At 33.5% G+C, this 60396-nt stretch overlaps 4 protein-coding genes and 1 long non-coding RNA gene across 6 annotated transcripts; 4 read left to right on the top strand and 1 right to left on the bottom strand.

Moving 5' to 3' along the window:
• Nucleotides 1–7047: 7047 nt before the first annotated feature.
• VCS (Transducin/WD40 repeat-like superfamily protein) lies at nucleotides 7048–18542 on the top strand. Its single transcript, XM_039049731.2, has 13 exons — nucleotides 7048–7114; nucleotides 7306–8263; nucleotides 12673–12722; nucleotides 12883–13042; nucleotides 13175–13393; nucleotides 13583–13711; nucleotides 13821–15431; nucleotides 15676–16035; nucleotides 16116–16235; nucleotides 16364–16534; nucleotides 17077–17241; nucleotides 17317–17442; nucleotides 18047–18542. Exons 2-13 carry the CDS (start codon nucleotides 7433–7435, stop codon nucleotides 18350–18352), a joined length of 4248 nt encoding a protein of 1415 aa, XP_038905659.1. The 5' UTR covers nucleotides 7048–7114; nucleotides 7306–7432; the 3' UTR covers nucleotides 18353–18542.
• A 1348-nt stretch (nucleotides 18543–19890) lies between these two features.
• On the top strand, nucleotides 19891–21328 carry LOC150032418 (uncharacterized). The gene is made up of 2 exons (XR_016524467.1): nucleotides 19891–20738; nucleotides 20960–21328. It is a non-coding gene; the product is annotated as an uncharacterized LOC150032418 (long non-coding RNA).
• A 2146-nt stretch (nucleotides 21329–23474) lies between these two features.
• Nucleotides 23475–24185, bottom strand: LOC150032419 (Chaperone DnaJ-domain superfamily protein). The gene has a single exon (XM_090307494.1). The coding sequence runs from the start codon at nucleotides 24096–24098 to the stop codon at nucleotides 23691–23693; it is 408 nt and encodes a 135-aa protein (XP_090163620.1). The 5' UTR covers nucleotides 24099–24185; the 3' UTR covers nucleotides 23475–23690.
• A 20246-nt stretch (nucleotides 24186–44431) lies between these two features.
• CAX2 (cation exchanger 2) lies at nucleotides 44432–49600 on the top strand. Of its 2 annotated transcripts, none has more exons than XM_039048862.2 (12): nucleotides 44432–44889; nucleotides 45888–46023; nucleotides 46107–46174; nucleotides 46299–46327; nucleotides 46889–47085; nucleotides 47179–47391; nucleotides 47820–47954; nucleotides 48045–48161; nucleotides 48244–48297; nucleotides 48649–48765; nucleotides 48888–48984; nucleotides 49069–49600. In XM_039048862.2, exons 2-12 carry the CDS (start codon nucleotides 45907–45909, stop codon nucleotides 49095–49097), a joined length of 1173 nt encoding a protein of 390 aa, XP_038904790.1. In that variant the 5' UTR covers nucleotides 44432–44889; nucleotides 45888–45906; the 3' UTR covers nucleotides 49098–49600. The 2 variants fall into 2 exon arrangements, with proteins under 2 accessions (XP_038904790.1, XP_090163389.1); XM_090307263.1 differs by lacking the exon at nucleotides 44432–44889 and adding an exon at nucleotides 44893–44974.
• On the top strand, nucleotides 49559–51230 carry MYB80 (myb domain protein 103). Its single transcript, XM_039048860.2, has 3 exons — nucleotides 49559–50051; nucleotides 50124–50253; nucleotides 50350–51230. The coding sequence occupies exons 1-3, from the start codon at nucleotides 49559–49561 to the stop codon at nucleotides 51047–51049; spliced, it is 1323 nt and encodes a 440-aa protein (XP_038904788.2). The 3' UTR covers nucleotides 51050–51230.
• The last annotated feature ends 9166 nt before the right edge of the window (nucleotides 51231–60396 follow it).

The following is a 60396-nucleotide window of genomic DNA, read 5'->3' on the forward strand; positions in this document are numbered from 1 at the left end:
ACAAATGTCGTAAAGTACTACAAATGATTTGATCTTGATCATTCACGTGGAGACATGTGAGTGAAGGTATCTTATACAAAGAGTTTGTATAAGACAAACCACGAAATGATTAGTTTCTTCATATAACGCCGTTAATAATAGAAACTTACATTTCACTAAGATAACCATAGGTGACATGACCTGAATCCTAAGTAAGTTGTGAACTCCTACTCATGAAGGCGGTGCTTTGCTTTGTATAGGTGAAAGTGGTGAGATTGCCAATTCAACAAACCTACCATTTTGGGGATTTGTCTGACTGAGGAGTTGGGAACATTGCTACACGAGACAGAATTCACTCCTTCCCCGATGCAGGGACAAGTAGATTAGAGGAATCAATGATATTTAAGGAGTTAGATGTAACTATAGAGGCAAAACGATAATTTTGGCTTAGTTGTACTTACAAGCAATCTGTAAAGGGTCATCGCACTGTTGACTAGTTATATCCAATGGACATAAAAATTTATCTGTAGTGTAAAGAGTGCAGTTGTCGGTCTTTAGTGGAATGACCGGCAGTTAACGAATGTTGGGTAATTTAATTAAAGAGTTTAATTAATTATCCAAGTACAATTGGAGCTTCAATCTACAGGTCCATAAGATTCCCTCTGTAGCTCAACAGGGATTTAATTGAGAATTACTTTTGGATTAATTTGAAGTGTTCAAATTATTCGAGGGAATTAATTATATATGATATAATTAATTAAATTAATTATATTTGTGATATAATTAATATAATGTATTTGATACATTATAATATAAGGTAATATGAGAGGAATTTAAATATGATTCAAATACTAATTATATGAATGAGATTCATGTAATTAAATTTAATATGAATATGGTTTATATTAAATACCATAAATAAGTTTAGAGAAATTAAATATTTGAATATGATTTAAATGTTAATTATATGAATGAAATTCATATAAGTGAGTTCAATATAAATGTGATTTATAGTAAATGCTATGTATTGTTAAGAGAAAATATATCTATAGGTTATATCGTATTTGATATAAGATGTAACTATAGATTATGTGTTCTATGGGATATAACATATAGTTTATATACATATAATAAGGTTTTTATTATATGTATAATTATTATTAATTTTATTTTATTAAATTAATATTAATTAAATAAAGGAAGGGAGTTACAACTCCCTCCCTCTAATTTCTCTCAGCTAAATACGTGATGAGAGGGAGGGTGCTCATTGATCTTCCTCTATGAAACATTGAGAGAATAGTTCTCTCTAAGAAAAACTCACAGAGAGAAAAGTTCTTCTCCTCCCTTTCCTCCTCTCCATCTCCTTCCCTCTTCCAAAGCCCTAAGGCAGAGCCCACAACTCCTGTCATTTTCAATCCTTGGGGAGAATACATAAGGCTCCTGGAGAAGGAGATCTGTTCGTGACTTGTTCGAGGGATTCTTGAAGGAATAGTCTTCAAAAATAAGGGTTTCTGAAACCCTAAGTTTTCCTTTATTAATGCATGCTATAATTTATGTAAATGCATATCTTGTTCTTTATTTACTATAAAACTTACATTCAATGAAAAATGGATTTGAGACGATCTTTTTTCCGCTCACGGTTCTCTCCTCATAGAGTTCCATCAATTGGTATCAGAGCTAGGTTTCTGGTTATCTGATCTCAAATTCCATTATTTTATTGAATCGTTTTTATAGTGTTGATGGATTTTTCTACATTCTGTTTCATGTGATGAATAGTTTTGAATGTGGTTTTGTTAATGAATGTTTCAGGATAGGATAGTATGTTTTTAAGGCTTTGTTCGTTTACAAATTTGATTTGTAAAGGCCCCTGTTTTGGGCATAATTTTTCTATAGAGTATATATTCGTTGTTTGGGTTGCTGGTGTTGTTCCCAGGGAGCTTCAAAGAATTTTTTCAAAGCACTGCTTTGATGAAGAAGACGAAGCAGTTTTACAACATCATGTAGCTACAAATACACAATCGTGTAACTTTTGCTAAACGATCGTGTTACTAATCGTGTAGCTTTTGCTAAACGATCGTGTTACTAATGTTACAAGATCATGTAGATTTTGCTACAAGATCGCAAAACAAGGTTTGCGACACGATCACTACAGAGAGTTTGTTGAAAGGCGGTTCAAGACCTGGTTCACTTGTTTCGAACTGGATGACTCTTACTCATGTAATAGTTAGCCTTTTAATTTTCCATTTAGGTGTCCTATCCCGGTCCATTTGTTTGTATTAAATATGCATATGATGTATGTTTTTTCTTATATGTCATATTGTATGTCATATAGAATCAAAACCCACCATAGGTTATGCATTTAATTTCATGCATCATTTATATTATAAGTGTTATAATATATGTATATGCATTTAATTTTATAGTATGCTCATTCATCATATATATAAGTGTTATACTATATGTTTGCATGCATAAATAACATAGTCATGCATCATTTATATTATAATCGTTATCATATATAGTTTGAATGTATGCATGTAATGTATGTTATTTAATTTCATTACTTTGTTATATATAAGTGTTATGTATATGTAGTAATGAAATGAACATTGCATGATGCATAACATTACTTTAGGTAATCTTATAAATGTTATAATTTTATAAAGTATGTCAATCAGTGCAATGTAGGTTTTAATATGTTTCATTTACTTTACAAGAGTTACAAATAAATGAAATTAGAAATTAAAATCAATAACTAAGAATTGCATGCAAACTTAGGTAAAATCATTTTTTAAAATTGTTTTAAAATATGATTGACATAGACCTAAAGTTCACAAGTTTCTAATGAGATTAGAAATTAAATTAATCTTTTTTAATAGGTTTAATAGGATTAAATTGATTTCAATACAAGATTAAATTTGTAGCAAACATATCTATAAGGGACCTTTTGTCTAAAGCAGGTTCTATTTAGGCTGTGGTACTTAAGATGACGGATACATCGTATCCCTACTTGGGAACTTACCTGGAAAGGTGAATTAGATATATTTGCTACAAGCATGCAATTGTTGATTAAAATTTATTAAAGTGTTTAACGAATATTAATCAAAATTGTTTAACTTTCCAAATTAAATGTTATTTTTGGGAAAACTTAAATCAATGGATTCACTACTATTGTAGGGGAATCACGATGCTTGTTTGGTCTCTAAGTGGGAGATTGTGGAGAAAATAGAAGCCCAACCAAGGTCCACTTTTCTTATATTAATTTGACTCATAAGCAATAGTTTGTCATTGGCTATTGGGGAAGTGAGTTATAATTTGACAACAAAAAAAGAGGTGGTGGATCAATCTTTTATAAAAGCTGAAGTTAGAATTGTAGGAGGGAAAGTAAAAGAAGTTAACCCAAATGAAAAGAGAATGAATTAGAGTTTCAAGCAAAGATGGATTCCACTGAATTTTGGTAATCTAACATGGGGTTGTTCCCATTTCGCTCGTCATGAACTTGTATGGTCTGGAGAAGCTTACTTGTCTTATAGTTTAGGTGCTTTTGTTTTTCGCATGCATTCACCCTTTTCTCTCCTTCCCCCGAGCCCTCTTCTCTATTTTCCCTATTGTTCATCAGGCAGCATTTCATGCTTTCCTTCGACATGAAATTGTTGAAGTTAGCTTAAAACCAGCCGGACAGAGTCTTTCTACAGCTGTTGCGCGCCGAGTTGTCCCTCTTTGGTAAGCAGCCAGGTTGAGGTTGAGGTTGATCCAAGCACATTGCTCCATGGAATGAGAATGGAGAACGTGCTTCTATCCATCGCATATAAACTTTAAGGACATCGTGACATAACCGTCGAGGTGAAGTAGGAACCTAAAAGAGAAGGAAATTATGTAAGTGTCCTGAGAGTTTCATTTGTTAAAGAAAGAAGAAGAATGGAGTCTTCAGTCTTCTGTTAAAAAAGAAGAATTGCGAGTGAGTTTCTTCTTTGAAAAAGTGTATTTTCATTCAAGAGTTTTTGTGAGCTTTATAAGAGTGATTCGTGAGCGTTTTTTTTTCTTGAAAAAAAAGTGAGAAATCATTCTTGAGTGATGTAAACTTTTGTACTCTTCTTCCTTACTATTTTAGTGGAACCAGTATCAGTAGCAGATAATTAAATGTAGCCCACATTGGGTGAACTAGTATAAACTGGGTATCATCTCTCTTCCCTTAAACGTGATTTATTATCATTCTTGTTGCTTGAAAGCTTAGGTTGGTTTATTCTTTTAATCTTGCGAGTTTCAAATTATTTATTTCACATTATTTAGAATTTGCATTTGATATGAAATTGGTGGATAATATATATTATCTGAATTTGGTCGATTAATTTAGATGGATGGGTAAGCAAAAGTTGAGCATGGTGATAAATGGCAAATAAATAACAAGAGGAATGATAATAAAGAAGTTGGATGCTACTAGTTCCATAATGACAAATAAAGACAATCATGCATGATGCTCTGGTTTGGGTCGAGGATTACACCAAATTAGAAGGCCAATGGTTTCATTAAAATGGATAATTGATAATGTTTTTTTGATACACATGTCGTTAGAAGGGAAATTGTTCACACCTCTCATTACCTCTCATTGTGGACAATCATGGGCCATTGAAGATGGTGAATGGAATAGCCTCCAAGATAAGAGGAATTGGAGCTATGTATCCAAATTCTAATTGTGGTAGTGAACAAGACGTTAGATGTTTACTCGTTAAATCAAATTCTAAATGAGGTAATGATAATTGTTATATAAGTGAATTTGGTAGTGAGCTAGTGGAAACTCTGTACACCAAAATTGAATGTTGCCAAACGATTAATGAGATGATAATGGACGTAAATTTGAAGTTACAAATAGTTTTCAAAGAGGTAATTGATTTAGAACCAATAATATTAACAACTAAGACAAATCAAGTTGATGAAAGAGACATCTTCCATTCATATCAGTTTTGGGTTTTCTGTATCTTATCTATATCTGTCTCTTTTTTTATCCAAACTTTTAGCAAATTCTCGACTCTTTGAATATATAAAAATTCACACGTCCATCAATTCAAATACGATTGTTGAGAATTCAGAAAGAGATAGAATTTTATTAGTTGTTGAAAACCCTAATTGTCATATGAATTAGTAAATTGATGAAGTTACTTATGTGAATGGTTACATCTCAAAGAGGAAGACCAAAGTAAGTACTAGGGAAAATGGTGATATCTCAACCTTGGCATCGGGCTTGAATATCAGGTGAATAGCAAAAAAATATTTCTTTCAGAAATGTTAATTGATGTTCAAAAAGGAAGCATTGAATGTCACTGTTTAGTTGGCATAGAAGTACACGACAGATACACATTTCTTAAGTTTGAATCATTGGATATGTGCTTAAAAATGAAAAAAGAAAACACACATGACTAATCACTCTAATGCCACTCGTTAACATGATGATACTTCAAAAAAAAAAAAATCATTTTTTTTTTTCATTTCAAAATCAAAAAATTTCTACACCATGCATATCACAATTGCTATAATTAGAGCAACAAAGATGACCAAATTGAGACATATATTTTAGCTTAGTTTTATCATTTATATAGCAAAAGATTTGTTGCTCTCTAAAACTATTTACCTTAGATCTAGAAAGAACTTAAAAAAGTAAAAGAAAATTACATTAATTGATAGACTATAAGAAATTAATATATGCATAGTACATTGAAATATTAAAATATATGATATAGATCTATAGGTAATAATACCCACTAAAATTAATAAAAAACCATGATTTAACACAACAAAATAACTAATTAATAGAAAAAAAAAATTCTTAATATGCCCCATTAAATAACTTTGACGTAATTAACCTTTTTTTAAGGCATAACTAACTAGAAATTATTATCGACTTATTAAATTAACTACACCACGTAGTCATAATTCATGCATGATTTTGACATCAGTTTTTCAAATATATATATTCGAAAAACTTAAAAAAAAAAAAAAATTCATACGTCAGGATAGATTTATAAAAAGTTTGGATAAAATAAATAAATACAGGACTGCATTGGTGCCAACTGGGGAAAATCAATAGACGTAGAGAGAAAAATGAGCAATGAACTCTTTGGTTGGAAATTATCCATTTTTTTAATATATTATTGGTGGGCCAGATAAAACAGGTTTAAATATTATTTTAGTTTCTATATTTTTTTTATTTTTTTCATTTTGGTTTTGATATTTTTTAAATAATGTTCATTTTAGTTCTTATACTTTCATCTTTTTTCCATTTTAGTCACTATACTTTCGAATTTTTATTTTAACTTTTGAATTTGGTTCATTTTTGTCATTTCACTTAAAAAAAGTTATCATTTTAATTATTTTAAAAAAAATGAAAATGAAAATGAACAAATGCTTCCTTACCCATTCAACACACAAAAATTGTACCAATAGCATGCTGTTCAATTCACAATTACAATTGATTGAATGATTGTCAATATAATCTATTCAATTACTTCAACAATGAATCAATGATCACTGAAAATACTCAGGGTTTGCTAAACAATTTGCATAGTAGAAAGTTAAGCTAGATGTGAATTGAAATAATTTAACACATTGCTATTGGTTTTAGTTGAAATAATTTACAAATGGCTCGAGTGAAGGATAATATCGTCAATCAAATGTAATTTAGCTGTGTATTGAGACTTATTTGTTTTAAATAATATAAACTTTTGATAATTTATTTTTCAATATTTAATGTATGACATATATTTTTTATAATATAGTATTATAAAAAAACAAGAAACAAGAATTAGAAAACATGAAACGAAAATTTACCAAACGGGGTCAAAAGGATAAGAATTATCACTTTTTAAAAGTATAAGAACAAAAATGAACAAAAGTTGAAAGTATAATGACCAAATTGAATATTTTGAAAGTATAGAGATCAAAATGAACCAAAGTTAAAGGTATAAAGATAAAAATTTAAAATCAAGATGAATAAAAACCATAAATAGAGGGCACCAAATAATATTTAAACCAATAAAATAATTAGCTAAAAAATAAATCTATATATCTATTTACTTAATTTTCCATATCTCAAGAAAAAAAAAAAAAACCTATTTTCCATTTTCCAATCCATCTTCATCGGGTATATAATTCGGGTCTCTCTGGTCTTTGGCTCTTCACTTTTTTCTGGTCTTCTGGGTTTCCTTAGATACCAAATTCGATACACATCTTCTCTGTTTTCTTTCATATTTTATTGTTTCTTAATCTCTTTCTCACTCGATTAACTTCTTCGGTCTTTCTTTTTTTCTTTTTTTCTTTTTTTTTTTTTTCCAGATCGCGTTCTGTTTCTGTTCTACAGATTTTTGTTTTCCACTGCAAAAATTGATCCCAAATTCATCCGGAATTGATCTGAAATCGAAGAATTACAGATCTGGGTTTTGACGAATTGAGCTGATTCTTCATGGCTTCCCCTGGGAATCCAAACCCAAATCCAACAAACCCACCATTTGATGTTCAGAAATTCTTTAAACCCACCATTTCAAACCCTACGCCGACCTCCCAAAACCCTACCCTCATGAATTCACCTCCATTTCCGCCTCCTTCTTCCTCTTACCCTCCTCCCACTGGTCCTTTCTCTTACCCACTTCAGAACGCCCCATTTCATCATCCTTATCATCCTCCTCATCATCCCAATCAAGTTCCGTACTCTCAAGACCAATTCTCTAACCTTCATCATCAGCGCTCTCTTTCTTACCCTACTCCACCGCTTCAGCCTTCTCCTCCTCCGGTCAATATGGTTGTCCCTCAGAACAATCCGGCTCAGAGCTCTGGTGCTCGGATAATGGCGATGATTAGAGCCCCTGGTTCTAATCTTGAACAACTCCCCCAGCCCCCTGCTCCATTGGGTTCGATGCCGTCTCCTTCTTCGGGTGTTCCTGAATCTTCAGCGCCTCCTAATGTTCCCATCATGACTACTATTCCCATGATGCAGGGGGTCAATCCTGGCATTTCGCCTACTGGGCCGGTTCGAATGCCGAGCAGTAAGCTTCCGAAAGGGCGGCATTTGATCGGTGATCATGTGGTGTATGATGTGAATGTTAGGTTGCAAGGAGAGATCCAGCCACAGCTCGAAGTGACGCCCATTACCAAATATGGTTCAGATCCTCAGCTTGTGTTGGGACGTCAAATTGCGGTCAACAAGACATATATATGCTATGGATTGAAACAAGGGAACATTCGAGTTCTTAATATCAATACCGCTCTAAGATCTTTGTTTCGTGGCCATGAAAAGGTTTGATTTCTTTTTTCTTTTAATTTGAATGAATTGCTTCGTTTTTTGTTTGCTTAGTGAGTTATCATTTTGTTGGTTTTTCATTGATCATTGTTTCGCATCCTAGTAGTTGGAATATTACAATAGTTACTTAAAAATTTTTCCCTTGGAAACAAGTAGCTTCATTTGATGTATGGAGATTTACCGAGAGGCAACCTGCAGGAGCTCACGAGAAGGTGCTCCAATTAGAGTTAATATAGGAGGATAAATAGATACAAATTGGTTTGAGCAAGAGCTCCAAGAGAAGCTGCAGAAGTTATATTTTCTATGGCTTATGAAATATCTTCATAGTTTTGGTAAATAACATCCTATTTCTTTTGAGCCTAACCACCTACAGAATAGCTCTAAAGACAGTTAGCCAAAGTGGTCCAAAGAGGTATTAGTTGTAGTGAACTTATGAAGAAGAGATTTAAGAAAGAGGATTCCGTAAGGTTCCAACTTTTGGATTATTTTTTCTTCAGCACTAAACATAGCTTATTCCATCATTTCTAAAGGAATTGTTGATATAAAATCCTTAACCTCAGCACCAAAAGATTGTGTATTGGTCCCAATCTTGTCTAACAAATGTGATTTTTATCTTCTGTTGTAGGCTTGTAATAGGGCACTTCCTTGGGAAATTTGTCGCTAGAGGCCTTGCCATGATCCAATTGACTTCCCTAAGTTTAATTATATCTCCTTTGCCATCGAGAAATTGGCATTGTTTGCCAAATTGACAAAGAGTTCTGATATTTGCATTCGAGGGTAAGAGCTGCTAGCCTTGTTTCTCTTGCTGGCCAATGATCCAAAATCTGTACCAAACTTCCACTATTTATCTTTACATGCCATCGAGACTCCACCTTCAAAGTACACCCTCAAAGATATTTGTGGGAAAATGTTCAGTTTTCTTCTAGCCGTATTTCCAATGCAAATGCCAAACCCTTTTGTAGGTTGAATTTAGAGGTAGAGCATGAGAGCATCGACATTCCACTTGACAAGGCAACAACATCCTCAAATCTGTCCCTTGCTTGATGAGATATTCTAAAATCTTATCAACTTCACTAGTAATGCAGCTAGCCTCAATGATGGATAAGCAATAAGTGGATGACTTTGATTGAAGTAAGTCTTTCTTCTTTAGATGCGAGAATCTTCTTTTAGTTTAGAATTGATTTTTGGATTTCTCAACAACTAAGGTCCAAAATTTCCTCATCCTTGGATTTCCTCTCAAAGGTAGTCCTAGTTGAAAGGCCGCTTAACTTAAGGGCAAGAAAGATAGTTGGCCACCATAGCAACCTTTTCTTCTCTACTCATGTTTTGATTCAAAAGCAAGACTTTTCATTGAACTAATGAAAATAGGTTGATGCTTAAAGATACAAACTCACAATGTAAATATAAAGAAAATAGATAGAAAAATTAAGAAAGATAAAGACTTCCAACTTATACAAATATCTTATATTTTTTATCGGGGAGTTTGAGCTTAGACTGAGGTGAAGGGATAATTGTTGTTGGAGTCTTAACCTTATTGGGGCTTTTCCTGTAACTTGTTCTTTCATCTTTTCCCTTTTTCCCTTTGGTGAATCTATGTTGAGGGTGAAAACTTCAAAAGGGTTAAATTCTTCTTTTGGCAGGCTATCCATAGAAGAGATAACTCTCTCGATCAGTTTTTGAAAAAGATGTCTTCTTGATGGTCCGTTTTATTGCATTCTTTGTCAGAGGATGGAGGAAGATCTGAAACATATCCTCTTGAGTTGCGATTGGACGGTCTATTTGGAGTTCTTTTCTCTTTTTTTCTTTTTTATGTGTTTGGCTTTCAGTTTGCCAAACATAGAGAATATTGGGAGATGATTGTCGAGTTCCTCCTCTATTTGTTGTTTGATAGAAGGCCTGTAGATGGAAAAGAACAATAAACCTTAAGAGGAGTTGAGAAGGGCCCTAGTGAAATTTGGTCCCTTGTTAGGTTCTATGTTTCTCTTTAGGCAACGACGATGAAGTTTTTTTGTAATTATTCATTAAGTTTCAGTATACCTGATCAGGGTCTCTTTCTTTAGTAGGACATTTTTTCCCTTGTATTCTTTCATTTTCTTTTTTCGAATAAAAGTTTGGTTTTTCATTCCAAAAAAGAAAAAAAAAATAATCTATCTGGCTATGCATACATTAATTCCTCTTGAAGGTAATTTAAGTAAATATATTCTCAAACCAAAGGCTTCCTTTAAGATCTCAACAATCTTGAATAAATGAGAAATTTTAGGATGGAGTGATAGAAAGAGTTACATTTGCAAATTGGATATAATTGACACTCGGAAGTCACACTCTTCTTTGAATAGTATAATATCAAAGAAGTCCCCCAAGGGGTGGCCCCGTTGGCTTGAAGCCCACGGTCTTTGAGTAATACCTAACCTACCTAGATGTCATGTGTTTGAATCTTTTGATGAGCTTTATATGGAAATCCCTTGGGGGATGTTTGGGCCAAAGAGTTGGGAAGTAGGGAGTTGAGAAGTGTAGCATTGTGAACTCCACTGCTGGTTTGTTCCAAGGAGTTCTTGGGTCCCACCACTAAAAAACATTAATTTTATGTCTTATTAACTCCTTAAACTGTGGGTCCCAAGAGTTTACAACTTCCTAGGCTTCACAACTCCTTGGACTTGACAACTCCACTCCTTACCCTAAACACCCTCTTAATATTTCTAAAGTCTAGGCTTTGGGGATGGGTGCGGACTTCAATTAAAAAAGTTTTTAAGTATAAGAGATGGAGCAAGCCCTTAACCTGACAGTTGAGTTATAATGGAGTTCTCCAATCGAGTTATAATAAGAGATGGAGCATAATAAGTTTAGTAAACAAAGGTTTCAATTAAAGGAAGAATAGTAAAAGAGAAAAATAGTTGTCAAGTTCTTCAAGGTACTTCTCAAGATTGTTGAAAATTATTTTATTACTTTTCATTCAAGTATCCCAAAGAACAGTTCAAATGCCATTCACCCACAAAGTTTTTCTTTGTCCTTAAAATTGGCCGTAAACTAGAGAGTGACTCTATGAACTTCTAGGACCTTGAAATTCTTGTGCTAAAATTGCATAAAAGTTCCTCCACTAATTTGAGAGTTGAGACAAAGGAGAAAGATAAGAAAGGACGATATGAGTTACTGACGCTCATTCGAAGAGAACTAGTTAAGTTCTTATTTGGTGTTCATCTTTGAACTTCATCATTTGTATATTAATACCTCCTAGACAAATACACGTGAAGGAGATTTCAGGGTTATAGCTTTCTAATTCATATTTGATGTTTGACATAGCGGGCTTAAAAAATTTAGTTCACTGGATCATTATAAATAAAGATTTAAATTTGAGTTTACATATTTTAGTAGTAAAGATTGAAGAAAAATTTAAAGTCAACCCCATAGGGAAGATAAGAACCACAAAGCATAGTGATAATTGAATAATATTGCCAATTCTTTCATTGTTCTCATGAAGAAACCATTAAAGTCTTGAATTCTGTCCAAATTAGCTGAGTGTGATACATCTTTGATCATAAAAAGCTTGTTTTTACAAATTGAAATATGTGGGGAGAGCTTCCACTGGTTATAATCTTAAATCATTTTTTGGCCAAGTGGAACTTCTTCTAAACATCTTGACTTGGGGTTTCCTTGCTTGTAATAGTGGACAGCTTCTAGAACTGGATTGGCTGTCCTTGCCTTCATACACTTGTGTTATTTGGTGAAAACTTCTGTCTAACATTCTCTTAGAATCAAATACCATGGTACAAGATATAAAGTGGCAACCGGTTCATGGTTTGGTATTTTCTTGAAACTATTGGCTTTATTTTTTACTTCTTAATATTTGTGATTGTCTGTGAACTATCATGGGTTGGCCTAGTGGTAAAATAAGGGAATATCCCCATCAAAAAGGGCTAAGAGATCGTGGGTTCAATACATGATGGCCACCTACCTAGGATTTAATATTCTACGAGTTTTCTTGACACCCAAATATTGTAGGGTCAGGTAGGTTGTTCCATGAGATTAGTCGAGGTGCGCGTAAGCGGGCCTGGACATTCACGAATGTGGAAAAAAATATCTGGCAGTGTCTGTGTCACCTTGCTTGCCACATTGACCATTCTCAGACATTTTGTTGCCAAGGAAATTTGTAGGATATTAAATCCTAAGTAGATGGACACCATGACTTGAATCCACATTCTCTAATGCCATTTATATTTTTGCCTTCATTGACCATGAGGATAACCCAGGGTGATTTTGATATTATTCTTATTATTCTTATATTTTTATATTATTCACTTATGTTTCATCCATGTCATTTATCTGGGTCATAGTAAACTGTGACTGGTAAATCCTCTTTCTCACTTATCTTCTTCCCCTTCCTATTTCTCAATAATGTCTCATTCATGCAGAGGGTCACTGACATGGCATTCTTCGCCGAAGATGTTCACCTTTTGGCTAGGTAATTATGCACTACATCCTAAATTTATTTTTGTTTCTGCTTGTATTCTTTTATGGCCTTCATGTATTTCTCTTTATGGAAGGCAGTTTTCCATAATAAAATTGATCTGCCTCCACTCCCCCCGATTTTAAACGGGCTATGGCGTATTTCTTTTATGCAGTGTTGATGTAGGTGGACGAGTTTATGTTTGGAAGATATCAGAGGGCCCTGATGAAGAAACTAAGCCGCAAATCACTGGGAAAGTTGTTATCTCCCTTCATATGGAAGGAGGGGAAGGGGAAATTGTGCATCCACGAGTTTGCTGGCATTGTCACAAACAGGCAATAATTATTTTAATGCTAATACCCATATGTAGAGCCGTGGAACAATTAGTTTTATTCATGGTTTATAATTAATTATAATTGTATTGTTGCTCAAACCTCCATGTATGAATGTTGTCTGAATTTGTATAGGAAGTTTTGGTAGTTGGATTTGGGAAGGCTGTTCTCAGAATTGACACAACCAAAGTTGGGAAGGGTGAAAGCTTTTCTGCTGAAGCTCCTCTCAAATTTTCTCTTGATAAGCTGATTGATGGTGTCCAGCTTGTTGGGAAGCATGATGGAGAAGTGACCGAATTGTCCATGTGCCAGTGGATGACTTCTCGTTTGGTTTCTGCTTCTATGGATGGAACGGTTGGTATTTGTCCCGTGTAAATGTTCCTTTTTTTTCCTTAACATATTTTTCCCCTTTCACTGGCTCAAATTTTAAATTAGTGTATTATAATTGTCTAGTTTCTGAAGACAACGGTCATGGATGGTTACTTGGAAAAAAAAGCTCCTTTTTGTTTTCTTTCTTTCTCTGATCGTGTATTTACATTGTAGATCAAAATTTGGGAAGATCGCAAGGCATCACCTTTGCTGGTTTTGAGACCACATGATGGCCAACCAGTTAATGCGGCCACTTTTTTGACTGCTCCTAATCGACCAGATCACATCATACTCATAACAGCTGTGAGTATTACAAGAACCTCTTTGTTCTTTCAATTTGGTCGAAAAATTGTCTATGCTTTCACTAACTCTGGCCAGCTAAGGATTTTCTCTCATTTACGACTCTTGATAGGGGCCTCTGAATCGGGAAGTGAAAATATGGTCATCTGCAAGTGAGGAAGGTTGGCTGCTACCTAGTGATGCTGAATCATGGAAATGCACCCAGACCCTGGAATTGAAGAGTTCAGCTGAAAGTCAAGTTGAAGAGGCTTTCTTTAATCAAATTGTAGCATTGTCTCAAGCTGGCCTTCTTTTGCTTGCTAATGCTAAGAAGAATGCTATATATGCAATTCACTTGGATTATGGTCTTAATCCAGCCTCGACACGGATGGATTACATAGCAGAGTTTACTGTTACGATGCCCATTTTAAGTTTTACTGGAACAAGTGAAATATTAGACCGTCTAACACATATTGTCCAGGTTTATTGTGTACAAACACAAGCCATACAACAGTATGCTTTAGACTTATCTCAGTGCTTGCCCCCACCATTGGACAATGTGGGATTAGAGAAGGCAGATTCTAATGTTTCACAGGATTCTGCTGGTGTTGAAGGACTGGCTGCATTGTTTCCTTCTGGAAGCAAACCAACTGACATACCCTTCACTAGTTCTACACCCAGGGGTTCGCTGCTAGTCAATGGCTCTGACAGTGCTAGTGCAGAAAGATATCCTGCCAGCACCATGTCTCAAGATGCAGCATCCGTTGCTAATACAGAATCTAAACCTGCTACTCTGTCACCTGTAGCTAGTAACACGGACATTGTCTCTCCTGCGTCACCTCCTCTTCCTTTGAGCCCGCGCTTATCTAGAAATCTGTCTGGTTTTAGAAGTCCAGTGGTTGCATTTGATCCCATTACTGCAGTTAGTGATCATGCTGCTGAGCGACGTGGTAATGACTATCCAGTCAACCGACAAATGGATGCCATTCACCCAAATTTGTCTGAAGTGTCTTCCTTGGATGATGAGTCCAGAAACAGTGAGGAGAAAATTTCACGGGAAGATCTGTCTAATGTCCTTAATCCTCCTATAGTGTTTAAGCATCCTACTCATCTTATTACCCCCTCTGAGATATTGATGGCTGTTTCTTCCTCTGACACAACTAATATCATTGAAGGTAAGAGTGAGGGGGAGACAAATATCCAGGATTTAGTGGTTAACAATGATGTTGAAGATACGGAGCTAGAGGTTAAAGAGGTAGGTGAAATGAAGTCTCCTCAGAACGGTGAATATGGTAGTAGAGGTGAGCCTCAAAACCTCTCTCTCGAGAACAAGGAAAAATATTTCTGCTCACAAGCTTCAGATCTTGGTATGGAAGTGGCCCGAGAGTGTAGTGCACTATCATCTGAAACTTATGTCATTGAGGAAGCCCCGCAAGTTGATGCTACTAATATAATGGACTCAGAGGTAGATTCCCAAGCTGGTGAGGGAGATAGAACGTTGGCCAAAGATGTGTCTGAAAAGGTTTCTGAATCATCTATATCAACCACTCCGCAAATTCCAACACCTAGTACAAAGGGGAAGAAGAACAAGGGGAAAAATTCTCAACTGTCAGGCTTGGTTTCCCCATCTCCAAGTGCTTTCAATTCCAATGAATCTTCCACTGAACCTTGCGGTAGTTCAAGTCTTCCCCCACCTGAAGCAGCTTTTCCTCCTTTACTAGCCATCCAGGATACGTTAAATCAGGTTAATGTCAATAGATTTTTGTGTGCAGAGTCGTCAGTATCCGTTTTTCTTTCATCTCTAGAAAGGCAAATATTTAATTCTATGATGGACTTCATTTTATAAATTTTGTGATCCTTGCTGATGAAGTAATTGCTATATGGCCATCTTGTCACAATTTGAGATGGTTGTATGAGTTCTGTATTTTACACGGCCCTTTGGCCTGTCTAATTGTATTGAACTAATTATTTTGAATACTTTTGTGTAGATAATGAGCACTCAGAAAGAAATGCAAAAGCAGATGCAGATGACATTTGCAGTTCCAGTCACTAAAGAAGGTAAAAGGCTGGAGGCAGCTCTTGGACGAAGCATGGAGAAGGCCTTGAAAGCGAATAATGATGCATTATGGGCTCGGATTCAGGAAGAAAGTGCTAAAAATGAGAAATTGTTGCGAGAAACTACACAAAAAATAACTAGTTTAGTTGCAAACTTTGTGAACAAGGACTTGCCTGTCTTTTTAGAGAAAGCTCTGAAGAAGGAAATGTCTGCCATTGGACCTGCTGTGGTTCGCACAATTACACCAGCTATTGAGAAAACAATTTCTTCTACCATCGCAGATTCTTTCCAGGTTTGAATTTATTTGCATGCTGACTCTTCTTCTCTTGTTGTTTTCATCATGGGACCTTATTCATGTCTTATGTGATGTAGAGAGGAGTAGGTGATAAGGCAGTAAATCAATTAGAGAAATCTGTTAACTCAAAGCTTGAAGCTACTGTTGCTAGGCAAATCCAAGCGCAGTTTCAAACCTCTGGGAAGCAAGCTCTGCAGGTTTAGTTCATTTGAAAAATGTCCCTGTTTCTTCAGTTAAAATGAGTCTATCAGAATTCACTTTTAAGATTTCTTTGTAGCTCTTGGATGTTGAGATTTTTGGTTAGAATGATAATCTTCTTTTGCAGGATGCATTAAAATCTAGTTTTGAAGCATCATTAATTCCTGCCTTTGAAATGTCGTGCAAAACCATGTTTGAGCAAGTAGATTCTACCTTTCAGAAAGGACTGGTTGAACATTCAGCTGCAGCACAGCAGCACTTCGACTCTTCACATTCTCCATTGGCACTTGCTTTGAGGGTACAATTGCTGTGCCTAAACCTTTGATAGAATATAGATTCGCCCCCAGTTATAATTCTATGTTTCACTTTTTCTATTACGGCGAAGCTTATCTCATCTTACAGCCTTGTTAAGAGTGTGCTGATCAAGTTATGAAATGATGCTTCAAAAAACTTTGGAGCAGTATGTGAAATGGCTATCTTTCTTTTATGGTATTTAGTTTTCAAAGGATGGGTAGGGACAAATCCATCTGCTTTGCTTGTAGAAGGATCTGTTCTAGCTATGCGGTTCATAGATTAAACCTAATTTATGTTGGATGAGGCCACACACTGATTTTAGATTTTCTTTGCATATCTGGATGGTGGAGTTCCTTTAAGTTCTTTTGATTTTCTTGCATCCGGTTGACCCAAGTTAAATTATTAGGTGCATTTGAAGGTTGAAGGTGTTGATATATGATTAGCATGATTTGACACCTTCTATAATCACCTTAGCGTCTGGTAATTTTATTAATTATCATTTGTTTGCTGCTTTTTTCACCTAACTGATTTAAGCATGGAATACAGGATGCTATAAATTCAGCATCAACAATTGCACAGTCCTTGAGTGGTGAATTGGCTGAAGGCCAAAGAAAACTGATAGCCCTTGCAACTGCAGGAGCAAATGGTAGTTCGATAAATCCTTTAGTTACCCAACTAAGCAACGGACCATTGGGTGCTCTCCATGAGAAGGTTTACATTTTTTACTCTTCTTCCTTGTATATCACCTACTGGCTTGATCTAATGTATTCTCAACACATGCTCTAGGTTGAGGTTCCTCTGGATCCTACCAAAGAACTGTCAAGATTGTTATCTGAAAGGAAATATGAGGAAGCTTTCACTGCTGCTTTACAGAGAAGTGATGTGAACATTGTCTCTTGGTTATGTTCTCAGGTAATGTGGTAGCATGATTTTGTTTATTTTCCAATATTTCTTGTGTTTGTCATTCTTCTGGAGTCATCTTCAAAGATTTATTGTCTTCCTTTGTTATGAAATTTTGCACCGACCCTTATTATCATGTTTAACGTCCTCCTTCAATCAGGAATGTTCTGGAAAGTAAATTGGTGCAGTTTTAGCACTGTGTATAGAAGAGAGTTTGTTAGTTAAGTTATTCGTGCACTAGCCATTTCATGGATAAAAGCTTAAGCTGAAATGTCTAAAAAAAAAAAAAAGAAGCTGAAGCTGACTATTTGGCTATGGCACCGGCAAAACTACTATAAATTAATATCCGTTTTAAACTTCTGGATGTTCACAATTGTTAGATGCTGATAAAATTATGTATATATTATTTTCCCACTGAAACTGCATATCCTGGTATTTTCTATTTTTTTGCATGGTTGAACATGGCCGTGGTTACATCAATATATAAGTTAAAGGTTAAAAATTAGAACAGCGATCTGTTTCTTTACTAATTTTGACCATCTTGTCATGAATGTGATCTGACATGTAAACTAGGAAAAAAGATATGATGTTATCCTTCTATTGTATTGTTTGTCAGGTTGATCTTAGAGCCGTTCTGGCAAATCCCCTTGCTTTGAGTCAAGGAGTACTGCTGTCCCTTTTGCAACAATTAGCATGTGATATCAACAAGGATAGATCCCGAAAAATTGCATGGATGACTGAAGTGGCTGCTGCTGTTAATCCCACCGACCCGATGATAGCGATGCACATACGACCCATCTTCGAACAGGTGTATCAGATTTTGAACCATCAACGGACCTTGCCAACTGTTTCTCCAGTCGAGCTCACTGGCATTCGTATAATCATGCATCTTGTCAACTCCATGATGGTAACTTGTAAATGATTCTTCCCTCTTTCGTATGTAATTTTGTTCTGGCTTTTCAACACCCTAATGTGCAGATATAGAGCATGGAGCATAGATACACATCTTCCTCTTTCATGTTTATTTCTGTAAAAGGCACCAAAACCGTGTAGATCCGTTGTTGTCGAATCTGTGAAATAGGCGTAGCATAGGCTCGCTCTCATTTCTTTTCTTTTCCTTTTCCTTTCCCTTTTTATGGGTGATTTTTGTTGTCATTTGTGCTAGAGATCTGCCAGATTAAAACCTGTTGGTATATGTTGCATTTTCCTTTTCCCTTTTCTAATTCCACAAAAGGTTTGAACAACCTTTGTGGGAAAGAAAGATTTTGTAGCACTTGACCCTTTTAAGTTGTTTTTATCAAGTGCTGAGGAAGAAAACAAATGCTTTTTCAGCACCAGGAGAATCCTCCTGTGGGGAGGTAGTTGGGAGGTCAAAAATAGAAGAGTTCCACCTCCCTATTTTTTATTATTTTTTTCCCAATTTTTAAAACTTTTTAAAACTTTTATCTTTCAATATTTCTTTTTCCATTCAATATATTCAGCCTTATATTTATTGTTTGATTTCTTTTGTTTCTCTAATTTTATTAGGTCTTTAATGTCGATTTTTTTCTATTTAGATATCAATAATGAACTATTGTTCCGATAATGTTCTTTGTTATATTGGTATCTTTATTATATATTTTTTTGGTTTTCAAGAATATATGGATTTAAGAGCTTGAAAAAAAAAAGCATCATATTGTATTTGGAGGTTGTGATGTTGATATTTATTAAAATGTTAGCATTGGTCTTGACTTGAGGTTCTATACAAAATTGAGGTCAAAATTATAGATAATTTCAACATGATACAATTTTTTAGTTTGAACGTCAATATATTTCAAATTTGAGTGTTGATATGGGCTGATAGAAGTATCAATATTTGTGTTGATAGTTGTGTAAAAAATATATATCAAAACTGTATGAGAGATCAGGAATTAAATTGCCAAATTTGTAATTTTCTTAATGTTAATTTTGTAAATATGATAATCAATTTTATCATCCATTAAAAATTTTCCAATGTAATAATAGTTATCATTTTTCATGACATACTCCCCATTCTTTGAAAATTTCTTTGCCCCATATGTGCATAGGTAGAGAGTTTAGTTTTTCTAGACGTTGGAGGTTCGATTTTCATTCTCACCTACTAAAAGAAATATGTGTAGGATGTTAACTGCGTCATTTGTCCTATAGAGAGTAAGCGCGAGGGATTTTTTTTTTTCCAATGGAGTAATCATCGTTATTATTATATTAAGTTTTTAACATGCATGTTTGAACTATTAAAGCCCTTTTGTAATATTTATTTATTTATTTATTTATTTTTTTTATTTTTTTTTTTTTTATGTTTGAACTTTGTTCAATAGATTTGGTATTATGTTGTAATATTTAAATTTATACTTTTAGAATCATACAGTAGAATGTTTTAACTATATGTTCGGGTAATTATCTTAGTTCCATATGTAATGATATCTATATATATTTTATAACTTCAATATTTTAGTTTAAATGAGACATTTTTCCCTAGGAACACACAATTAAAATTGAAATTTATATTTTATTGAATTAAAAAAAATTAAATGAAGAATGGTTTTTCAACGGGATCAAATAAGAAGTCATCTCTGTTTGGCCCTATCAACAATAAATTCTCATAAAACAAACACTATCTTAAAAGGAGTTTGTAACATGGATGCTTTCAACATTTTTTTCTTCACTTGACAGTGTTTATGGTGAGTGTAATTTGGAGGTTTTTTTACACATGACCTATTCTTTAGTGTTCATGACCTTCCTCTCCTCTCGAACTTATGAATGATAACTTTTTGCTTATATCACATGTCCTTCTCAGGATGCACAAACACGTTGCAATTGCGATCAACGCTTTAGGCTGATGAATTTTTCCTACTCCTAGTCTGTTTTGATGAGTACAATACGATGAAGATTTAAACCTGACTTGACGTTACAAAATATGTCCACGCTAGCGATGATCGTGTTAACCCGATCATTTTGATTAATCCCTGACTCGATTTCGTAACTTTGATACGATAAGTGGAGGTGTGTGTGGAAATTGGACAAGATATACCTACCAATACTGGGGGTACAGGAGGGTGGGAGTCAACATTTGATTACAAACGCAATTTCCAAAAACGCCTTCACTTATAGCGTTTGAGTTACAAGATCGGGGCAAGGATTAGTCAAAATAGTCGGACCGACATGATCATCGTTAGCGCGAACATATTTTGTAATTTCGAGTCAGGTTTAAGTCTTCATCTTGTTATATTTATCAAATTGGGCTGATGGCGAGCGTGATGGGTTTGTGTGTCCTGAGAAGGGCATGTAATGTAAGTAAAATGTTATAATTCATAAGTCCGTAAGGGGTCAAAAAACTTAAATACATTGAAGATAAGTCATTCGTACAAAAACCTCGTATAATTTATATTATCATCTTTTTAAACTTTGTATAAAACATGTCAATTTGTCTCATAAACTAAAGTTCTTCAAGGTTGGTTTCAACAAAACCTTATTCTAATTGAACTAGTGTACGGTTGTGTACTCGATATAGGACGATCAACCTTTGAGCTTTCATTGGTTCCTCATGGGTGAGACTCCAAACTATCAAGACATCAATGGTCAAGTCTTGTGACCTCGTTTCACTCATATTGATTTGTTGAGGGCAACTTATTGTCGAGATGTCGATGTTTGAAGCTCTTGGCATCATTCCTTCTATGTCAGTTCGTCGATGGTGATACTTTTGAATTATTGTTGGAATTCTCGATATGATAATCCTAGGTGTCAAGGCTTTAATGGTCGAGCCTCACAAAATTGTTCTGGCCATGTTGGTTCAAGAACAATCTCGAGAACTCATTAATGTTTTGTCTGTCCTTGTAGCATTATAGGTTTTGCTTGGTGATGGAAGAAGTGTGTTCTCCTAATCTGGGTCATGCATCTTTAATTTATTTTACCTTATTATAATTTTTTTTTCTTTTTTTTGATAAGATGCGTCAACATCGAGTGATTTGATCTTGAACCCAAATAAAAAATTGTAGTAATTTGTTAGAAACCATCAAAATAATCAAAAGTTATTTGATCTTAAACTCAGTAAAAAGATGCATTTAATTAGTTCAAAATCTAGAAGACTATACAATAATATAGTTCGAACCTTTTGAACAGGTATAATTTTACTACTTATTTATATAAATATGAGTTCAAAATATGTAGAGTGGGATCAAACTTTATTTTTGAACTTCATCGGTTGAAGTCAAACTATGCTCATGTTAATTTGTAATTAATTTACTAATTTCTATGAGGTTTTTTTTTCTTTTTTTATCACATTAGGTGTTTTCAGTTTTGTTTGAGTGTTATTTTAGTCCAATTTTGGTTGTTTGTTCGATTTTTCTAAATTAAATTAATTTTGTTTAATTTTTTAAAAAAGAAAAAGTTTTAAATTTCGTAACCCTATTCATCTTACCATACAGCTCCACAATGTCAAAACTCAAAACATCACTTTGATATAAATTTTTTTGTTCAATAAAAGTAGTTTTAGAGCCTATGATTCAATAAATTGATATCACTTAAAATGGTACTAAATACGGATTATATTTTATGTTTTTAGATTCAATTTAATGAATGCCTATTTAAATAAAATCCGTTTGGTAATCATTTGATTTTTGGTATTTTGTTTTTGAAAATTAGGTCTATAGATACTATTTCTACCTCCAAATTTATTCTTTTGTTATCTGCTTTTTATCACTTATTTAAAAAATCTAGCCAAATTATGAAGAATAAAAAAAAGTATATTAAAAACTTGTTTTATTTTTGGAATTTGGTTAAGAATTCAACCATTATAAGAAATATGCAAATCACGATAAAGACTTAATTTTCAAAAACGAAAAACCAAATAGTTACTAAATGTGACCTGAATAAACTAAATTCTATTTCAAATCGTACAAATTCTGAAAACATTCTTTAATGTTTTAAATATATCTAGATTTTGAACTTAAAATTTAAAAATGTATAATTATGGAGATTAAAAATGTTAATAAATATAATATTTGGTTGCAAATTCAATTAATTTTTTCTTTAAATAAGCATTAGTAATGTATTATAAATTATATAAAACAAAACAACAATTATATATAATTTTAACCTAAAATGAGTTCATAAATTACATAATTTAATTGACATACAAGTGTATTAGTCAACTCGTATGTAGCTTTATTTCCCTACCACAAATTGTACTTAAAAAAACTAATTGATAATGGACAATGATTTTAAATATAAAACTACCAGAAGTATTTTCAAATATAGCAAAATGTAATTTTACTATATTTATAAATAATTTCATTTTCCTATATTTAAAAACAACCCATAATTTATATTTAACCTAATACAATATTTAGTTAGTATTGAAATACTAATTTTATTGTTGTTAACTAATTTTTAATTTTAGATTGTCTTCCAAATATGCCTATTTTTTTAAGATGTTTTTTGTTCATATTAGTGTGTTAAGGCAGTTTGGTAACCATTTATTAACCATTTTCAAAGATGTTTTGTTCAAATTATTGGGTTAATTAAGGCTATTTTTAAATTTAAATTTTTATTTTTGAAAATGGATTCTCATATTTAGAAAAAAAATTAACCCGCCAACCAGAACTTAACTCAACTGATATAGTGTTTAAATGATTCGACAATCCAAACATTTCAAACAACTCAAACTATCCAATCTAAATTATAAGAGTTGAGTCGGGTTAGTTTTAATTTTGGGTTGGATTGAATTTTTTTTATGTTCTTTAGTTGGGTTAGATTCGGGTTATACTTTTAAAATTCAGATCATCCGACCTAACCCGAATTTATAATAAGTATGTAAGTTTTAATAAAATTTTAGTTATTAATATGTGTTGTAGACCAATTTAAATATTTTAAGTTAATAAAAATATATTAAAAACAGAAAAATAAATTATCCTATTTGGTAGGGTTGGGTTAGAGACTATATTTGAGTCGGGTAGCTAACCAATCCAAATTTTTGTGTTGGTCCAAAAAATACCTCTAACCCTGAATCAAGAGATCTCTTATTTAAATTTGTTTGTTGAAAAAAAAAAAAATTGAATGTTTATTCACAGAATTGAAGCTGTAGATCTACACTTCCATTACATTCTTTACAAGTTTAGAAGAACCCTAACAAATTTTCCAAAAGAAATAATCATTACAAAAATAATAATAATAATAATAAAAATTTCGAAATAAATCATCATCATCATCATCATCCCATTTTCCGATTTCATCCCCTGTTTTCTCTACCAGCATTGATCCGTTTCCCATCTTCGGCTTATGAAAACCCCCGTCCTTTCCCCCATTGACAAATTCACCGCCCTCCGCCGCCACATCCATGAATCGTACACCAACTTCGCCGACGGATCCGATAGCGTAGTATACGCTTCATGAATCTCCATGAAACACCGCCCTTCCGATTCCGATGAATCCGTGTCCGGATGGTACTGTTTCGCCAGCTGACGGTACGCCGATTTTATCTCTGCCGCCGAAGCGCTCGGTTTAATTCGGAGAATTTCGTACGGACAGATCGATTTTCTCGAATCGGAATAGGCCAAGGCTCCGAGTCCGATGGACGCTCTGCATTTCAGTCGCGGCGGAATCATTGTCGGAGAGAGTGGTTTTGCGGCGGCGGCGGAGAGTGCTCTGGACATTGAATACGGCTGTGTCGAAAGAATGTATTGAAAATGGGGATTTTGTGAGTGGGTTTAAATACTGCACACAGAGAGAGGGGATTGACATTTGACAGGTTGTCGCTGTTTTTTTTGTTACAAGTTTGTTTTTTTTTTTTTCCTTTTTGAAACGACTTGTCATAAGTTATCACTTATGTTAAAAATACTTAAACCGTTTATTTGATTGAGAATCTGATAATAAAAATTTGAAAACAACGAATTAAATGTAAATATAGTTATATATCATGTCCGAATTTAGAAATTGAATTCTAATCTAAATAATTATAAATTAGTTGTAGTTACTCATTAAATATTAGTTGATAATAAAATATTATTAATTTATTTATGGACATGTTTTATGTTAAAAAAATTATAAAATTATTATTATGTAATAATATATAATTTATAGGATAAATAGAAATTTTTGTCCCTATAATTTGGAACAACTTAAAATTTAAGTCTTATAATTAATTTGAATTTACCCCTATAGTTTGATAAAAGCTTCCTAAATAGTCCCGTGGTAGGGATTAAAAGGATTTAACAAACCATAGAGGCTATATGTGAAGTTCTATCAAACCATAGAAACTAAAATTTAAATTTTAAAACCATATGAACTAACTTTTAACTTTATCCTAACCATAAGAGTTGAATTTGGAATTTAACCTAATTTTTAATATATTACATAATAAATATTTTATTTTTTAAAAAAATTGAATTGAGCTTATAACATGAGATATAATATATTTCTAAATGTTTTTAATATTATTTAATATAATTATGCATTTTAAAATTCAAATTCTAGATATAATGAAAACATAATAATATTGTTTTTAGAATTTACACTGTTGGAATTACAGAATCTGAAAACAGTTTTTAGAAACAGAATTTGGGTTGTCTGCCAAACATATATTCATTGAATTCAGTGAATTTGAAAACATAAAACATAATCTGGATTGTGAATCAAACAGACCCTAATATACTAATTTGGTCTTGATAGTTGAACTTAAAACCATGTTTTTTTCTCATGAAAACATAATTCATCAATGGTATGAATATGAGCTTCATCTGATTAAATTTGTTGTTGTTGAAAATGTGGGACCTACTGCCAAATATGTAATCAACAAACCTAATTTGATTGCAAGATGAGGGTGATCACTTTGATTGTGTTTAAAAATGATGTGAGACCAACTAGTTTTTTTTCATATCATTTTGAATCATTTTTAGTTGTTTTCCTCAGATACCGTCACCAATGTTACAAATATCGTTACTGTTATAGCAGGAGAATTATAATTCTGCCACAATTACTGTTACCATTACATATACAACTATCAATTGACCTACAAGAAGAAAATGCAAATTAAACATGTTCAATCACAATCAAATTATGAGCTCTGGAGATGAGGTAAGGGAAGTTTACATCACTTTAGAATTTGGGGTTGCCCAGCACATGTATTAGTGCAAAATCCTAAAAAGTTGGAACGTCGTTCAAAAGTATGCCTATTTGTAAGCTACCTTTGAGAAACGAAAGGTGGTCACTCTTATGATCCTCAGGAAGATAAAATGTTTGTGTCGACAAATGCAACTTTCTTGAAAAAGGACAACATGAAGAATCATCAACCTCGCAGTAAGCTAGTAATAGAAGAAATGTCTAGAGAAACGACAAATGCATCAACAAGAGTTGTTGATAGAGGAGGTCCATCAATAAGAGTTATTGATGAAACTGATACTTCACACCCTTCCTAAGAGTTGAGAATGCCTCGTCGTAGTGGGAGGGTTATGCAACAGCCTGACCGGTACATGATATTTAACTGAAACTCAAATCATAATACCAAATGATGGCTTAAGAGGATCCATTTACTTTCAAACAAGCAATGAATGATGTTGATAAAAACCAATGGATTAAAACCATGGACCTTGAAATTAAGCCTATGTACTTCCATTCTGTCTGGAATCTTGTAAATCAATCTGAAGAGGTAAAACCGATCGGTTGCAAATAGATCTATAAGAGAAAACGAGACCAAGCTGGTAAGGTATAGACCTACAAATAAAGACTTGTGGCAAAAGGGTTAACCCAAATAGAGGGGGTAGACTATGAAGAAACCTTCTCTTCGGTTGCCATGATAAAGTTAATAAGAATACTCCTGTCCATTGCTGCATTTTATGATTATGAAATATGGAAAATGGATATCAAAACAGTCTGAATAGCTATCTTGAAGAGAGTATTTATATGTCTCAACCAGAAGGATTTGTTAAACAGGGTCGAGAGCAAAAGGTTTGCAGGCTTAATCGATCCATTTATGGGTTGAAACAAGCATCTAGATCCCGGAATATAAGATTTGATACTGTGATCAAATCTTACGGCTTTGAACAAAATGTTGACGAACCTTGTATTTACAAGAAAATCATTAACAAAACTCGCTTTTCTGGTGTTGTATGTTGATGATATTCCACTCAATGGAAATGAAGTAGAATTTCTAGCTGACGTTAAAAGATGGCTAGCTACACAATTCTAAATGAAAGATTTGGGAAAAGCACAGTATGTTCTTGGGATCCAAATAGTTCAGAATCGCAAGAATAGAACTTTAGCATTATCTCAAGCATCTTATATAGACAAGATGTTGTCTAGATATAAAATACAAAATTCCAAGAAAGGAATGTTGCCTTTCAGCATGGAATTCATCTGTCTAAGGAACAAAGTCCTAAGACACCTCAAGAGATTAAGGATATGAAACAAATTCCATATGCATTAGTAGTAGGGAGTTTAATGTATGCAATGTTGTGTAGTCGTCCTGATATATGCTATGCAGTTAGCATAGTCAGCAGATTTCAGTCCAATCCTGGATATGATCATTGGATTGCCGTTAAGAACATTCTCAATTATCTCTAGAGAACGAGAAATTATGTACCGTGTATGGTGCTAAGGATCTGATCCTTACTGGATACACTGATTCTGACTTCCAGACTGATATAGATTCGAGGAAATCAATTTCAGGATCAGTATTCACTCTGGATAGAGAAGTAGTAGTGTGGAGAAGTATCAAGCAAAGTTGTATTGCTGACTCCACAATGGAAGCTGAATATGTAGCTGCAAGTGAAGCGGCGAAAAAAGTAGTATGGCTCAGAAAGTTCCTGATGGATTTGGAAGTAGTTCCAAATATGCACTTGTCAGTCACTCTGTATTGTGATAACAGTGGAGCAGTTGCAAATTCAAAGAAATCTCGAAGCCATAAATGTGGAAAGCACATCGAACAGAAGTACCATCTCATCAGGGAGATTGTACACAGAGGAGACGTGATCGTCACACAGATAGCCTCATAAGATAACTTAGTTGATTCATTTACGAAGGCTCTCTCGGCTAAAGTGTTCGAGGGTCACCTAGTAAGACTGGGTCTACGAGATGTTTGTAACTAGGGCAATTGAGAAATTTTATGGGTATATGATGCCCTAGTTTATTGCATTTATTTTTTTTATTCTCTCATTGTAACTCAACATTGTATAATATTTGTATATGTATTGATCTACTGGAGTTTCAGTCCAAGTGGAAGTATTGTTGGGTTGTGTGTCCTAAAACTCGCAGTTTGTAACGTTAAACGTATTTTATTATCAATGAAGATGTTATTCAACATTTCTTCAATAAAGTTGTTATTGAATCTTTAAATTGCATAGTCTAAATCTAATAAACTAAGATCCATGGCTATTATATGAATACTTGAACTTTATGTCGAGACATAAAGATGGATCAAGTTCGAGTAAATAGCCAAAATGGTCTATAGTATACGAATAAGATTGGATGTCTTGTTCTGGTAACACTATCAGATGCGGTCTATTTTGTAGCGATTATAAGTTGTTGTAAAGGTGGTACAAACGAAGTGATCCTTATTCGTTCATGTATTGACATAAGGAATGGAGGCGTCCTATTCAATGAGTTTGTATAAGATCGGACCAAGAAATAAGTCACTCTTATTTTATAACATTGTTTACTGTTTAAGACTGATATTTCGCTTAGATGACCTAGGTAACTCGATCTTAATCCTGAGCTAATTATGAATTCCTGTTTATTTGGGATTATCTTTAGATTTTCATAGGTGAGGGTTGGCTCAACAGCGCCGGCTCAATAAGTCTCTCATTTCAGGGGTAAGACCGGGTAGATTTCTAGGGACATAAGGTGCAAGATAGAATTCACGCCTACTCGATTTATGGATAGAAGAAAGATTGTTTCTTATGTAATTGAATCCAGGTCTTGAATAAGGGTCCCACCCTCTCACTGGACCGAGATGGATTCGATTTAGTGATTGGATCATAAACCAATTGTTCATTAGAGGATCAGTGGAACTTAAGGAGCAAGACGTAATATCGGGGGTAAAACAACATATTGACTCAATCGTTATCACGAACAACTGTGAAGGGTTGACTTACTGGTTATGGTTAAATCATGTGGACACAAATATATCTACAGTAAGGAGAGTGCAACTATCGAGCTATAGTGGTGTGACTTGATAGTTAACGAATACTGATTAATTCGGTCTAAAGAGTTTTAGTCAATTAATCTTATATCGTTGGAGTTCATGATCTGTAGGTCTATAAGGGCCTTCTACTAGTTCGTAAAACATGAACATCTTGAATTAATAAATTAAGTGAATTTGGAATGATATCAATTGATTTCAATTTGAAAATGTTCAAATTGAAATTAGGGTTTGAGTTTGAATGAGTTCAAATTCAAATTAGGGTTTGTATCATTCTATTTGATATAATTAATGTTTAATTTATTGAAATTAAATGAAATTGGAGAGTTTATAATATTTAAATGTTGATTAAATATTAATTACATGAATAGGATTTATATTTAAAATTAGATGTGTGATCAATTTAATATTTTATATTAAATTAATTAATTAATTAAATATGTTTAATTAATTTCCAATTTTAATCCAATTTAGAAAATTGGATTTTGTTTTTTCAAATTTGATTAATAATAAATTAATTAAATCAAATTTTAGTTAATTAAAGAATTAATTGAAATTTGAATTTAAATTTGAGAAATTGGAAAATTAGAGGCTAACTGGGGTTTTCCCACAAAATACCCAAGCATAGGGTGTTCTTCATGCAATCATACACAATTCCACTTCCATCTTCAAGTAGCTGCTGACAATGATGTTGCTGGTGAGTGCTTCCATACTGAAGATTAATAAAAAACTCAGATTGGAAGAAGAGAAAAGAGGATTAAGCTGAAGAAAAGTTTTTCTACACTCATCTTCTTCTTTCTCTCGAACCCACAAAAATAAACTTCACAAATTCACTCAAATTCGAGTTCCACCACTCAAATTCAAGGCTGAGAATAGTAGAGAAGATCTCTTGATGGTTCACTAACAATTTGGAGATGAATTAATGTGAAGAGCAACTTCGATTTGGGAGAATTCATCAAAGGTATGTGAAACTTGAAACCCACTTTTGATTTTCTAAAATAGCATGCTAGAATAATAATCTTAATCCTTCATCATTTGGGATTCTATAGTTTGAAGTAGTAGATAGATTAGATTTTCTTTTTTGAATAAGACATTTTCTCTAATTAGAAAATCCATATTTAATTAATTAGAAAATCCATAATCTAATTAATATGGGAATCCATATTCTTTTTGAATTAAAAATTTCACCATCTAACTAAATTAGAAATTCCATAATTTAATTAATTTAAATTAAATCCAAATTTTTCTTGACAACTCAATTTAAATTAATTATCTTCTCTAATTTGGATCCAAACTCCAAAATTAAAGAGGATCAAATTTAAAACCACAATGTCATTTTTCCTTCTTAAATTTCAAATTTCTTTTAATTTCCAAAATCTTAATTTTTTTTCTTTTATTTATTTCCAAATATTTATCCAAAATAATCCAAATATTTCGAATCTTTATCCAAAATAATCCAAAAGTTCCAAATCTCTTATCAAATCTTTTCCAAAGTTTTTTTCTTTTCTTTATTTTCAAATTTTTATCCAAAGTAATCCAAAAATTTAAAATCCCTTATCAAATTGATCTCAAACCAATTAACTTCTCCAAATAACTTAATTTTGGCACCAAAACAAAAATTAAAAGGAACATACAATCCAATATTTGAGATAAATTACATCCTTCAAAGTATTTAATCAATTTAAAAACACACTTCTCCCAAGTAAATTAATTACAATATTTTTTCCTTAAATTGAATTAAAATTTCAATTCTTGACAAATATCTTTTAAATGAATTATATTGCCTCCCAAATTAATTTTTTTTTACCCCAATATATCCAAAATAACACCAAAATATTTCAAGGTAATTTAAAGAAAATTACATGAAAATTCGAGGTGTTACATTCTTCCATCGTTAAGAAACTTTTGTCCTCAAAAGTTTTAAATAAAAACAAATCCCTGCATATTGAATCCTTACCTTGACCTTTCGTCCCCAACTACCTTCATCGAACAACAAAATAATTCTCAAATACTTTCATTTTCCCTCACCCTTATTTTTTCCAAGACCAATATATCCAAGATGCTCTTTTTCACTTTTCTAGTAAAATATATCCGTATCAAAACATATGACTACTGTAACCCTTCACAATCTACAATCTAATTCTTAAATTCAACCTTTAGCAATCTATCCTTCACGTTGATATCACTTTTAACTCCAAATACCTTTTCTTCTTCTTGGGTCAATTAATTAAACTTGACCTTTTCATTGCAACAAAACATAATCCAAACCCAAGTACCCTAAAAATAATTCAATCCAACAACTCATTTTCTCCCATTTAAAGCCAACTATATTTTCAACCATCTTGGTCTTCTTTGACCAATTCATTTTACCTAGGTCTTGTAAAGAGTTCCTCGTACCATTGCTTTATGCTCCAACTAGTAATTCTTCTTCCTTTTAAGCACGTAACATGAAAAACCAAAACACCATACCTTACTCGGTCCACCAACTTCAACACCATGAAAGTGTTCTTGACCTATTAATCCTTTCGAAATTTCTTTTGAAACATTTTGAAATAGAACTAAAGTCTCTTCTTCACCTCTTTCTTATTTTCTAAAGCAACTTTAATCTCATACCTAAGAACGTGTCATTGTGATAAAGTTTCTTGTGCACCACCAATTTTATTCTCTTAATGCAAAACTTAATACTATTCCTTCATTGAATTTTCAATTTGCCTATATTATTCTATGACTTAAACAAATGAAAAATTTTCTTTCTTTCCATGATACCAAAACAAAATAGCCATCTTCCACTAACTTCTTTCAAGTCTTTAAGTTATTTATAACAACCAGTCAGTACATAAAACTTAAATATGAATGCTTTTAAACACATCTTTCATAAAACATTCATTGATAGAACATATCTGGCAAGGATGAAAGATTTGTGAATGGGCCATAAGGGACGTACATCCTAGACTTACATCGTAAGTCAGTCTACGAAACCTAAAACTTGGGCTCTGATACCAACTGTAACGACCTGACCTTTTGAGTACTCTGATAAGGGTTGTTACTCATAATTACACATTTACATTCAAAACATTTTGACTATTGAGGAAAATAAAATTCATTAAAATAATAAAGACAATTTTTCAAAATAAATAAAGAATAATTAAAACCTTTATTCGGGGCCCCTAAAATAATTAAGAAAAAAATATACTTAAATAGATAAAATTTTGACCAACATCGAGTTTCAAATAAAATTTTTTAAATAGCTTGAAAACGTAAGTTGGGGGGAAGCGATTTACATGTTCCATATGGCATGGTCAGAGGTCCCTCTCGTCACCTGTCGGTCCGTTCCTATCCTTACCTGAAAAACATAAATTAAGAAAGGTTGAGTATAAAAATACTCAGTAAGTGATCCCCTACTGGGGCCATTTGGTTGAACTGTTAAACATGACCTAACATTGGCATAATGTATATAACATAGCATAGTATAGCATAACATGACATGACATGGCATATGTAGTACTCTCGTAGGAACACTAAATCAGTCGTAAGTTTGAACCCGAAGGAACAGTGGTGATCCCATAGGAACACCGAAACAATCATAAATATTGAAGCTGAAGGCTCGCTAACATAGGATGTACACCGCCTGATAAGATAGTTAACAATTGCGATAACCTTTCACAAATGCTCATAACTACAATTGGGTCAGAATATCGTTTTACCCTTGCAGATACATTTAACTCCTTAAGTACCACTGATTTCTCTAATGAACAAATAGTTTATAGTCTAGCGAGAGGTTAAAGCTGAAGGAACCGAGTTAGGATTCTTGAGCGGAAGACATGGATCATCCCATTTTCCAAAATTTTCACAGAACAAAATTTTATAGAGAACGATCAAAGATATGCATTTAATTAGGGAAAAAAACAGCATGCATCTTTAAAAAAAAAATATGGAAGAATAAATTGGGTTTGAAACACTTATCTTGAAGAAAAAATCTTCAATTGAATTCCCTCGAACTTAAATGGGACACTACCACAAAGGTGACATCAATATTCTTTGGATGATGAATCCAAGAGGAGTAGGAAGAGGGAGATCGTGAGTATTACAAAAAACTCATACGCCCAAAAAAAAAAAAAAGAAAAAAATAATCACTCTCTTTGAAAAAAACTTACTTGATAGAGGGGGGAGGATTACAACTCCCTCCCATTAATTATTTCAAAGAAATAATAAAATGAATTAAAATAAATTAAAAAAACTTAATTTATTTTAATAAATAATTTAATATATATATATATATATATATATATATATATATATATATAATATATATATGTTTTATCAAATATAACATATAACCTATAGTTTCTTTTCTCTCATCAATGACATCTAATATAAATTACTTTTACATTAAATTTCACAATATGAATCCAATTCATACAATTAATATTTGAATCATATTCAAATATTTATTTCCTCTCATTAATATTATAATATATCAAATACATTATAGTAATTATATCATATATAATTAAAATTTAATTAATTATATCATATATAATTAATTCCATCAATTAATTTGAACAAGTCAAAGTAATCCATAAACTAATTCTCATTAAATCTTGTTGAGCTACCGAGGGGACCTCATGGACCTGTAGCTTGAAGCTTCAATGGTACATGAATAATTAATTAAACTCTTTAATTAAATTATTCACCATCTGTTAACTGTCAAACACTCCACTAAAGACTGATAGCTGCACTCTTCATACTACTGATATATTTCTGTGTCCATTGAATATAACCAATCAACAGTACAATAACCCTTCACAAATTGCTCGTAAGTACAATTGGGCCAAAATTACCGTTTTGCCCCTGTAGTTACATCTAACTCCTTAAGTACCATTAATCCCTCTAATGAATAATAAATCATAATCTAACTATGACCAAACCTCTCTTGAACCAGGAGAGGGTGTGACGTCACATTGTTCAAGGTCTGGAATCAGCCTTTAAAGGAGCAATTTATCTACTTGTCCCGACATTGGGGAAGGAGTAAATTCTCTCTTGTGTAGCTGTGTTCCCAGCTCCCCAATAAAAAGAATCCCCAAAATGGTAGGCTTATCGAGTCAACGATTTGGTCACTCTCACCTGTACAAATTAAAGGACCGCCCTCATAGGCAGGAGTTCACAACTCACATAGGATTTAAGTCATGTTACCTATGGTCATCCTGGTGAAATGTAAGTCTCTATTATGAATGACTTTATATAATGAGACTAAACATTTTATGATCTGATCTTATACAAACTCCTTTGTATAGAATATCTCCGTTCACATGTCTCCATATGAATGATTAGGATCAGATCATTTGTAGCACTTTACAACAATTGTAACATCAACAAAGCGAACCATACTTATAGTGTCATAAGTATAAGGTATCCAGTCTTATCCATCTACTATAGACCATTTAGGTTATCACTTAAACTGATCCACCTGTATGTCTCTAAATAGATGTTTAAGCTACAAGATAACCTTGGAAGTTAGTTTATTGGTTTGTGGTTAAAGTAACTAATTTTGAAATAAAACATCACATATTTTATTACATAAATAAAATATTTGTACAATACAATTACAAACTATAGGACCCTACGAAGGGCATCAACCCCAACAAAGGCCTCATTATTCAAGACCCAGAACCAATTATTAAGGGACCAATTTATCTACTTTCCCAAGGAATGAGAAGGAGTGAATTTCATCTTGTGTAGTTGTATTCCCAGCTCCATAATTAGACAAATCCCTAAAATGGTAGGCTTATTGAGTCAGCTAACATGGCCACTCTCACCCATATAGATCAAAGGACTGCCGTTATAAACGGGAGTTTACAACTCACTCAAGATTAAGATCAAGTCTCCTATGGTCATCCTAGTGAAATGTAATTCTTTTCTTGTAATGATATTATATAGAGAGTCTATTCATTTTGTGGTTCGGTCTTATATAAATTTTTTGTATAGAATACTCCCACTCGCATGTCTTTACATGAACGATCGGGATCATATAATTGTAGCGCTTTATAATAATTGTAACATTTACAAAACGGATCGTATTCGTAGTGTCACCAAGATAAGATACCAACCTTATCCATCTACTACAGACCTTCTAGGTTATTACGTAAACATGATCCACCTATATGTCTCCACATACATGTTTAAATTTCATAAAATAACCTTGGATCTTAGTTTATTGGATTGAATTAATGCAGTCTAATCGTCAAATAAAATACTCCAGATTTTATTAGATAAATAATTTGTATTAACATAACTACAAACCACGAGATACACTAGATTTAGAATATCAATCCTAACAATTACTACTTTATTATTATTTTTTAATTACACAAACCTCTTTCCTTAATAAACCTACTTCTTTCCACCTAACACTTAGCCAAATCCACCCTTATTCAATTATTCCAACAAACAACTAAAGGCCTGTAATTTTTAAATGTTTAAAGAGAAGAAGATTTTGTAATAACTAGATGAAAGAGAAATTGGATTTTAGAAGTTTGACCAATGGTTAATAGAAGAACAAGGGGGTTATGGGTTCTTAGATTATTTCAGATTGATATTGAACAATTTAAAATTACAGGCTTGACTAAAGTTTGGATAACAAAGGATGGCCTGTAGTGTGATCAATGATAACTCGGTGAGTGGTTTATTTTACGAAATATTTTATTAATAGTTAAATTACGAGATTTCATGAAATTTATTATTATGTATGGTTTTAGAAATTGCTCAATGATTTCAAGAAAATGTTACGAATTTCATGATTTCATATTTAAGAATGAATTAGAAGATTTATTTTGTGATTTTGGAGATGATTATCAAGATTTTCAAGTAAAATAATGTTTTTAGTAGTATTTTATGTTTTAAAGTATTTTAGGAAAAATATGTTTCATGTGAATATTTGGATTTATAAAATTTCATTCGAAAAAAAAAAATTCATGGTTTTAGAATGATTTATGTTTCAAGTCTAAAGTGGTTTTCAAACCACTAGATCGATGTATCCTTGGTGATTACCCACTACACTCACGTGAATATGTTTCCTTAGTGTAGTCATGATATATATGAGGTCTTTGGGACCTACTTTGGCATACATATAGGCTTGGGGCCATTGTCGGGGTGTAACAAATGAATAAATTAATAAATTTTAGGGATAAATTTTATTTAAATTAATTAAAGATGAAAAATAGAAGGAAAAAAAAGGAAACACCATGTTATAACCTTTAAGCAACTGGTTGGATGGTTTTGGTTGGAGGAAAAAGTAAGCAACTTCGGCCAAAAAATTGGGGTATGAAGAAGTTAATGGTTCTCCGAAACCACTCGTGCAAAATTTGTCATTTTTCGATGAAATTAAAGCTCAACGAGTTAGGAGCTTAACCTGGGTCTACCGAAGTGATTTGAAGTTGAAAAAGTGGAGAAATTATGAAGATAGTGAAAGTTCTCTGTAAAACTGAAAAATCCAAGTAAGGTGTAGTCTAAGAGAGATTCCGAGTTGTAGGAGACGGGTTAATAGTTGATAATTTGAGGTTAGTTAGTTAGGTTTCTCAACATATTTCATGAAGGAAGTATGCGTAAATTTTTGCTTTAAGTTGGGTTAAAAATTGATTAAAGTAAAGTCAAAGTTTTCTCGAATAGGGCCATAGTAGTGCCACCCATCAATGCACCTACCGCCCATCTTGCATGCCTACCACACCCACCTTGCACTCCTAGCGTGCCTGCATGTATGCCTATGCCTCATTTTGATGCCATTGACTAGTTTTGGGCCATTTTGGGTGTTAGTAAGCATTTTTGAAGCTTAATTAGGAGTTTCTTGATATTTTGACCTTAAAATAGTAATTTTGGATTTTTAAGTGTTTTTTGGGCCATTTTGGATAATTTGAGAAAAAAGAACTTAAGGAACAAAATTTGAATGTTTAGGTGTTAAAATGAATTCAATTGGTTGCATTGATTTATTACGGGTAGTTTAAGGTTAATTTGACCTCTTGTGAGTGTCTAGTAACCTTGGGACTTTATTTCATGTAAAATTGAGGTTGGAAAAGCTTATAACCTGATGAGCTCATACCAGTGATTGTGAGTGGTTTTATTTTAAATATTTTGATATAAAAATATGTAAGTATGATTATATGCTATGATTTATGAAATGCGTTGGCATGATCTGTTTTACTTGACTATTATTTTAGAAAAGCATCAACTCATGATTTTTGAGCTCTAACTGATTTTATATGAACTAGAGTTTTAATTATGAAGTTTAGAACCTGAGTTTACTTTACTATGATTTTTATGGTTTTGTAAGAAAACCTCTTGATGGTGGAATAAATGATGTTGAATGGTTTGTGAAAGTGGTTTCAAAATACTGATTCTTGTACCGAGAGATAGTTATTTCCCCGTGCTACTTGAATGTGTTTTAGTTGCACCGCTCAATTGATCAATGTTGGGATTGGTGTCCTAATTCTCCCGGAGTCTCGTTGTTTGTAATGATACACATTGTTTTATGAATAAAATAATTGTTATTTCATTCTGGCATTTACTCATATTCAATAAACAAAGCTTCATGGTTATCTTATGTAAACTTAAGCATGTATATGTGATATACAAGTGGATCATGTCTTAAGTGATAACCTAAATAGATTTGTAGTATAATGACTAAGGCGGGATATCGGTTCCTGGTGACACTACGGATATGACCCGCTTTGTAGAGGTTTGCAAGTGTTGTAAACTACTACAGATGATAGATCCTGACCATTCATGTGGAGACATGCGAGTGCGGGTGTCTTATACAAAGAGTTTGTATAATACCAGACCACAAGATACTAGACTCTGTATATAATGCCGTTGATACTGGAAACTTACATCTCACCTAAACGACCATAGGTGATACGACCTCAATCCTGAGTGTTTTGGGAACTCCTGCCTTTGAGGGCGGTCCTTTGATTAGTACGGGTGAGAGTGGCCAGATTGCCAACTCAACATGCTCACCTTTTTGGGGACTTGTCTGATTTGGGAGATGGGAACTCAATACACAAGATGAAATTCACTCCTTTCCCGAAGTAGGGGTAAGTAGAGAGATTTCTCCCTTAAGGGCTGATTCCGGGGCTTGAACATAGTGGTCACAACTTCTCTTTGGAAGAGAGGACTCAGTCATAGTAGGACTATGGCTTATGTTCATTAGAGGATTCAGTGGTACTTAAGAATTTAGATGTAACTACAGGGGCATAACGGTTATTGGCCGAGCTGTACTTACGAGTGATCTGTGAAGGGTTATCGCACTATTGATTGGTTAAAATGGACACATAATATATTTGTGGTAAGAAGAGTTCAGCTATTGATCTTTAGTGGAGTGCCTGATAGTTAACGAATGATGGATCCCATGACTAAAGAGTTTAGTTAGTTATTCACGTACCGTTGGAGCTTCGAGCTACAGGTTCATAAGGTCCCTTTGGTAGCTTAATGGATTCAAGTTGAGGATCAGTTTTTGGTGTTGATTTGAAATGTTCAAATTGACAAGAGGTAATTCGATTATATATGATATGATCGGTATGGTGTATGAGATACATCTAGTGGAGGATTAATGTAAACGAGATTTACATTAAGTACCATGGAATAGAAAAAGAGCTATGGTTTATATGTTTCATGAGATGAAATATTAAAACTATAGGTTATAAATATAGTATGATAAGTTAGTTATCATTTATATTTATAATAATATTAATTATTGGATACTTTTTCTCTAATAACCAATTGAGTGGGAGGTTATTGGTGGTTTCATGGTAACCGTAAGATAAAAGGAAAAATGTTTTCCTAATTTTAGTAAGAATTGAATTGAGATTTCCAATCTCGAAAAATTCTCATGGAGAGTTGTCAAATAAATTGGATTTACTAAGCAACAGTTTGGAGTTAACTAAATGATTGTGGAGTATTCTTAGGCGATAGATACTCATCTAAACGATGAGGTAAACGATCACATAGTTTTTTCTAGACGATCGTTTAGCTTTTCCTAAACGATCATTGACCTATACGATAGGTTCTTCCATTTCCCAGTTGCTCAATCGTTTACATGATTATGGTTCCTCTATTTATCTGCCTCAAACCAAGTTCACATATAGCCCACCCTCTAGATTTTCACACCGAGAATACTAAAGTAGCCTTCTTGGTGATGTCATACTCAACTCGACACTATCGAGATTCTGTGGAGGTCGTTCGTGGTGTTCGGGTGTTCGTGACCTTGACGATCGCTTAGTTCGATTGCACGGTGTTCGTGCAGTGTAGTAGTTGTGTTGGATGAGCGTTTGTGTGTTACTGAGATCGAGCGTTTGTGATCAAGGAGCTTGAAGATGAGTCTACAAAAGTGTGTTACTCTTGTCCTTGATCTTTTGTAGAACATGTTGTAATTTCTGTTTTTTAGCATAACCGTATGTTTTTGTTTGTGATTGTAATTGTAAAGTTCATATACAATTGTAATTTAGAATGATCTTTTCACTGCTCATGGAAATCCTCATGTTCTATTTCCTGCAATCAAGGGGCTATCGAGGTCAAATATGGCCAAAATATACTGAGAAGTTTAGAGAAACCTATGCCTGTAGCGCCACCCAAGCTAATAGGGGCTACCGGGGTCCGATGTGGCCAAAGTATACTGAGGAGTCCAGAGTAACATAGGTCAGTGGTGTGTATCTATGGTTAACTTTGGAGGCAGCTCTGCGTGCACGTATGACCTTGTGATTTGGTTTACATCGCGGAGGGCACTCTTTGTCCAGACTAACCTACCGTTGTAAATGAGTATTTGGGTATAGAGTTAGTGTGGTTTCTGATAATGCCTGATGCTTTATAATGTGTTTTCTATGAGATTTAATCATGGCACTGTGTTTACTAGCATGTGTTTGAGATGTTGCTGAATCTTTTAGATTTTGCAAATGATTTACTAAATGATTTGACTTACTCTATTGATGATTTAGAAAGAGAAACTTTATATTTATATTAAACCACCATTTAAATTCATCATTTTCCAGCTATTTAAATCTTAATTAACCTATGTGAACCTTTTACCCATCACTAGATTTAGCTTACCTCAAAGTTTGGATGTCCGAATCATCTAGAACTCCCGAAATTGACCAATCTTTCCAAGGTACCCCTATTTTTTTGGCGAGAAGTTGCAGAATTTTCAAAGTTTAAATTCCTCAATTCCAGCTAATAACAATCAAATAAAAGGCCATATAACTCTAGAGGGACTTCAGAAATAGATTATCTTTGAAATTAGAGCTTCGAATCAACCTACAAGTCCACGAATTTGCATTAAACCAAGCTTCCTTTGTTTTCATCTGACTTCTGCCGCCACTGTTTTTGCTTCATTTTCCTTTCTTTTTTGGCCATGGTTCGTCAACCTAAACCCTCCATGATCTTTCCCTTTACTTCCTCTTTAGTTTATTCCATTTTGCATAATTTTCCTTCACAAAGCACCCTCAAAAGACCTCAAATCCAAGCCTTTTTTTCTTCATCTCTTAAGTCAGCTAAACACCAAAACAAAAAATTTCGGCTTCCATGACAATTTGCCAACTCCTGCTTAGGATTTCCATCATATTTTTTATGACAAATTTGCATCTCTTGCTAATCCAAAGGGATAATTTGATAAGAACACCCAAATTTATCCAAAAAGAACCCCCCCCATTTCGGGTCTACCAATTTGTTTCTTCTAATTCTTCTTCAATTCCAACCCAAACTAAGCTTAATAGACCTTGAACGTCCAAATTTTACCTTTACACTCCAAAAATTACCAAAATTTCACCACTTTTCAAAATATTGACTTTTTTGTTTGACTTTGACTTTGATCGTTTGACTATTGACTTTGATCATTTACTTTGACTTTGACTTGTCCTGAGCATGCCTACGGGAATGTCCTTTACACACTCAACTAGGTTCGTTACCCTCAAATTATTTCCCGGATCCTTATCTTCTTTTCCTTAGTAAATAAAATGTCGATTCAATTTTTTTTTCTATTTCCAAGTATATCTCTTAATCGTCAGTTCCATAATCAAATTTAATATTAAGTCCCTGAGTTCAACCTCAACTATAAGTTCCCTAGCATTAAAAAAACAAGTAAAAAAAAAAAAAAAGAGAGGACTTACAGATTATTACCCCCTTTTTAGGAATTTTGTCCTCGAAAATCAACGGAAGTCTTCCAATTACAAATATTTTACTCCCTTAACTTTTTATCCATTCAACAGATAGACATGTAGATTTAAATCCACTACCACTATATAATATTCCTCCTTCTTGGCCTTCTTTTGCCACACTCTTTTCCGTCTTCATAGCAGCTTTCACTAGTTTGAAAACTCATTCCACTCAACACTGGTTGCTACTGGGGTACATATTTCTTTCCTTAATCCTTCCTCAAACCGTCTGTATAACTCTTTTATCAATCTTGAGTTGTCATTATTCTCTCTCTAAATAATTTAAAGATTCCCAGAGTAGTCTGTACCAACTCAAGACCAACTAATTTCTTTTCCTAAACCCAAATCTGTACTAGTTTAGAAAACTCATTCCACTCAGCACTAGTTGCTATAGGGATACATATATCTTTCCTCAATCCTTCTTCAAACCGTCTGTATAACTCTTTCGTCAATCTTGAGTTGTCATTAGTCTATCTCTAATATTTTAAAGATTTTTAGAGTAGTTTGTACCAAATCAAGATCAACTAATTTCTTTTCTTAAACCTAAATTTGTACTGATGCATTACACGAAATAACACTAGTCAAAAGTAACTCTTATCCACCAGTTCTCGTAGTCCATTCTCAAACTTTTTACACTTATTAGTTCAATTTTCAAACAGAACAGTGACATACTTAAATAGTTCCTTAAATTTTTCATCATACTTTCCTATAGTCATGGAACCCTGTACCAACCTCAAAATTCATTTCGTTTTTCACTACATATTGACCTTAGATAAAACTCTTCACAGAAGGCTTCCTCAAACTTTTCCCAACTTATCTCTTCTGTTCTTGTATAACTAATTTCAAACATCTGTTACTAGTTCTCAGCTTCACCTTGAAACAAAGATGTAGCAAGTTTTACTCTTTTATGAATAAGAAAATTCGTCGTTCTGAAGCATTCTCCTAACTTGGCTAACCAGATTCTTGCATCTACAGAATCATTTCTTCCAGTAAAAACTGTTGCTCCCAATGCTTTCAAGCATTCAGTCTCAAAGCTTTTCTCAAAACACGGTATGGGCAATATGAGTTCTTAGTAATGTCGTTTGGTTTGACTAATGCACCTGCAACATTCATGGATTTGATGAATAGGATATTTCATCCTTTCTTAGATCAGTTTGTAATTGTGTTTATTTATGATATACCCATCTACTCTAAGAATAAGGAGGAACATGCTGAGCATCTTAGAACAGTGTTGCAGACATAGCGAGATAAGAAATTGTATGCAAAGTTCAGCAAATGCGAGTTTTGGCTCGAGCTGGTGATGTTCCTCGGACGTGTGATTTTTGCTAAAGGTGTTTCAGTGGATCCACATAAAATAGAAACAGTACATAAGTGGGAACAACCCACGACAATGACTGAGGCACGTAGTTTTCTGGGTTTAGCTAGTTATTACTGCCGCTTTGTTGAGGAATTCTCAAAGTTGGCACTTCCATTAACAACTTTGACCAAAAAGAATGTTAAATTTGTGTGGACAAAGGATTGTCAACAAAGTTTTTAGGAATTAAAAAGGAGATTGGTTTCAACACCTACTCTAACACTTCCAACACCTGGAGTTGAGTGCAAAGTTTACTGTGATGCTTTTCGCCAGGGTTTAGGATGTGTTCTTATGCAGAATAGCAAAGTGATAGCTTATGCTTCCAGACAGTTGAAAAAGCACGAGTGTAACTACCCAACATATGACCTGGAGCTAGCAGTAGAAGTGCCATACATCTTGCATGCCCATCAGCACCCTTGTCACCCATTTTGCATGCCCAACACACCCACCAACCCCTTTCCACGCCCACCTTGCACACCCAGCATACCAGAATGCATGTACATGCCCCATTTTAATGTCATCGATTAGTTTTGGCCCATTTTGGGTGTTGGTGAACATTTTTTAAGCCCAATTAGGATTTTCTTGATATTTTGACACTAAAATGAGTAACTTTGGATTTTTAAGTGATTTTTGGGCCATTTTGGATAATTTGAGAAAAGTGGACTTAAGGAGCAAAATGTGAGTGTTTAGGTGCTAAAATGAGTTCAATTGGCCACATTGAATCACTAAGGGCGGTTTAGGGTTAATTTGACCTCTTGTGAGTGTCTAATAACCTTGGGACTTTATTTCAGGTAAAACTGAGGTTGGAAAAGCTTTTAACCCCAAAAGCTCGTGCCTGTGATTGTGAGTGGTTTATTTTTGAATGTTTTGATATAAAAAGTATTTATATATGATAGTATGCTATGATTTATGAAAAGTGATGGAATGATTTGTTTTACTTGACTAGTATTTCAAATATGCTTAAATCATGATTTATGAATTCTGATTGGTTTTATATGAGCTGGATTTACGAAAATGTAGTTTGGAACCAGATTTTACATAATTGTGATTTGTATGGTTTTATAAAAACCTTTTGATAATAGATTTAAGAATGTTGAATGGTTGTGGAAGTGGTTTCAAACTACTGGTTCTTGTACTCAAGAGATGGTTATTTTCTCGTGCTATGTGAATGTGTTTCAATAGCACCGTTCAGGCGATTAGGGGGCTACTGGGGTCAGAGTTGGCTAGAGTAAGCCTGGAAGTCAAGAGGGATTTGTGCCTGTAGCATCATCCAGGCTAACAAGGGGCTACCGGGATCGGATGTGGCCAGAGTATACCGGGGAGTCCAAAATAACCTAGGCTTGTGGTGAGGACCTATGTTTAGCCTTAGAGGCAGCTCTGCATGCACGTATGACCTTGTGATTTGGTTTACACCACGGGGAACATTCTTTGTCCAGAGTAACCCGCCATTGTAAACAAGTATTTGGTTACAGAGTTGGTGTGGTTTTCTAGTAATGTCTGATGCTTGTAATGTGCTTGCTATGAGATTTGATCATGCCAATGTTTTATGTATTGATTGCCGATAGTTAAATAAGGCAACAATACGTAATAAGTATCCTTTGCCACACATTGATGACTTATTTGACCAGCTAAAGGATGCCTCAGTGTTTTCCAAGATTGATTTGCGATCAAGGTACCATCAGTTGAAAATTAAATAATCAGATATTCCAAAGACAACATTCAGGAGATAGTATGGGCATTATGAGTTCTTAGTAATGTTGTTTGGGTTCACTAATGCACCTGCAACATTCATGGATCTGATGGATAGGATATTTCATCCTTTCCTAGATCAGTTTGTAATTGTGTTTGTTGATAATATACTGATCTACTCTAAGAATAAGGGGGAACATGTTGAGCATCTGAGAACATGCAGATATTACGAGATAAGAAATTATATACAAAGTTTAGCAAATGCGAGTTTTGGATGAAGTCTCAATTTAAAAATATAAAATTTCTTCATTAAATCTTCTTTCAACCCACTTGCCACAATTTCATAAAGCCAAATCACATATAGGTGCCCCCAAAGATTTTATCCACAGAATTTCAACCCACTTGATAATCTTAAATATTTTAATTACATGTTTTTTTTAATAGGAAGAGACGATTTTACCCCTAAAAAAATTTCACTTTTCCCTTAATTCAATTTCCTCCTCTTTTAACTCTTTTTCTTTCAATTAAAATATGTCTTCATTTTCCAAAACTAAAATCTAAAAACAAAATAGTTAGCAAGTCTCATTCTTTTGCTCAATTTCCATAAATTTGACCTCCACATTTAAAACACCTCAAGTATAAACAAAAATAAGTAAGTAAATAAATACTCTTTTCAAAATGAAAATAAATAAATAATCTTTGAATGAAGAGTGGCAATGAGTGTTCAGTTTGAAAGACAGACATGAAAAGTACAGAGATGACAATCGTCCGAAGAAGACGAAGACTTCAAAACTTGGAACCAGTTCACTGTTCAATCTCTTCGCTGTCGGTTAAATATGGCTTCATCACAAATCTCCATCGAATTTCATTCCACGCCATAGCATTTCTGCACTCAAAAACTTACAAAATTTGTTCCTGCTCTGTTCCTGTTGTGTCGGGGTAGCCGATCGACGACAACCGAGGCTTCTCTTTTGGTTTCTTCCACTGCAAGCTAACTCTTCGCCAAAATTTTGCTCCCTTGAGTTGCCTTCAAGTCACTTCAACCTCTTTTGGTTCGCTGTTATCTGCTATTTATGGTAATAGTAATACACAATGAACTCAGCCTTACCTAAAATTTTTTTGTCTTCCTCTGATTGACGAGCTGGATACTATTTGCTAGAAGTATAACTTTTTTTTGTCTTTGGATATATTCTTGTTGCTTTCTTCCTCCTCGAATTTCGCTTCGTATTTGTTTTCTTTTGTCCGCGCCGCGAGCAGAGGACTGGTGAATTGGGTGCTTAGATTCTGAATTTTTTTTTTTTATTATTATTTTAGTCCATGTGGATTCATCTGTTGGTTTTTAACTTGGATTCGTGGGGTTTGTGATTTTTAGCCCATATTTAATCGTGATTCAAGTGGATTTGTGGATTTTTGTTTCCTTATCTTTTATATTGTGCGAGGTTCTTGTGAGGTGTTAATCTTGATTCAAATTGATTTGTGGGGTTTGATTCTTTTGTACACTTTCGATTTTTGAAAAATATGGTTCTGCATAGGCTGATACAAGTGCATGGATGCATTTGCCGAATTTATATTAATTGGATATTCAAACCAACCTGTTGCGCTAATGCTCTAACATTTGGAAATCTGCATTAATATCAACACAAAGATATAGATAATCATGTATTTTTCCTGTTTGAGTGGTTGGGGGATTCGAGCCACAGTCTTTATTGTTGTTAACACAAACAGGTGACAGTTGATGCTCTATATGCCTAGATAATCATGTTATGTTCTCTCTCTGTCTCTCTTTTTTTTGTTTTTTTGTTTTTTTTTTTGAGATGTATGACAAGATTATAACGTAACAACGCCCATCTCTTGGTATTTTTCATTTCTTATTCTATTGTTCTGATGGGTTATTCTTTTTGTTGCATTGCATGCGACAGCTTTGTGTGGTTAAATTAATTGCACAATGAATTTGAACTTGAGGCTTCTTGTTTTTACATATAGCTTGAAAATATGATAATTGAACTGGTTCAGTAACTGAGGTTTCAAAGATTCAGTCTATTAATGCTGTTGAACATGAATTACTTTCTTGAAGGTTTCAAGTTGGTAAAAGAATGTGGGAGAGTTTTGCTTACAAGAGTGTGAAGATTGTAATCTTCACAAATAAACTCAACTTCCTTATGCCTTTTGGGCCTCTAGCAATTCTTGTGGATAAGTTGGCTGGACACAATGTAAGTTAAAGTCGTCACTGCTGGGTATGGATTAATATCAGTTATGGATTATGCATTAGTTGAGGTCTTTATGTGGATTGCAGAGTTGGGTCTTCTTCCTGAGTCTATTGGGTATCATACCGTTGGCTGAGCGTTTAGGTTATGCCACAGAGTAGGGACTTCTGGATCTCTCATCTAATGCTAATTTTTTACCAGTTTATTTATTTAGTGAGTTTTATTTATTTTTATAATCTAAAAAGCTTTTTGCAGCTCAGTTAATTTTTCCTTTGAAACAGGCAGCTAGCTTTTTACACTGGACATACAGGTAAAATCTCGTTCTTAATTTCACGTCTACAGTTTTCAATCTCTTTTGATATCTGGTGTTAAGAAAACTGCTTATGGGATATTCATGAGTTTATATAACTAGTCTTTTTGGCATGGGGTAACTCAAGATGCACGTATGTTCATCGATATGCATTAGGTGTTGTAAAGTATCTTCAACTGCACGATGTTCTTTTTGCATCATATCTCTGGGGCTGATTCATCTGTTGCCACTAGTCTACTCAATCAATAGAATCCTGAAAAGAGGAGGGGGAGTGACGGTGATGTTATAATGTACTACCATGTACAAATGTTCATAGTTGTGAAAAGCCTAAGTGCATTTAATTGTAAAAACATAAGCGTGCATATAAGCATATCAATGAAAAAGTAACTACAAAGGTTATAAGGGGATTACGTCCTCGACCGCTCAAGAAATTGGTAAACCTGTTCATATTCTGGATAGGCAAAGTTTTCTATTTCGATTAACTATTCTTTCATTGGCACAACTGTCTCAGTTATATCCTTTGTTCAATTTTCTCTGCTGACCTGAAGAATGAATCTGCAGTGGGTGGTCTTCTAAATGCTACTTTTGGAAATGCAACAGAACTGATTATATCAATTTTTGCACTGAGAAGTCAAATGATACGTGTTGTTCAGCTATCATTGCTAGGCTCAATTCTGTCGAACATGTTGCTGGTACTTGGTTGTGCATTCTTCTGTGGTGGGATTGTTTTCTATAAAAAGGAACAGACCTTTAACAAGGTATAAAGGTTTCACCGTAAGCCAGGAATGCCTTTTCTTTCTCCCTACTAATTCTTAAGCTACTTTTTGTGCTCTAACTGAAATCCCCTACAGGCAACTGCTGTTGTCAACTCAGGATTGTTGTTAATGGCTGTCATGGGCCTGCTTTTTCCCGCTCTTCTCCACTATACCCACAGTGAAGCCCATTTTGGGAAGTCGGAATTGGCACTCTCGAGATTCAGCAGTTGCATTATGCTTCTGGCTTATGCTGCTTATCTTTTCTTCCAATTGAAAAGTCACACGAATCTTTATTCTTCCGTTTGTGAGGTTTATTATGTTCCCTTCATTTTTTATTTTTATGTATGTATTATCATGGTAGATATTACTTTTAATTTGTGCTGTCTTCTGCATAATATTTATACCTTGTGGGCCTTATGGGAGTTTGGGCAGTATATGCATAATATCGATCCACTTGCTCTATAGGAGTATACGCCACTCATAAAAGTTCAGAGCGGGTGCAATGGTCTTAGTCATATCTCAGTTTGAAATCCTGATTAAAAAAATCCCCAAAAGTTTAAACGTTGTAGTTGTTTTGCTTATTCAAAGGATGACATACCAGAGTGAGAGGTAGGATGGTTACCATGAGTTGAATTGGATGCTATTGTGTTGAACAGTGCCATCTGTTTTCCCCCCATTTACTTGATTTTTTTTTTTGTTTACTTAGTAATACACGTTTTATTGAGCTACAAGTTCAGGAAGAAACTCAGAGTGAAGAAAGCTCAAGTGAAGATGAAGCTCCTGAGATCTCCAAGTGGGAATCAATTATCTGGCTATCAATTTTGACTGCATGGATCTCCGTTCTATCAAAATATTTGGTCGATGCAATCGAAGTATTACTTTGTCTTATCACCTTCTTATTATCTGAGAAAGAGTTCCAATTTTTGTTAATAAGTCTCGCTTATTAAGTGATTCTTCTACAGATTGCATCTGAATCATTGAAAATCCCAGTGTCGTTTATCAGTGTTATACTGCTTCCGATTGTGGGGAATGCTGCTGAACATGCGAGCGCTATTATGTTTGCTATGAAAGATAAACTTGTAAGCTTTAGAACATATTGTCCATCCAAAATTTTGTAATGGAAAAAAAAATAGACTGATGCGATGTCAAGTTTCTTGGCAGGATATTTCTCTGGGTGTAGCTATTGGATCATCAACCCAGATATCTATGTTTGGGGTAAGTGATAGTAACCATTAGAACATGATAGCTCGGAGTCCTTATTTCTTCTACTTACTGTACTATAGAAATTCAACTTTTATTGTCCTGTAAATTTGTCACTGTAACAAGGTCTGTGATGTTTCTCTGAATTTGAATCTGCACTCGATGTCCTTCAACTGTGTTTTATTGTTCTTCGTGTCAAGTAGCTAACCAATGATGTATTGTGTCTAGTAGCTAGGAATGATGTATTGAATGATGTATTGTGTCAAGTAGCTAACGAATGATGTAGCGCAGTTGTCTTCTACAAGACATGGTCTTGTTTCCTTCCAATTTATGACTTAAATCATCTTGTACGGAAAATTAATGCAGATTCCTTTCTGTGTGGCAACTGGGTGGATTATGGGACAACCAATGGACTTGAACTTTCAACTCTTCGAGACGGCAACACTCTTTATAACTGTAATAGTCGTAGCTTTCTTGCTTCAGGTTTGTAATCAAACCCGGTTAATCATATCTTGGAATATAAATACTTCTTTTACTTCCCATTTCAGAATAATCAAAAACTTGAATTTATTCATCCTTCATGTATACTTTATGTTTTTCTGCAGGAAGGAACTTCAAATTACTTCAAAGGACTGATGCTTATCCTTTGTTATCTGATAGTTGCAGCTAGTTTTTTCGTGCATGTCGATCCTCCTTTATCCAGTTAGTACGCACTAGAGCTCTCTATTTTCACTGTTTGAAGTGGTGGCTCAAATGTTGGTTTCTTTTTATTTAATTTTTTTTCAGAGAATGAATTGGCGAATTTGAAAGCGTAGCGGAAGCAGAAGGGCTTTCTCCATGAAAACAACTTAGCTCAAAGATTGACCATACATGACTAAAAGGGACGGAAGATTTACTTGAAGAAAATGCTTTGAAGTTTTGTTACAATGCTAGAGGTACTGTAAGTACCCAAGCAGTGCTGCTCTAACTTGGGCTTCTTATTTTTAGGAGGAAACTTAAGTCTGTGTAATTTGATTGTAAATATTGGTCATTTCCAGATCCTAGATCTACAGCTTTTGTGAATAAGAATGTGTCTTTTTTATTACAATAGCGTTGAAGAAATACAAAGAGATTTATCTCTTAGGTGGCTATCTTCTGTGTGAGCAAAACGAGCAGAAAGCCACGTGACCCCACAAAAGAGTCAACGAGTTGAGGAGAGAGAAATATAGGGAGAGGAAGAGGGGGGGTTGACCAGGTGTCTGAAGGGTGAGCTACCGACCCATCTCTCACACGCTCAATGGCGTTGAATTTTTTAATAAAATCATGCAGCTTTGATGCCTCTCTCTCTCTCTTACCATATAATCAACCCCATGCAATCACTTCCCATTTCCTACTGTGCATTATATATAACAATGCCAATCTACTCTCTTCCCATAATAGAAAAAACGGCATCTTTTTCTTTTTCTTTTTCTTTGTCTGGGAAAAAAAAAAAAGAGTATTGAGCAGTGAAGCAGCAAAGCATTCTCTTTTAACTGTTTACATTTCTTTGCCTTGCCATTTCTCTTCTTTTGGCTTTTCTTTGTTTTCGTTATTGTTTTGCTTTTGGTTAAGAAAAGAAAAGAAAGAACAAAAAGGAATTAGGAAAAGGAAAAGAAAAATGGGCAGAATTCCATGCTGTGAGAAGGAAAATGTTAAGAAAGGACAGTGGACTCCTGAAGAAGATAACAAGCTTTCTTCCTACATTGCCCAGCATGGCACTCGCAACTGGCGCCTTATTCCCAAGAATGCTGGTATCACTCTTTTTCTCTAGAACATTTGAAGTCATTACGTTATTTAATGGCTAATGCTGCCATGATATTCAGGTCTCCAAAGGTGTGGGAAGAGCTGCAGGCTACGTTGGACTAATTACCTGCGCCCCGACCTCAAGCACGGCCAATTTTCGGACATTGAAGAGCAAACCATTGTCAAGCTACATTCTGTTGTTGGCAACAGGTACACCATCTTATTAACATCAACATTGTCTGTCAACAAACTGAATTTTGTATTATTAATTTCTTGTATATAAGAGGATCGGTTTCGACTCTGCAGGTGGTCGCTGATTGCGGCTCAATTACCCGGTCGCACCGATAATGATGTCAAGAATCACTGGAACACTAAGCTGAAGAAGAAGCTATCAGGTATTGGCATTGATCCAGTCACTCACAAACCATTTTCTCATCTCATGGCTGAAATTGCCACCACTTTGGCCCCTCCACAAGTTGCCCATCTTGCCGAAGCAGCACTCGGCTGCTTCAAAGACGAAATGCTCCACCTTTTAACTAAGAAGCGTGTCGATTTCCAAATTCAGCAGGCTAATGTACCACCCGGAAGTTCTGCAGGAACTTATGGTCACGGCAAACAAAATGAGAAAGATGGTACTGTTGAGAATATAAAACTTGGTTTGTCAAGGGCCATTCAACAGCCTGATCTGATCTCCCCTTATAAGCCTTGGAGTTCTACTGATGCAGCAGGGACAAGCAATTGTTTTCCAGCATTGGCATCAGGATTTCAATACGCTCCACTGTCGTTCGGCAATGAGGGGGACGGGTCGTCATGGAGCCAGAGTATATGTACGGGAAGCACGTGCACAGCAGGAGAACAGCAGGGCCAACTGCATGAAATCCTTGAAGAAACTGAAGAGGAGCTATCAGAGGGTGGAAAAGAGATGAGAAATGGGACAAGTATATTCAGTTCAGACTCAGTGTTGTGGGATTTACCATGTGATGATCTGATGAATCCAATAGTCTGAGGAAGATGAAAGAAAAAGAGTGATATATGCCACCAAATTTCTAAACAATAAATTATATCACATCATATGATGCAACTGTAAATAGAGCTCACTTTATGGGCTACAATAAAGTACATTCAACCAAGGTTTACAACTGTAGCAACTAATATATATATATATATATATATATATATATATATTTCTAGTTTAAATATTACATTCCTAATCGAGCAAAGTATAAGCCAGAATAATCTAGTCAAATTGCTTATCATATCAATTCAACAATTCCACATCCAATTGAACTTCCATATATGAATTAGAATATTGAAGTGTAAATTGATTAAGAGACCATACTCCAAGTTTAAAATGAATTTTTTCCTATTTTGATCTTTTGTTTATTTCATCATCAAGCAATTTAAAAAAATTATTCTTATTTCTTCTTCTTCTGTTTGTTCTTCTTTAACGAGACCACGCACCAGTCTTGACGTGTTCACACGATCAGCTCTGGTCGTCTTCTTCTTCTCTCCTTAGTTTGCATTGCAAAGTGAGATCATGGGAGAAAGATAGAGATAAAAGCGATTTATGAGAGGAAAGGAAATCAGAGTGTAAAAGCGAGAGTCCATTCTGCATGTGTCATATTCTTTTTTGGTAATTTTATCCAAATTTGATGTTATCTAAGGGTCAGAAAACCTCATTTTCAGAAAGTAGGGCGAATCTCTTTTCCTACCAAAATTTCGCCATCCATCTGATGAAACCAATATTTTAAGAATCTCCTCTGTTTTGAGAAACAGTTGAAGAAACTAGGAGAATATGAATTGAAGAATAAGGAATCATCTGAATATTTTGTAATAGCTTAGTGCACTGTATGCAATTCTCTTCTTTCTATTTGTGTCAACATTGTAACAAGGTATATCTTTTTCTGCGTAATGAGTTGGAACAAAGAAGTATGATAAAATATAGGGAAAATATTTTTTTTTTTTTGGGTTACATTTGAATCCTTAAGTTTTTAAATTTGATATTTGAACTTGTGAGATTTGAATAATCGCATTTTTTTATTCTTGTTGTTTACTTTCAGTTATGTAATTTCTCATTTTATTTTCTTAAAAGACAAAGAAACCTAAATATATCTTCACATTAGTATGATATTGCTACTTTGGAAATAAGCTCTCATGACGTTGTTTTTTGTATAGCCTAAAATGATTGATACCAATGGAGATACTTGTCCTAATTTATATACTATGGATCTCTCCTTTCCCCTAGATTATATGGAACTTTGTTTACCCTCCTAACAATCCTTCTCTAGAACTAAGTATACTTGAGCTTCCACTCATTTGTCCACTCCTAATTGAAGGCTTTCTCTGCTAAGTACACTTGAGCCTCATCTCAAGGCTTTCTCTGCTAGCTTCCTTTCATTCACTTCGTAGGAGCCACAAACTAACATTTTACCCTTTAGAGTTATGATTAGGCTATAAGATAATTATAGAACCAACGTGCATTCTGCATATGAGGCAACTCATATAGAGTACGAGCACAAGTTACATTGTGGAATACACATAGATTTGACAACTATCATTTTGAATCAGTATAACAACACTAGAGGATGCCAACAAGAGTTATCTGTATGTACTGAAGACCAAAGAGGACCGTGGTTCAATTTTCCACCCCAATTTGTATTGAGAAAAAAAGTTCAATCAAACTAAATTAAACTTTTTTTGCCCTAATGTGCACCAATGAATGTTTTGCAAACAAATAACTTAAACAAGTACTCATGCAATAAATTCGATCCAAAATAAATAAAAGAATTGACACAAACAATTTGCAAGTACCCAAATAAATTATAATATAAAGATTAGCAATAAGTATGCAAAGTTAAACTGAAAGAGAGTTGCAAGGGGTGGCCAAAAAAAATAAAAATAAAATAATAATAATAATAATAAAAAGAATATCTGCAAATCAAACCATGATTTTTTAGATTTGCAAATATAACAGATTTTTTAAATTTGACTTCTGTTTACCAATTTTACCTATTGGTGTATCATCATTATATCTAATATATTTTATATTTCATATATCAATAAAATATATCTGATATATTTTATCTTTTTAATTTTATGTTCTACATATTAGTCATATATTAATAGTATATTTGATATACTCCATATTTAGTATATCAATCATTTATCAATTGTATGTCTAGTATACTTTGTTTTTTTGTATATTAATAGCATATAAATAATATATTTGACATATTTTATATTTTATTATATAAATCAACTGATATACCCAGTAGTATATATCAATCTATAATCATTAAAAAAATTACTTCAAGTATAATATTGATCATCCGTGATAGTCTATACTTGAAATTGCATTTTTGAATGAGTATTGATATACATTATTGATACACTAACAATATATTTGGAATGTATTTTGAATGAGTACTAATATACTATCAAAACACCAATGTTATACTTGAAATTGCATCTTTGAACGAGTTTTGATATACTACTAATGCATGCACTAATGATATATCTGAAATACGATTTGAATCATTTTGATATATTATTGATATACCAATGTCATACTTGAAAAGAATTTTGAATGGATGCTAATGTACAATTGATGTACTAATATTATACTTAAAATTATATTTAGAACAAATGTTGATATGTTATTGATACACTAATGTTATACTTATAAATTTTTTAAGGAGTATTGATACTGCTGAAACACTAATAATGTCATACTTTAAATAAAATTTAAATGATTATTGATAAACTACAATATACCAATGTTTAAAATTACATTTTGAATGAGTCTTGATATATTATTATACATCAATGAGACATTCTTGAAATGCAATTTTAAGAAGTACGAATATACTATTAATACAGTAATATCATACTTGTGGTGAATTGTGAATGAATGTCAATATCTTACTGACATTATTTTTAAAATTGCATTTAAAACGAGTGTGATATTAATAGACTATTCACCAAGATTGTAATTTCTAAACAGTCTAGAAACCGAGTTGGGATTGGCTTTGTGAGCATTTGGAAGTGAGCTAGACATGTTTAACTCTCTTTAACCATGTTTTTTTTTTTTTTTTTAATGATATTGACATTAAAAATGTATTTTAGTCACATCTAAGCTTTAATTTATCCATTCACCAACTATGAAGATATCATTTGTTTTCAAGTCTCTCTCATTTTATGTTTAATAATTGGAGATAATACGTTATCGTCAATCTCTATAATACTCTTAAGAATGGTTTCCAAAGAAGAAGAATTGAACCATTATAAATTGATAAAATATACTAGTAAAATAATATTTCGAAACAAATTAATAAAAATTTAATTAAATTTAAGTTCACAAATGGTAAGTGCACAAACATGTTGATTGATAAAATTGGTATATAAATGATATAATTTAGTATATCAATCGTATAGCTAACTTTATATTTTGAATATCAGTTGTATATCAGTTGATTTACATATAAAATATAAAGTAAACTGGTACACATCGATACATCAATTGGGGTAAATTGAGAAAATAGAAATCATGTTTAATATTTTTTTGTTATACTTTCAAATAAAAAAAACCTATTGCTACATTTGCAAATATACTGATATTTTTAATACTCTTGAAACTTTCCCTAAATTCAATCAGCATAAATAAACAAAAGAGGGAAAGAGAAATTGATATCGTAGTTTTATTTATATAGTACTTTGGTCAAATTCGACTTACGTCACTCCTCAAATTCCTCTTGAATATTTGAATAAAAGTTTTCTGGACTCTTTCCATGCTAGATCCCAACGGTCTATTTTACGAGGGCTCCTAAAGACCCTATTTATAGAACTAATGTGATCACCTAGAGATTGTTAATTAAATATTTAATAATATCCAATATTAATAAATATCTGCCCAATAATATCTTAAATGGTTTAACATATTTAAATATTTATTCTTGGTAGGATTTAATTATCTACTAATGTCCAATATTAAAAGATGGCTATTCATTTAATATCTCAAATTAAATGAATTTCAATATTTATTCTCTATATTATCTCTTTAATTCGAATCTCATTCAAATTAAATAATTAATTATTTGAATCATATTCAAATAAATTAATTCTTCCAACATCTATTTAATTTGAATCTTATTCAAATTAAATAATTTATTTATTTATATGGATCTCATCCAAATAAATAATTAATTACTTGAATCTTATTCAAATAAATTAATTCTCCATGTTATAATGTTATAATTTGAATAAGATTGAAGTAAGCTTTACAATAAATCATTTAATTAATTGTATACAATACAATTAATATTTTTCGTCATGAATTTGAATATTTTAAATTTTCTTTCAACAAATTTAATCCTTGTTAATCCGTGGCGAGTTAACAAGGGGACCTTATGAACCTACAAATTATAAGCTCCAATAATCCAAGATTAATTAGTTAAACTCTTTAATTAAATTAAGCTTCACTTATTAACTACAGGGAAAACCACTATAGATCCTTAGTTGAACTCTTATGCACTGTAAGACAAGTTGTGTCCATAGATATAATCAATATAAGAAAATCGATCCTTCACGAGTTGTTCATAATTATAGCTGGGTCAAAATGTCTGTTTCACCCATGTAATTACATCTTTTTCTTAAGTTTCACTAATTTCTCTAATGAACAATTTTTTTATGGTCCAACCATAAACTAAGTCCCTCTCGCCAATGAGAGGGCGGGATCCATTTGTTCAAGACCCGACATTAGCACTTAAGAGAACTACTCATCTACTTACCCTATATGGGAATGAGTGAATTTCATCTTGTGAAGTTATGTTCCCAGCTCCCTATTTAGTCAAGTCCCTAAAATGATAGACTTATTGAGTCGGTAACTCAGGCCACACTCATCCGTACAAATCAAATGATTGACCTCACAGACAGGAGTTCATAAATCACTCAGGATTAAGATCGAGTCGCATATGATCATCCTATGAAATATTAATCTCATCAATTAACGGATTTACAAAGAGAGATTAAATATTTCACGGTCCGGTCTTATACAATCTCTTTATATAGGATACCCTCATTCATATGTCTCCAACCACTTTCCTGACTAAGCTACAAACCTATGGACTCACATTGGGACTACAAACAAAAGTGTTAAGAAAAAGCTTTTCACTAGGTAGCTTGACATGTTTAGAAGAACTATTATTGGGAGATTTGTAGAAACTTACTTAGTTTTCAAACGACCCTTTAGCCTATCACACTTTGTTAAGGGAGGTGGGGGACTTGAGACAAAATATATTGAGCTTTGACCTCAAGGGTAAGATTGTCACAATCTCAAAGGAAGAATTTTTATTAGTTAATGGATTGTGGTGGGTTCCTATTAAAGTTATTTGAAAGGATGAAATTTTCAACTATTTGTGAATCAAATACTTCGAAATTGAGTTTGAGGATGTTAGAACAAAGGACCAAAACGATATCCTGTGATTTATTTTTTCACTTTGTACAATACGGTGTCACCTAAATTTTTTCATTCTTTGGTTTTCTGTTTTGTCCTTTGTATACGTGTCTATCTTCTATTGGGCTTTACCGTCTGTGGTCCTTACCAAATTGTGTATATATTCAACACCTCTCTAATGGAATAATCACATTGTAGTGCATATTTCCTTATTTCTCTGAATATCCCTATTCCTAAATTCTCTCTATTGGTATTAGAGTCGTATTTGACAAACGCCAGGGGTGATGAAGTCTTGATGAGCAAAAATGTCATTGCCACTCCTGGAGCAAACATTGTAAGCTCTGGCCATCCCCTGAGCAATGTTTTTACACAAAAGCTCAACGAGAAAAATTACCTCCTATGGAGAGGAATGGTGCTGCATGTTCTTCAAGAACAGCGAGTGGATGGCTACATTATTGGGACCAAAACCAAGTCTAAAGAGTTTCTTCCTTCATCATTTGAGGATGAGAAAATCCCAAATCCACAGTATGACGAGTGAAACCAGTGGATCAAGCCCTATCAGGATAGTTGTTAGGGTCAATGACCCCAGCAATCGTTATAGTCGTGGTGAATCTAAAGACCTCAAGAGATGTATGGGTGGCCTTGAAGAAATTTATAGAGCCACAAGGAAAGCAAGAGTGAACCAGCTACGTGAAATCCTTCAGAATACAAAGAAAGGATCAACAAAAATGGTTGATTATCTGGCAACCATGAAGCAAGTGTCTGAAAACTTGAAACTAGTTGGTAACCCTATTACCTTTAATGATTTAATGTCTTATGTTCATGTTGGCTTAGATGCAGAATACATTCCGATAGTCTGCACTATCGAAGGAAAAGATATACCTACATGGCAGGAGTTGCATTCCACCCTGGTTACCTTTGTGGGAACATTACTTTGTTTAAGCCCCAATGCAGTAACATTGGCATAGTTGATCCCTCTGCAAACTTAGCCTACAGACAAGAAAGGTCCTTAGGTAACCGAAACTTTAACAATCATACCTTATAAAGCACAGATACTTCATGTGAAGCAAAAAATCAGTATCAGACACGTATCGGATATCGATACTTCCAGATACTTCACAGATACGTATCTGACATGCGATTTGACGTATCTATTTCTATGCGTACTTTTTTTAAAAAAAAAAGATAAGTAACTCATCTAATCTTTCCCAATCTAAAATTAGGCAACCTATTTAAAAAGCTCACTACTCGAGTACAAAACTAAAAGACAAAAAATAAATAATGGACCAAATCCTAAACTAGAATCATCTAATCTTCATCTTTACATTGGAGTCCCCACAAAGTCCACCAAAATATAAATCATTTGGATATCTTCAACAATAAGTTCTTCGTTTATCTTCATACTTCTCCCTCTAATCTTCTTCTTCTTCTTTGCAATATTAGTCACTTTTCTATTGCATTTTATTAACTATTGTACTTAACATCTTAGATGTTGCTTTTTTGTATTGTATTTCAGTGTTTGTATTCTATTTTGTGTTATTGTTATTAACTTGTATTCTAAATTAATCTATATCCTAGATTTTTTTAAAGAAAAAAAAATGTACCTTCAATGTATCAGTATCCTTGTTTTTTTAGAAATATATATATTAAAAATATATATAAAAAAATGACGCATCCTTAGACATATTCGTATCTTAGTTTTTTAGAAATTGACGAATCGCTGTATTCGATCGTATCCGTATCGTGTAGTTGTATCTGTTTCTGTGTTTCATAGATCATACCGAAAATGGGAATAACAATGGTGGAAACAACAACTACCCTGAAAGCAATGGATCTGGTAACTCTAGAAATGGCAACAATCGAGGGAATAGAAGAAACAGAAGAGAGGGAGGTATGGATATGGACGAGGTAATAACCCTAAAGCCACTTGTCAACAGTGTGGAAAGTTTGGCCATAGTGCACCTATATGTTACTTTTGTTATGAAGAAGATTTCAATAATCCTAATGCTGCTGGAAATAACAACAACCATGGTAGAAATAATGAAAATGCCTTCTTTTCTACCTATATTGCTACACCTGAAATCCTGAATGACCCAAGTGTTGGGTTTTATGCCCTAAAACTTGTAGATAATAAATGTAACATTTGACCAATCATTAATAAAGTGTTATTAACGTTTATTACAATAAATAGTTATTGTTTATCTTGTATTTATCTTGCCCAAATAATCCTAATCCAATAAACTAACATCTTAGACTGTTGCATGAGTCTTGAACTGTATGTGGAGACTATTGAGGCTGATGCCCTAAATCTCGTGGATCTTGTAGTTTGTAATTGTAAATTTTATTTATTTAATAAAATATGAGATATTTTATTCGACATTTAGTAGTATTAACCCACAAACCAATAAACTAACATCCAAGGTTATCTTATGTAGCTCAAACATGTATATAGAGACATACAGGTGGATCATGTTTAAGTGATAACCTAAATGGTCTATAGTAGATGGATAAGGCTGGGTACCTTATCCTTGTGATACTACGAATACGAACCTCTTTGTAGATGTTATAATTGTTGTAAAGTGTTACAAATGATCTGATCCTGATCATTCGTGTATAGACACGTGAGCGAGGGTATTCTATACAAAGAAGTTTGTATAAGATCAGACCACGAAATAATTAGTCTCATTATATAGCGATCCTTTGATTTGTATAGGTGAGAGTGGTCAGATCGCTGACTTAATAAGCCTACCATTTTGGGGATTCGTCTGATTAGGGAGTTGGGAACATAACTACACAAGAAGAAATTCATTCCTTCCCTAATGTTAGGGTAAATAGATAAATTACTCCTTTAAGGGCTGATTTTGGGGCTTGAACAATGTAGCGCTACACCCTCTCCTGGCTCAAGAGAAGTTTGGTCATTGTTGGACTATTATGTATTGTTCATTAGAGGGATTAGTGATACTTAACGAGTTAAATGTAACTATAGGGATAAAACGGGATTTTTGACCCAACTGTACTTACGAGCAATTTATGAAGGGTCATCGTACTATTGACTGGTTATATTCAGTGAGCATAGAAATATATCTGTAAAAGTGCAGTTGTCAGTCTTGAAGGAACCTTTGAAGGTCCTTGAACGGAAACGTGGAGATCGATCCAAAATTTATTTTCACATAATCAAAATTACATAATACAAACGTTATGCATAATAATAAATTTACAGAATGCAAACATAAATGAAAAAGAAATTAGGGTGAGAGAAGACTTACCCTTGAAGAAACCTTCTTCACGAATTTTCCTTCTTCGGATATGTCACATACAAACTCGATCCAAATGGTCACCACCACAAAAAGAGCCTCATGTATTCTCTAATGGGATGAGAATCACTAAGGAGTTGTGGGCTCTTAGAATTTTGGAAGAGAGGGAAAAAGTTTAAGAGAGGAAGAGGGGAAGAACAGAGAGCTTGAGAACTTTTTTCAGAAAAATAATTTTGTGTGTTCTGTACTGTCAAACTCAAGGGAAGAAAAAGATGGTAACAACTTCGTGCACCACTCCCACTCAAGTATGTTGTAGAGAGAAAATGGGGGAGGGAGTTACAACTTCTTCCCAAAATTAATTTAAAAAATAAAACAAATTAATTTAAAAATAATTTAATAAAACATTAATTATATTTATATGATATCACTTTATCATATAATATATATGTTAAACTATATGTTATATCAAATATAACATATAACCTATAGTTTAATATTGTATCTAATACAATATAACCTATAGTTTAATTCTCCCATTAACGATATTTAATATAAATCTCATTTATATTAAATTTAATTATATGAATCCATTTCACATAATTAATATTTGAATCATATCCAATTTTTCTTTCAAATAAACTTTATATT

The sequence above is a fragment of the Benincasa hispida genome, chromosome 11 (genome assembly GCF_027475165.1).
Source record: "Benincasa hispida cultivar pf3 chromosome 11, pf3_genome.v1.1, whole genome shotgun sequence".
Lineage (NCBI taxonomy): Eukaryota > Viridiplantae > Streptophyta > Magnoliopsida > Cucurbitales > Cucurbitaceae > Benincasa > Benincasa hispida.

Excerpts from the sequence above, each read along its gene's own strand:
- CAX2 (XM_039048862.2), top strand. The coding sequence starts at position 45,907 with ATGTGGGAGAGTTTTGCTTACAAGAGTGTGAAGATTGTAATCTTCACA. Across the intron at positions 46,024-46,106 it reads ATAAGTTGGCTGGACACAAT|AGTTGGGTCTTCTTCCTGAG; the intron begins GTAAGTTAAAGT and ends TGTGGATTGCAG. Across the intron at positions 47,086-47,178 it reads AGGAACAGACCTTTAACAAG|GCAACTGCTGTTGTCAACTC; the intron begins GTATAAAGGTTT and ends AATCCCCTACAG.
- VCS (XM_039049731.2), top strand. The coding sequence starts at position 7,433 with ATGGCTTCCCCTGGGAATCCAAACCCAAATCCAACAAACCCACCATTT. Across the intron at positions 13,043-13,174 it reads GCTGGCATTGTCACAAACAG|GAAGTTTTGGTAGTTGGATT; the intron begins GCAATAATTATT and ends GAATTTGTATAG. Across the intron at positions 13,712-13,820 it reads ACATCATACTCATAACAGCT|GGGCCTCTGAATCGGGAAGT; the intron begins GTGAGTATTACA and ends GACTCTTGATAG.
- MYB80 (XM_039048860.2), top strand. The coding sequence starts at position 49,559 with ATGGCGTTGAATTTTTTAATAAAATCATGCAGCTTTGATGCCTCTCTC. Across the intron at positions 50,052-50,123 it reads CCTTATTCCCAAGAATGCTG|GTCTCCAAAGGTGTGGGAAG; the intron begins GTATCACTCTTT and ends CATGATATTCAG. Across the intron at positions 50,254-50,349 it reads CATTCTGTTGTTGGCAACAG|GTGGTCGCTGATTGCGGCTC; the intron begins GTACACCATCTT and ends TCGACTCTGCAG.
- LOC150032419 (XM_090307494.1), bottom strand. The coding sequence starts at position 24,098 with ATGTCCAGAGCACTCTCCGCCGCCGCCGCAAAACCACTCTCTCCGACA.